This window comes from Mytilus trossulus, chromosome 6, assembly GCF_036588685.1.
Source record: "Mytilus trossulus isolate FHL-02 chromosome 6, PNRI_Mtr1.1.1.hap1, whole genome shotgun sequence".
Classification (NCBI taxonomy): domain Eukaryota; kingdom Metazoa; phylum Mollusca; class Bivalvia; order Mytilida; family Mytilidae; genus Mytilus; species Mytilus trossulus.
The window spans coordinates 32,829,613-32,901,701 of record NC_086378.1 but is presented as its reverse complement, the minus strand read 5'-3'; the positions used below and the strand labels follow the sequence as shown (position 1 = coordinate 32,901,701).

At 31.4% G+C, this 72,089-nt stretch overlaps 1 protein-coding gene and 1 long non-coding RNA gene across 6 annotated transcripts; both read right to left on the bottom strand.

The window, feature by feature from the left end:
* Nucleotides 1–15,971: 15,971 nt before the first annotated feature.
* Nucleotides 15,972–65,923, bottom strand: LOC134721144 (probable cytochrome P450 CYP44). 5 transcript variants are annotated; one of them, XM_063583942.1, is made up of 10 exons: nucleotides 65,808–65,923; nucleotides 29,174–29,401; nucleotides 27,392–27,617; nucleotides 25,604–25,782; nucleotides 24,724–24,913; nucleotides 22,472–22,655; nucleotides 20,760–20,926; nucleotides 20,129–20,210; nucleotides 18,625–18,840; nucleotides 15,972–17,767 (listed from the first exon to the last, which is right to left on the bottom strand). In XM_063583942.1, the coding sequence occupies exons 1-10, from the start codon at nucleotides 65,902–65,904 to the stop codon at nucleotides 17,639–17,641; spliced, it is 1,698 nt and encodes a 565-aa protein (XP_063440012.1). In that variant the 5' UTR covers nucleotides 65,905–65,923; the 3' UTR covers nucleotides 15,972–17,638. The 5 variants fall into 5 exon arrangements, with proteins under 5 accessions (XP_063440012.1, XP_063440016.1, XP_063440014.1 ...); XM_063583946.1 differs by lacking the exon at nucleotides 65,808–65,923 and adding an exon at nucleotides 61,108–61,154; XM_063583944.1 differs by lacking the exon at nucleotides 65,808–65,923 and adding an exon at nucleotides 51,562–51,674.
* On the bottom strand, nucleotides 34,646–38,576 carry LOC134723334 (uncharacterized). Its single transcript, XR_010108045.1, has 3 exons — nucleotides 38,368–38,576; nucleotides 35,432–35,532; nucleotides 34,646–34,794 (listed from the first exon to the last, which is right to left on the bottom strand). It is a non-coding gene; the product is annotated as an uncharacterized LOC134723334 (long non-coding RNA).
* Nucleotides 65,924–72,089: the final 6,166 nt, after the last annotated feature.

Sequence of the window (72,089 nt, the reverse complement as noted above, 5' to 3'; positions counted from 1 at the left end):
ATATGCTGATATCAACTGTAACTTAGTGGCTTGATGAAAACTTTTCATTTTTAATCTGAAAAACAAATGGAAAAAAAATATAATTGACCATTGCAAGAAATTAACTTTCGATCTACATGGTACCACCAAAAAAAAGCATTTGGGGATACAAATCTTACCCCCGATAGCCTTCTTTTCTGGATTGTAATAAACAAACAGATACAATTACACCTCATAAGCGTCTCTATACTCTCAGAAATCTGAGGGGTAGAGTGACAAAGAACTTTGTGAATAGATAATTCAGATGTAATTCATGTCTTTTTGTTGATGCGGTTTTTTTTTATTTAGATTTCATAGAAAATTGGATAGTTTTAATGGCATAATCTTGTCACGTAATAAAATCTAGTCATCAAAATAGCACCGGAAGAAACATACGCTCTTCCGGTTTTTAGTTCGAAAATAATTGCTTACATGAATTAATCACTTTAATTAATTAAAACTGCTATCGGAAAAAAACACAATGCTCCTGTAATGGTATACTATCTGTAAATGACACTACAGTGTGATGGCGAGACATTCTATGGTTTTTCAAGGACCATGAAGGTATTAGTAACGTAATGTCATACCTTCTAATAATTAGTATTTTATTATCGAAATTAAAAAAAAAAACGAAGTTAATGCTTGGAATCAGGTGTTGATACAGGTTGTCACAGTGTTTTTTTTTCTCTCGGATGGTTTATAATGGCATGATACTAACCCCCTAATGACTGGGATTTTGGTAAATTTTCATATATGTCGATCAGTTTAGTTGAGATCTGGAGCTGCCATGGTTTATCATTTACACACTGCTAATTAATCTTTGAGAATTTATTATGATCATTGTGATTTAGCTTAGTGTCAGAAATCTTCTGTTACCTGTTCTAAAATTAAACTCGGACTTCTTTTGAACTGAGTTAAACTGTGCAGTTTGCTGTGTGTTTGTGTTATTCCACATTGGCTAGAAGTATTAAGGTGAGAGCTGAGATTTCAAAAAACACGCTTAGCACTGCAGAATTTTTGCAATCATCCGAAGTAAGAAACCTCTAACCTTTTCAAGTCATGTTTTTTTTTGGTTCAAGTGCACGTTTCGGAGTATATAGTGTGGCTCCCAGTCGGCTGAATTATAGTATACATTATATTTTTGTCTATTATTATTTAGAAGCCAGTTGAAGCCCGCTTCCTGTTGAGGAATTTCTCGTTGCGCTGAAGACCTATTGGTGGCTGTTATATGAACTTCGGTATGGTTGTCGTCTCTTTCAAACTTTCACCTTGTCATATATCTTCAACATTGGAAAACAGATCGTTTTGTTTCACTAATAAATTTCTTATAAACCCAGGGGTTCACTGGGTATGGTAATATGGCCATCTTGAAGTTTCCTTTTAAGCTGTCTCTCCTTTCCCTCTAAACCGTCACTTCAAAGTTCTATGTGTCTTCTATTGCATTTAACAGGGGTCAGGCATGTTTGGCTTGTAGACTTCTGATATATGTGTCCATTTTGGTGACTCTGTCTTTTTCAGATGTATAGGAAATTCTAGCTCACTCATGTCTGAGTGATTTCTTCTGTAAATATGCCCATCGTTCATGGACATTTGTTCATTTTTTTTTGTGTTGGTGAATAAGATACAATGGTGTATTAATGATTTATTTTTAAAAAGCAATGAGCATTAAGGATGTACTTAGGTGAGGTAAGGTAAAAATTAAGAAATTAAGAAATTAAAATTGATACTATAAGCTGGTAGAGCATCAATTAAGGATAAAGATAAGCTAAAAATATTGATAGGTCATGGACCTCCTTTTCGAGATATTTGAGATTTAAAATATGGCGGGAAAAGGCTGACTTTGACTTTTACCTTATATTTGCATTGGTTTTATTTGAGTCTCAAATCAAAAGAAAGAAAATTAAGAATCTTCTAAAATTTTGGTAAATGACGTTTCATGAGCTATTAGGTCTTATATGAAAAAATAAATGGGTGTTATGGGGCAAAATATTTTACATTGTATTGTATACAAATATATCATGCTTACAAGGGGTATTTGCCAAAAATACCGGTTGAGAGGTACAAATTTCCAGAGCCGTTAGGCGAGGGAAATTTGATAACCTCGAAACCGGTATGTTTGGCAAATACCCCTTGTAAGCATGATATAATTGTTTAATTCCACCGAATGTTCCACCTCAGAAAGTTTATTATAATCAGGTATCATATGAAATTTCGACTTGAATGTATATTTTTTGTATATATACTGTAGCTGTGCTATTTGCTATTTGCTATTTGCTCATTTTTTTAATGTACAGTCACTGACTGTAATATATATCTCCCTTTTTATGATAGTAAGCTGGTTCTCGGCTGACTACTACACTTTATTCATCAGTTTCAGTGAAGTGTAATACAGTGGATTCCAGTTTCATGTGACCGGTTGACAATTCGTTTCCGTTGAGTTTTAATTATGACGTCATTCCCGGAATTTTTACGTCATTCGTCCAAATTCAATAATGATGCTTCTTATGCTAAATATTTTATCTAGAACCATATGTTTAGAATGACCATGAATTTGTTATATTAGAATAGAAATAGTTCATTGAGTTATTTTTAGACATGGTATTCCCCATCTGCCATGGTATTTGCTAGGGTATTTCCCATCTGCCATGGTATTTGCTAGCAAATACCCCGGTACATGGAATTCCCTAATGGCAAATTCCCCGGCAGAGTCAAGAAAATCTCAATATATAGAAATTGGTGAAAAATACCATGTTTCTCATCCAATCAAAATACAGCATTATTACATAAGGTGGAATTATATGGAAAAACACCAAGGAGTCCGAACATTTTACACAAATTCCAAATCCTCACCTAAGTACATCCTTAAGGTGTGATGTGTGATCTGTTTTATCTAAATACAAAACTTTTTTTTAATAGATTCATAATGATAGAAACTCTCTGATCTAAAAATACGTAAAAGTTTTAAATATCTTACTTTATTTATTAAATCAGATGATAAATTCATTAAAAATAGTTAAACTAAAACAACATTACAATCCTAATGAATAAAATACAATGTAGTTTCAATAATTTATCCCAAACAGCAATCTTAAGACTTTGCGGTCTTTCTGTATTCACCTACGTAATTCCAGAGTCAATTTTGAACTTAAGTTTTGGGCTTCAATCGGTCAACCATTCTTTTTTGTGTTATATATTAATATGATTGACATATATGGTATTGAATTATCATGTAAAACCAATTAACGGATTATCAAATTTTCACTTAATTTACACAATAAGTATGTTTTCGCCTTTTTTACCTGAAATTCACAGCTATTAAGGCGGAATGGGAACACACCAATTATTTTACATGACAAAGAAGCACTTACATTAATTTTGTAGTATCCTTTTGCTTCGACAAATAACATACATTTTTTTCTTTTAGAAGATGACGTTTATTTACTTGATTTCTCAACGTCGTCCTTTTGACAGCCAAAATAGCTCCTGAAGATAAATTTTCTTTGAAAATATGTTGAGTTATATCATTATCAAATATCGAAATTACTCTATCTCAAAACGTTATCAATGAAATAAGTTTCAAATGTTATATTTCATTTGTTTTCTCTTCATTTATTTTTGAATAATTTGAATTCGTTTGAATTTGTTTTAATTCATTTTAATTCATTTTAATTCGTTATGCAAAATACAGTCATGACAGTTTTCTTTCATTTTACAAACAATATGTCCGTATCATCTTAATTTGATTAATATATAACCAGACAGGATCATTCATTTAATAACATAAACCAAGGATTTGTATAGTTAGAAGGATTGGAATCTCGTGAGCTTTTGCATAGACTGTAGTATAACATCTTACGCGACGCGAGATTTTGTGAGATTACCCATGGTGCATCTGGAAAATGCTAACTAGCTCTAACTATACAAATCCTTGCATAAACCTATAGAACAAAGTTTAATAAACAGTTTAGTAGAAGATGAACATTTGTGACTTAATAATTATTTTTGAATGTCTGCTCATTGTAATAAAGCTCCTTGAATTGCAGTCCATTGACAATCGAAAAGAAAGACCCATGCTAGCGACACGTCTGTGTTTACCTTTATATAGGAAAAGACCCCCTTTCCACACACACAAACACATATTTTGCAAAATCATTGAATCACACGGTCACCTACATGAAATATTATTGAAGTTCAGAGGTTATGTTGTCGAATTTCAGAAAATATTATCTTGACTGTACCAACATATGAATTCTTAAAAATAATAGTTAGGGCAAACGTTATGTTGGTAAATGTTGTCAATTTGAGGTAAATTTGTAAACAAGCATAATATTATGGACACGTAAACCTTTATTTATAACTTTGCGAAAATCGCAAATTTAGTAAAGAGCACATTTTTGACACGCTTCCCTGAAATACTGGTTAATATGAAGTTGTATTACATTTTGTTCATAGTCTGTTTTATATTTAATTATTTACAACTTGCGCATTTAAGAGGATACAAAGCATAGTTACAGAAATGTACTTGTCGTTGTTGAAGGCCGTCATTAAATTCTTGGGGACTTTCGGTTTTGTGTCGTTTTAGGTTGCTGTCTCATTAGGCCTTTAATACCTCATCTATGTTTTATTCATAACAAAATCATGAAAATCTCACACTTGCAACAGTTTTGGTCATGCAGCACTTAAAATTTGTTAACATTGACGTATATAATCGTTTGTTAATGACATCTTATGATAAAAAAAAATTACAACTGAATCAGTAACGAGGGTCTGGATTGGTGGTCTGTTATTCTGTCAACGTATAATTTTCAGCCCTTTTTTCTCTAATCTTCAAAAAAAATACCCCTTTTTTTCTCTAATCTTCATTTTTTTTGCCCGTTATTCTCTAATCTCCATTTTTAAGGGTACTAGTATTATTCTTTAATCATTTAACCCCATCCAAACCCTCAGTAACTGTGTAGTATGTAATGTGTGTTAAAGTGCTATATGTAATTACATCTGTAATCAGTTTCTCTATTTTCCACACCAAAAATTATAACATCTGTTTTTTTTTATTTTTAAATTGAATCAGAACTATTGTGTTAAAATGTTATATTTAATGACAGCACTATTAGTTTCGTTATTTCATAGCCAAAAGTTTGTAACCTTACGGGAAGTTAATATTGTCACAGATTGTATTGTCATTTGTAGTGTACAGGTTCTAGGACAAATACATGTATGGTGTTTGAAATATTACTAATTGAAACATATGTTGTTTCGCTAGTTTCCATGGAAAATGAGACTCAAAAGTAGATACTTTTATACATTTGCTGATAATTTCTGAAATATATTCTAAAAACTGGTATTTTGCATAAAAACAGCCAACTCGGTTTCATATTTGAACGCGCAGAAAGTACGGATTTTAGGGGCAAATACAATTACATATAATATATATGATACAGTAACTTTGTGTCTTTTCAGAAAGAACTTTAAATTAGATTTCGTATTACAGAGTAAAAAAAACGGCAAATTTGTAGACCTCTGTTAAGATGGTTCCATTTACAGATATCTTTATACAGTTATATTTTACATTTAACGTTTTGAAAATAAATATCCTTTTTTTTTTTTAATACTCAAATCTTAATTTGACGATAAAAAAAATTAAAATTTGTTGCTTATTTATTCTTAACTACATGATTCAATTTTATATTTCTACAATCAGATTCAGTAACTAACACAGGCGACATTACAAAAACTTTCACCAACTATGTTCTTATCAAAACATTAAAAAGAACTTCAGCTCCCTCTCTGACTATATCAATTCCCCAAAAGTTATTTTTAATTATAATCGTCCATTTGATTGTTTTTATTTTACAACAGCATTTATTTTGTGTTCATTTTTTTAAACAGCATAAAGTGGCTACACAGTCCTACACATGTACTCATTATAAGAACAATTTTTCACACAACAAAGATGTCTGCGCAATGATTTAAATAATACATTTGAAAAATGCATTCTATACACAAATCACACTATTAACCTTCCATAGTTTTCCCCACACCTATGATGAAATGTTGTTTATCATTTATGTACACATAAAAAAGAGACAGTTTTCTACTTCTCTAAAAGAGGGACGAAAGATACCTCTAAATGTTATTACAGCGGTTACATTAATTCCTTATAAACTGTTTTTTTTAAATCATGCATTAAGATTATAAGAAATATATTTTACCAATATTTTTGAATATAAATTCACTGTTATAAAAATTGAAAGAAAGCTTACCTACCCTTTCACTGCTGTGGATGATTGTATTAATAGATGTATAACATCTCAATTAAATACAATCAAATGAAAATGTCACTAAGGTCCGTGTAGAATTATTGCCAATGATATGATTACAAATGCAAAGTTATTATATTATCAAATGATTTTGTTTTCAAAGTCTTCATGGAATAACATATGGATAACTCATCAATGTTAATCGATATATATGAGTGTTATTCCAGTGTAGATTCGGCAAAGAACATACTTGTTATTATTGTAGATGAGAATATGTGCTTTCTGCATATCAACGCGTAATTGAACATGATTTGACCTCTCATCAGCTGGTACATGTACATGTACTTGTGAGATAAGTTAGTGTAAATCCTGGCTAAAATGAAATGTCTCTTACACAAAAACATTCAGAAGTAATTCCAGACAAGACAAGCTAATTTGCGGAGTTTAAAGTACAATGGGCAAATTGAGTGTCCGTGTCCAACAATTATAGCAACTAAACTGCCAACGGCACGTCATTTTTAAGCAGTCACAACGTTTTGGTATACTTTTTTTTCATTTCACACAAAATGCAGATTTTGAATTTTTTTTCATTAACATTCATAACAGGCATGTTATAAGTGTTGCCCCAATTTTTGCTTATACAGTCTAACTTTGCAATATGAGACATTTAATTTCGAGTGTAAAACAACATTTGCATACAAGGAACTAGGGTTGTAACTTTGCAATAATGCATGGAGCAACCATTTTACTTTAACGAGTTGGTTAATGTGTTTTGTCTAAGTTAAAAGAACATTTTAAAGCATTATTTTAGTTTTTCGGCGCTATAAATCAAATTAATATTTTTCCAAATTTACCGCTATATTGTATCTAGAAAATCTGGATTTAGATTAATTTGGTTTGTCATTTGCTTGACCACAACAATCCTTCAAACCGGGGATTTTATTTTTAATTAAAAAAAACATACCAAATCCCGTTCCCCCTCCCCCCCCCCCCCCCCCCCAGATTGGATATAAATGGTCGTCCCCTAGATTAAGTATGAGCAACAGTATTAGCACATTTGTACACGCAAGGAACAATTTTGGCAAACTAATATCTTTGAGGTGCAAAACAACGTGACCTAAACATACCTTCTTAATTATAAGTCCCAAAGTATACCATTTGCAAAAAAGCAATGATCCCGGACTGGTTTTATTGCTAGTGTAAAAATGAGGTTTATAAATTTTAAAATAGCTATCTTTGCAGAATGGGCTTTGCCCATTGTTGAAGGCCTACGATTTGGTAATTTATGTGTCATTTGGTCTCTTGTGGAGAGTTGTCTCATTGACTATCGTTACACATCTATATTGACAATGCCATGGCAAAAAACAAACATTATTAAACACCGCAAAAAAAAAACTCAACACTCAAACAACCATTTAAATCGTTTCTTTTTTCATAACAAAATATTCACCAAAATTCTGCTGATCTCGCATGCTGTTCCTGCATTTTTACTACAGAGCTGCGTTAATTATGATGGAATATGATTGTCAAGCTTTGTTCAATGCATAGCAACATATGGACGTTGTGTCAGGTTAGGCAATACATGAAAATGATGTCATCATTCAAGATTCCGTATAGACTTTATGCCTCAAGTGACTGATGTGTTTAATTTTTTTTTCTGTATATGTAAACACAATGTTGTTTTGTTCCTATTTCTTTTATACTTTTCGTTGTGTTTTAATAAAATTTGTTTTATTATATCTCAGTTATGAGGAAATAAAGACATCAGTGAACAATTGAATGAATGTAGCTTAGTTCGCTTACAATATTGCCATTCTTACTTATTTACTAATTTTATTACGCATTCGTCATTGATATCTTTAAATTGATTTAGACATTACCAAGCTCTGTGTTATAGTGTACTCATGAAGGTGTCTGAGCTTGCGTCTGATACTTATATAGATATAGGAAGATGTGGTATGAGTGACAATCAGACAACTCTCAATCTAAGTCACAATTTATTAAAGTAAACCATTATAGGTCAAGGTACGGTCTTCAACATTGGAACTTGACTCACACCGAACAGCAAGCTATAAAGGAACCCAAAATATTACTAGTGTAAACTCATTCACACATGAAAACCAACGGTCTAATCTATATAAAAAAAGGAGAAACGAGTACCAATTTTGAACCACATCAACAAAGGACAACTACTGAAAATCTGATTCCTAAGACTGTTCGCTACATGTAATTGCATGTTGACCATTACTATTCTAAAACAAAAACTGGAAAATGTTATTTTGAAACAAACACACCTTATTCAAAAGATTATTAAAATAAGTTAATAGTATTACGTTTATATATCAAAGTTAAAACGATTATTAATTTATTAATGATAAATTATTTATTCGATTCAACTAGATGCATGTACTTATTTTGGCCTTGTTTTTATCACCAATCTTTTTACATTCTTTCTAAATTATAATAAGGAATCGCGTCATCTTTATTATACGTGAGTGTTAATGGTGAAGTATTTTCTTTTGTAATCAAAGCAGTTGCTTTTAAATGGCCATTTCAATAAAAGTAATCGTTATGTCTAGTCTGATCTGGGACTTTAATATTAACTTTGTGATTATGATAGTCTCAGGTTTGATTGAATAATAAAAACTATCAAATGCACAACAACTACGACATGCATCAGACAAAAGGTGCCACGTGGGATCGATGCATTTCGATTTGTTTTAAATGGATTTAAACTGCAAAATTAGAAACATTAATCATTAATAAATATGCATGCATTTTAGAGAATAAAACAATAAACCATCCCTGCATTAGATTAATTCTCTGGAAATTACATTCTACGTATTAGATATTGAATTGAACTGCGTAAAAAGATAAAAAAAAAAAATGAGAAAAAAAGATAATTATGTGGTAAACGGTAGAAAGTCTTTTTTTTTTAGTATATTCAAAGTTCAATGATATTAAGTTAATATTGACATTAAAAGACCTCCAAACAAAAAGGGATGTTCAGATCCAAGAGTCCGACAGTAGACGAACTATATAGGAAATTGGTTTTTTTAGACAAGTGCTTGGGGTTTGACCAAATATAATACTAAAATCCAATGTGCCTGGATACATAATAATTTATGGTAATTATCATTACTCCGTATTTATTACTATTATTCAGTCAGTGGGCGGTTTTGAACTTATTGTTCTGTATGCGCATCTTTCTATAAAAAAAAGACTGAAGTATGACTCTTATTTTTTTTATTTTTCTGTATCTTAGGGTTGCTGTCGCATTAATGTATACCTTTATCTCCTATCAGTTTTCAAAACCAAATGATTCACTTGGTGTCGCAGGAAAAATGGGACACCATATAAAATCGACTTGAGATGAGGAATAAGTCACCATAGAGCCATAAACTTGTCGTTGTAATGCGTGTGGGCCATTTCTGCATTTAATGAGTCGTCCAATATATAAATACTTTATTATATAATAAGTATCTGCAAGTATACAAATTGTACACCAAGTTTACAATTATGTTTCAATTAATATGAACAATATATTTTACTGATATATTTGCATGCAACGGAGCTTTATTCTGACCTTAACTTATATACCAAAATGCGGCTTTCGAGCCATACTGAATTCTATATATAAAATACTAAAATAACTTTACTTTAATTGAAACATTTTAAACATTGCTAAAAGAGTAAATAAATTTACAAGTACCTGCAGCGTAGACATTAGTCTGCCGCCTCCCCGATTGTAATAATGAGCATTGACCAGTGACTAACTTTTAGAGTGAAATTGTATTAATATATAAATGGTTAGTATTGCCGCGCTTTGAGCTCATGCATAACTCATGCTATTTAAATATAAATATATATCATTTAAATAATAATAAAGAATCGCTTTAACTTTCTATTGTACTAATTTAAATATTGAGTACGTAAAGCAAAGCATAGCGTATAAAGCTATTATAGTTTATTTCAAAATACGCAGCGCAAAACTATTGTCGTCAATCGTCAAGAAACATGATGATATGAAATATGAATATGATATGAATGGAAAACATATAACACTGAAAACACAAATAATATGAAATGCTTAATAATGAACCAAAATGGATAAATATATCCGGTGACATTGGGTATAGAAATATTGATATATCCTGTCCCATGTTAAATGGGTGCGTTCGTACGCCCATCGGATCTATACAAACGCATCTTTGTCCGTTCGAAATTTTAAAAAAATATGTATATTATATCCAATGCCTGCTGTCGTTAGAATTTCACGCTATCTATACGTTAACACCATTTGAATAACTATAACTGAGAGGTAAATAAAATCAGAAATAATTTCAAAAGTTAACAGTCGATACTGTTTATAACTACAAGAGTTGTTCTTCTTTGTACAATTTTTTTAAACAATACAAACTATAGATTAGACATTAGTCATTGTTGGAGCCCTGAAAAGTTTGCTGTTGAAGTGAGCCAAGTCTCTGTGTTGAAGGCCGTACCTTGACATACAATGGTTGAAAAGAATCGTACATAGTTTTAAGCTGTAACGATAAAAAGAGTATAAACACATGATATAGATTTGTTAAAAGTTTCATTATAGGCAAAATATAGCTTTAAACAATAAGCAAAATGTACTCCTATATTTTGGAATTGCACAATTCATTGTTTTTACCGGACTTTTAATGTCGTCTTTACACTGTAATTAAGCCATTGATGTTGGATGTGTACTGATTGGTATTTCAGTCTTAGATACCAGATTGTTTTTATTATTTTCTATTCGCCGTTTCAGAATCTAATGCATTCTGGGTAATATTTTTAAAAGCGTACACCCCAATGTTGTGATTGGTTTAGAATGTGCTAAACGATGGAAATCCATCCAATGGCGTAACGCTATTTTCATTTTGGTGTACGAACAATGAGATTACCCATAGTCCTTTAGATTCTGAAAAGTCGAATTGGGTTTGAAATGTCTCTCAATATCTGCGATTACTCCTTGATCTGTACTTTGTGTCTCAGGTGTTTTTATAGTTTGTTCTTACGATGTGCTGTGCCAATACTGTCTTATAAAAGAGAAGGGCTGGGTGCCTGCACACATGTTTAACCCTGCCACATTCTGTATATGCCTGAGTGTCCAAAATCTGGATCATGTAATTTTAAAAGTGATTGCCTTGTGGAGAGTTGTCTCATTGACTATTATAATACCACACTTTCTTATTTTTATATCATCACAACTGCAATAACTAAATTCGGTCAGAAAACAAAAGACAGTGAAACTGCACGGGAAATTGTGTTTTAAAAACGGACGAGTAAAAAACCACTGTCAATAATAGTCTTTAAAAACTATAATCATAAACCAAAATAACTTTGTACACGTAGTGGACATGTAGTTAAAAGCTTTCCAAAAACTCGACCATGCCAGATAAAGGTTGAATAAGAAACACGTGTATAGGTCACTGAAAACAGTAATACACCTTTTGTTTGTCTTAACTCAACGCTTATTTAAAGCACGATTTGTCGCCTCTTTTTTTAAGATTTCCTTATATCACACTATTAATGTTATATATATATTATATATGAATGACGTCAATGAATAATGTTGGCTTTGTGGTAATTTGTACTAAATTATATTATAAAGCCGTTGTTAAATTATTTTTATGCATGAGTTTACGTATGATGATGTAAATAATGTTTTGATTATGAAAAATGCCCACTTTTGTCTGAGATGTTGCTTTCAGTTTTATATCTTTCTGTCTTAAAAAAAATAGACGATTAATTGTATCAAAAGAACCTCCCTTTTATAAATAATATTGAGAATGGAAGTGGGAAATATGTCAAAGAGACAACAACCCGACCAAGGAGCAGAAAACATCCGAATGTCAACATTATGGGTCTTCAACATGAGATGTTTGAATACTATTTCTTTTCTTTTATATACTTATTATAAAATGAAAACCTTATTGTTTCAATATAGTTAAACAATCGCATGTCATTGTCTGTAGATGAACCATAAAAGAGTACAGCATGCATATAAAAAAAGCTTGCAATATAAGTACATCTGCAGAACCAGTGCCTCAGTTGAAAAATTTGTATATATATTTTGTGTTTAACGCCCCATTTAAGCACCGCTTTTGGGCTATGTCATGGTGGTCAATTTTTATTAGTGGAGTAAGCCGGAGTGCTAAAAAAAACAACACCGACCTTGGATAGGAAAACTGACAATCCTAGTCAATAAGGAATGGAGTCGAGTGCATCCGCACGAGAGGGGTTCGGACTCACAACCTAAGAGAGCCGTGGTGTAGTGGTTAGTGCATCGGACTACTAACACAAAGGTTCCTGGTTCGATTCCCGTTTGGGATGAAAATTTCAGGAACACAATTTTCGGCTCTCCCTTGACACCATTTGCGAGTATGGTCTTGAGGAAACGATGATAGTCCGTCGGACGGGGACGATAAATGGCTGGCCCGTGTTAAGAGAGAGCCACATCTCTTGCACGTTAAAGACACCCTTGAAGATTTCGAAAAAGAGTAGGCTAATGCCGCTACAAGGCAGCACTCGCACCCGCAAAGTGGAAAGGGATTAATATAAGTTGCAAAACTTGTTTCCCAATCCACTATAAATAAATATGTTTAATCTAAACCTAAGTGATTACAGTAGTAACTACTTAGACCACCAGGCCCCCTGAAAAATGATATAACTATAAGTAAATGAGGAATTATTACAAATAGATATAGAAAGATGTGGTATGAGTGCCAATGAGACACCTCTCCATCCAAGTAACAATTTTAAAAATATACATACAAATGTTCTTATATAGTTATCTACAAGAACTTCATTTCAGATAGCCCAATGTTTACACTTTTTCCTACTATGTCGGTTTGTTTTGTTCACACATTGCTGTTAATATAATGAAATTGTATGCAACTGTCATACAGGTTAGATGTTACGCTAGCTGTTAAACCAGGTTAAATCAACCATTTTCTACATCAGAAATGACTTTATCTTACCTCCTATACATTTCTAGGAATGTGATTGGTTAAAAGCGTCCGCGTGAAGACCGTGTATATTTGATATTAGGTTAGTAGGGAGTCGGGACTTATTCCATACACTGTTAGTAGTGGAGTTACGTCCCTTTATATTCCAAATAAGGTAGTAGGGAAGCGGGGCTTAATTTATACACGGTTGTTAGGGGTGTTAATAAAATCATTGAAAAATTTAAACCTAACAAGTTGTTACTGTTTGCTATTCTTGTAGAACCAATGGAAGTAGTTTCTTAATGCTAACAGTATTGAAGACTGGCTTGCTCATTTTGATAGATCACAAGTCTAAATTTTACACGTTAAGATAGTCGGTAAGACAATTCGTTACATAGTGTGCTAGTGACGTAATACGGTATATATGGGGTCAGTAAATTCCATATGGGGATTCGTGCGTCGCTCGCAACCTATATGGAGTTTACTGACCCCGTATATACCGTATTAGGTCACTAGCACATGTTACTAATAATACCAAGCAGGTGTATGACATTTGTTGTCCTCTCGTTTGATGTTTTTGAGCTTTTGATTTTTCAATTTAATTAGGGACATTCCTTTTGAATTTTCCTTGGAGTTCAATATTTTTGTGAGTTTACTTTGGACAATTATACGAGGATAAAGGAGTTTTCGTTTTGAATTATCGTCGGGTTTGGGTATTTCTGTAATTTTACTTTTTTCGTGATTGATATTCACTTTTTATTTTCACATAATGTTATCTTATAGTTCGTTCATGTGTTTGTTGCATTGTTTTTGTTGCTCTTCAGTGTTTCTGTTGTTTCTTTGTTTTCCTTTTATACTTTATGTGTTATGTGTTTCCCTTGGATTTGTTTTCTCTCAATCGATTCAGGACTTTCTAACAGCGGTATACTAATGTTGCCTCATTCATTAATCATCATTGTTTGTTGCTTTTAAACCCCGATAGCTCCCGGAATATATAGATCAGATCACTGATATAGTCTTTATAATTTGTTTAAGAGGGATGTCAGATTTGTTGTGATGGATATATAAATACACAGGCACGTCCAGTCAGAATTAGAACATTTGAAATGAACTTTACGGCAAAGGTTAGTTGATGCAATATTCCAGAGCTTGCATTTTCCTATTACAATTTTCTTGTAACAGTTTTCAAGAAAGCTATTTAACAAAGAGTTTAAAGGGATGAAGCTGAAATCATCCCTTCAATTTAACGGACGCCATCACGAGTTGAGTGAATAGCATTGAATATTTTGTTCAAGGATACCGACGGATATGTCCCCATTTTCGTAGCAACAATCCTGTCATCTTCTCTTCGAATGTGACCTACCGAATGAAACTTATCATAAAATGTGTACTTACATTAGCAATATGATGGGTGCCAAATGTAGAGCCTGATCTGCTTACCTTTTCAGTTCACTTTTGATCTCCCCCAGTTTTGCTTTTTTTATTGGAATAGTGTTGCTTGGTCTTAGTTTATTTTTGTTTTTCTGTTTCTTGTTTTTTCCCTTCTTTTTTGCCGTGGTATTGTCAGTTTGTTTATTATTTATGAGTTTGAATATCTCTTAATTATCTTTCGTTCCTATTTTAAACCAATACCTTGCTTAATGAAAGTGCCAGGCACTCTTCACATTAAAATGTCATTGTCTTTATGTGATGCGTAGTTAGCTTCATGCAGATTCAATGCATGTTTGTATCTCTATTTTCAAATTGCAATCAGAATTCCCTGTCCCTCATTCCGTATGATCCACTGAGCTGATTTCACCTATTTTGCATATCGATTTATTGGACGACTGGGTTGTTAACATTCCCATTTGTTAGTGTATCATTTCTATTATTAACTGCGATTTATTTCAAGATTTACCGCAAGTATTTTGTGGAATCAGAATTTTTCACAATGTCCGAAAACACCAGTTTTATGTATTATAAATTGTTCTATTCTACATGTTCTAGTAAAGTCTGTCCGACGCCATATTTTTATATAACACTAAGGAGATGTTGTACGCTTGCCAATGAGACAACTAAGAAAGAAAGAAAAAGATTGAGACAATTTCAGGTCAGTGTAAGATCTTCATTGATGAACAATAGAATAGTATCTATGATGAGTTTATCACTCATCATAGATACAGGGATTAACATTTTATTCATCTAAAAAAGACTTAACAGTTACGCTAGAATTAAAAAAAGTATAAATGGCAAAATATAAAAAGTTACTTTTTCTGGTTTTTATATAGATTAGACCATAGGTTTACCTGTTTGAATAGTTTTACACTAGTATTTTGTTTTGGCATTTTATAGCTAGCTTGTTGGTGTGAACCAATGCTACATGTTGAATGCCATACTTTGACCTATTATAGATAATTAATTTTACAAATTGTGACTTTCAGTTGTCAAATTGACACTGTACCACATCTTATATCAACATAAAGTACGAAGTAGAACAGCATTGAGAATACGGCCTGGTTTAGAATTAAAAAAAAACAGTTATATGACAGATGCATATGGCTACAAACGACAACCAATGAATCACGGATACCTAATTTGGGACAGCAACTATAGTTGTGAGTACAAGTATATGAAATAATGATTAAACATCAGCCATTGAGAATCTGTCTGATTTTTAACTATAAATTGTTTGTTTCAACTGTTTTCCTTTTAAAAAAGAACAATTGCAAATGTAAACAAGTCATTGTCTAGATTTTTTCCACATTATTTATTAAAGTACAACATGAAACATTCAATCATTATAGCACCTCGTGCATTTATCTTGTTAGTTTTAATATCTAATACATAGTCTATAGATTAGGCCAAACAAAAAAGTATGTGTGTTTACTGTGTCCCTACCTACCTTAATTTTTATCCCCTACCCTAAAGTTGTTTTACCATTATTTTTATTGATCACTGTTAAAGTCAGAATTTTACTCCCATAGATGTAAAAAAAAAATATTAAAAAATAAAAAAATCCCTACCCTTTTTTTTAGCATGTGACAGTAAACACACAATTTTTTTTGTTTGACCTTATCTTATAAAATAATAATAAGTCAAATAAAATGCCCGTTCATTAATAGTGATCAACTGGGAAATGATCACATCTTTACAAAATTAAATAACACTGGTTTTGCCAATTTTCTTTATTTCCACAAAATGTGTTCAATCCCCAATTGTACTCTTAATACTGAAATAACAACATCAAGTTACAATAATCTAATACGTTTACAAAATCTCTCTCTCTCTCTCTCTCTCTCTCTCTCTCTCTCTCTCTCTCTCTCTCTCTCTCTCTCTCTCTCTCTCCATAAACATACACACACACAACCATTCATATTTACTCTCACACACAAAAAAAAGCATCGTTGCAGGTATAAATAACATTACACATACACTCAAACAAATAAATGCACAAACATTCACAATAACCAACATACTAACATACACATATACACAAGTTTATAGAACGAATGTTACAAATGTATTTTGTCAATTTTTATAAATATAACAAAATGTAAAAAAATAAAACAAGAACATTGTAAAACATTTTAAAAAATACAATATAAGAATACATTTCTTTTATGTTAACAAATACATGTAAATAAATATAGTGTCGCCTGCGACTTCTATAAAGTTTTTAATGTTCAATCAACTATAGAAATGACTTCTTAAATAACTTAAATTATAAAAAAAAAAATGTGTCAGATTTGCGAGTAAATACATTTAAGATATAACATTTCCTTCGTGAAATGTTTTTTTTTGCCCTGACTTTTGAGTATTAGTCCAACTTTCTTGCAAGGTCACCTTTATCTATCAGGTCCGCCATTTCATCTACATCACCGCACCGAAAGTTATTGTAGAGATAAGTGAACACAACAGGAATCCAGTTTAACATTTATCAAGGTAAACCTTGTCCTATCAGGTCACCTTCTTCTTTTTCCGCTACAGTATTATGCGTTTTAATCTAAATTTAAAAGTCCTTGTAATCTGGTCCCAGTTATGACCTTCTTGTATAGAATGTACTGTACATGTAAAACGTTAGACAGGTAAACCAGTCGTCGTACAATTTCCTCATTCAGCTGATCGAAAATATACGTTTAGAAAAAAATCTCGAAAAGAGTTAAACGTATGATCTATTTTCTATCTCATGAGGATGTTTGATAATAAATGTCCTGGTAACTTCTTTAAGGCATGCTTTTGAGTAAAGGGCACACTAATCTTCATTTATAATATATTATAAATTAGAAGAAAAAATTGCAATACGTAAATTGCTTTCTACCCAATGTTAGATATTCCAAAAGTACACATAATGTTAAACGACTCTTAGAATATTCCAGGTTACTCTTAGATACTTCTATTTGATTATTATGTTCAAACGTCAATCTCTGGTCTTTCCTTTAAGAATAATTTGAGTTCAGCGTCTGGTGTTATAAATGTTCGTTTAACTGTTGGTATATCAGTTACATTCGCTGGCAGTGATACCTCAAAATTCTGGATGAGCTGAAAATTAAGAAAAACACTATTTATTTGATATTAAACATGTATTATATTAAACATAGATTGTTTTCTTTTTCTTGATAAAATAATTTCATTTTTTTTCTATTCAGCCTGCCAAATTCCCTAAACTTTTAATCACAGGACGAAATTAAAGAACTCAAATAAGTATTAAGTCTTTAAGGAAAAAAAGAAGAAATCTTTACTTCTGTTATTCACATCTTTATATTTACATATCAAAAATCCTTTTGCATTAACAAAAAATGTTTAACCATGGAAGTATTAAATTGAAATATAATACTAACATGGTTTTACACTTGACCATAAGATAAGAGGTTATAATATAAAGTTCACTCAAACAATGCCCACGTCTTTCTGTTTAATCAATGTATTCTGTCCATGTGATTGTTTAATGTTAAAGGGCGATAGCTTTGTTTGTGGTTTTCTATATTCGATTTGAAAAAAGGATTGTGTCAAATACGCGTTAAAAAGTATTCTAATTTGTTGAATGACTTTCAAGAAAATCTCGAAAAACAAAAACACTTGTTCCCTGATTCATTTAACATTACTTTGATCAGCAGTGATGATGGTACACGACCACCAAAAACACATATCATTTTCTTAATTACTATAAATGTTTTCTACTTTTCATTTCATATAATTCTTTTACTTTACTTTTCAGTTTTGGTTCAGTTAACTTATAATAGCAGTCTTGAAATGAAACTTGAAAAAACTGGAATCTATACTGGCTTATAAGGATAATTTATCAACCTTAATAGGTTATTCATTTTGTTTAATTTCTAACCGGCTGAAAAAACATTCCACAAGTTGAGGTTTGTATATATTTAACATTTAATTTATACCTTGAGTATACAGATGTATATTTCGTTTTCTGCAAATCTTTGTCCTAGACAACTACGCTGACCGAATCCGAACGGCTTCATTCCGAATGGATGATTTCGTCCCATAGTTACATCTTCGTCTGAACTTCTTAACCACCTCTCAGGAATAAATTCTTTAGGTCTTGGATAAAATCGTTCATCTACTGACATGGCGTCGTTATTTATAGCAACGGCCGTCTGGAAATGAAATTTTTACAATACAAACTAGAGCAATTCTAAAAAGAAGTTGTTGTTTTTCATGTGTTTCGATATCTCTCCTTTGTTCGTTTGTCTATATCTTTCTTTTTTTGTCTAATATTTTAAAGAAATCGTGATTCTTGAAGTCGTCTAAGAGTACTTTATGATATATATTTTTTTGTTCTTTTTTATTTAAGAAAATAACAAGATAAAAAGCAATTCTAAAAAGAAGTTGTTGTTTTTCATGTGTTTCGATATCTCTCCTTTGTTCGTTTGTCTATATCTTTCTTTTTTTTGTCTAATATTTTAAAGAAATCGTGATTCTTGAAGTCGTCTAAGAGTACTTTATGATATATATTTTTTGTTCTTTTTATTTAGAAAATAACAAGATAAAAAGCTATACTTATTTATTGACAGGGATGTTAATTCTTTTCAAAGGAATAAAAGAAACAAAACATTCTCAACACCAACAGTCTGCTATACGTTTGATTTATGAGTTTTAATTCACGTCTAATGCAGAGGAAGATAAAGCAAAGGCGAGATATACTTAAAGGACATTCAAACTCATTACAAGAGAAAAAAACTCACAATATCATGGCAAAAAAAACGAATAGCAAGCATTAAGTGCCAGTCTTTGTAAGAATCAGGCAATTTAGGTAAAAATTAAAACATGATTAGAAAAAAACCACCAAGCTAATCATGCTTGTTAATACTAACCATCGTCCTGAGTTAAAAAATATTAGTCTTTCGTTTGTGTGTGTTTGGTAATATCAAATAACTTGGTTAGAATATTGGTTAGAATGATAGCAAATTACAGAGTTATCTCCCCTAATTCGTTAATTTCTAGTGCATTTCAACCAAATTGTATCTTCTATTACCAGAACAGAAAATGGAAATGAGTGTTATTTTTGTGCTTAACTACATATTATGCACTGAAATCAATGTCAAATTCGGTGGGTTTTTTTTGTCATGTTTTCACCACTGCCTGATTCTTAGGCAGACTGGCACTTAAATAAACAACAGTGTACAGAACACAACATAGAAATCCAAAAGACCACCACAAAAAAAAACCGTAGATATTTACAAGTGTTGAGATTCAAAACGTATACCATCACATTATTTTTTATATGTAAGTTGAAACGAAAGGTTGAATTCTGACTACCACGAAAATAAAGACATTTTATTCCCTAAAAGAGGATTTATTTAGTTCTGATTAGCTGACAAGTGCAGGTAATATAATTTTTATGCGTACAAAAATGTCCCACTTGTGAGAAATTAAATTATGTACCTGTTTTGGAATACGGTATCCACCTAAAACGAGATCGTGTTCTAATATTCTTTGTGCTCCAATGAAAACTGGAAACCTTTTTCTGCAAAATAGACAGTTAAAAAAATATGACTAATTAAAAAATTACATTGAGAACAATATTTAAAATAAGTCATTAGTTCTACTAATATGAAACTCTTTGAATTCAGGAAAATTTAATTGCATGAGCAGTGATAGCATACTTAACTTGTATTTGTGATATTTCCAAAAAAAAATCAAAAAAGAAAATGATGAAAAACGATATGGATCAAATGACGATATTTATGATAAAAAGTAAAATCACGAAAATACTGAACTCTAAGTAAAATTCAATCGGAAAGTCCCTAATCTAAAAGGCAAAATCAAATGACAAAACACATCTATGGATAACTGTCATATTCCTGACTTAAAATAGTCAATTTCAAATGTAGAAAATGGTGGATTGAACCTGGTTTTATAGCGCTAAACCTCTCACTTGTACGACAGTCTTTATAGACGCTTATCAATATTGAAAACTTAGGGATTTTAGTATATAAAAAAAAGAAAATAGAAAAGTGGTGTTCATCTTCAATCTCTAATCCACGTGAATTATTATTATCTTACTTATATTTACCTTTGTGTTTCTTTAACACACGCTTTAAGGTAACTAAGGTTGGCAAGATGGCTCTTTTTGACCTTTTTACTATTTCCAAGGACATTTTTAATTTCTTCATATAGTTTCTTTTGTTTATCTGGATTCTGTGCTAAATCACACAATAAAAAGGCAATGGTGTTTGCAGTCTGTAAAAAGAGAAACAATGAATTAGAGTAAATATAAAAAAGAAGATGTGGTATGATTGTCAATGAGACAAATCTCCACAAGAAACCAAAATGACACAGAAATTAACAACTATAGGTCACCATACGGGCTCAACAATGAGCAAAGCCCATACCGCATAGTCAGCTATAAAAGGCCCTGAAATAACAATGTAAAACAATTCAAACGAGAAAACTAACGGCCTTATATATGTACTAAAAAGAGCGAAAAATAGGTACCACATAAACAAACGACAACCACTGAATTACAGGCTCCTGACTTGGGACAGGCAAAGTCCTTTTAACTAAGCAGGAATTTTTAACTTGGTAGTTTAACATTGTTATTATGTTATCAACATGAAGCATAGGATTTAACGTCCCTATCAACAAACTAAAACAATGGCATATTGTAATAGGTTAAAAAAAAACAAAATTGATTTGTCTTTTGTTTACCATAACTACTTATAACTTCTAATGATTACGTTAGGTAAGTACAGAATTAAAAAGCAATTAAATATTTTTGCATTTGTGAATATGCGTTTTCATGGACCTTCGAAAAGTTAATATATTGACCTCTGCTAAAAACATATCAAATTAACCACTTCACAAAAAAAGACTTTTCCGTACTTAAATTTCACTGGGGTGAGATTTTTTTTGCTCTGTGTTGAAGTCCTCACTGTGACTTTGAGATGAAAACCAACAATAAAAGCGCTGTTCCTTTGCTGTTTGTGGTTGTTTTTTTGCTGTGCATGTTCTGGTATTTTTGTAGTAAAGAATACCCAATAATCTTTCTAATAATCTTTGTATCGTTTATTATAAGTATTGTTATTATCATTATTTTCATCATTACACATATAATTCGGCCGTTTATGTCCACAAGTGTTGTCGATAGCAATCATTAAGTATTGGCGGTCATCAATATAATTAAATGTTAATGCAAAAATTTATGTCACAAACTGCATTTTACAAAGTACTATCATATATTATATATTAATAAAAGAGGTGAGATTAATATTGCCAAGGAGACAACTGTCAACAATTATAGACCAAATATCACAGAAATTAACAACTATAATAGGTAATATCGTACGGCCTTCAACAATGAACAAATTATATACAACAAGGTCAGCTATGAAACATATATTTGTATAAGTTACTATGCATATTGGCTGTTTTTAAATTGGGAATAAAAGGATAACAAGAATAAATTGGAAACCAGTTGGGAACCAAATAACAGTTTTTCTATTCTTAGTTTAGAATGCATAAAAATACTGGCATGCATTTTAGATGCAATTGTCGTTTTACCCGAAACTATCATAGGGAGATTGAGAGGGGGGCCCAGGGGAACCGGGCCCACCCCTTTTTGCAAAAAAATGGTTGCTTATATAGGGAATCATTGAAGCGTGACTGGAGCGGGCCCCCTCTTAGGTCAGTCAGTGGGCCCCCACTTATGAAAATTTCTGGATCCGCCACTGACTATTACTTTATTGAAACAAATACAATCGGTAATTCTTGACCTTTGTCACTTACCGAATCGATTCCTGCTCCTATTAAGTCTAATATGATCACGCTGACTTGTTCATCGGTAACTCTATGATCAGACAAGAGAGAATGAAGAAAATTTGGTTCTTTCTCCAGATATTCTTCTAATTTTCCTTCCCGTTCTAGTTTCATCAGCTTTTGTTTCTGTGATTTTATTTCTCGCTCTGCTAACCTGTGAACAAATTTCTACGAACTATTAAAGTGGTTCATAACACTAGAGGGAGATAACTCTAGAAAAATCAGCTGAATGTTTTAATCACGTTCTATTGTTAAAGATAATATATTTAACTTCTCAATGTTCAAAATAAATCCTTGTCAAACAGTTAACTACTATATATACAATGATTTTTTTCCTTAAAAAAAAACTATGTAGTTCAACTGTAATTTGTCAAAGGGTCAAAGTAAATATTTTGTCAAAGTTTTATAGAAACTAATCGAGCCAAATAAACTTAAGTCGATTTGTTTGATTTGGTACTGTCTAAACACAAAAACTTAACAAGAACAATAAGTAATTTAAGTTTCACATCATACCGTTTTAGCTCTCACTGTTTATGATTACTGCGTCAAATATATGGAAAAAAATCACATTGAAATTACATATTGCCCAGAATTTTGAAATGAATTAACCTATTACTACTATAAATCATGAATATTTGTTTCAGTGTACGTTGTACCGACGTTTGGTTGAGCACGCAATCGAGACAAAAAAAATTCGAATTCATCAGTTTCGTTTTATTATTCACTAGTTATCCTTTTTTTCTGCTTCTGATGCCTTATATCGAATATAGTTTTTAAATCAACAGGCTATTCAAGGGGTACAATCAAAGTCACGTGATTGATATACACACACCGGAAGTAACAGTCGAGCAGACCGCTTGAAATGTAAGTAGTCGTATTTACTTGTTTATATCAATAAAATTTAATAAATAAGGTAGCGCACCGAATGTCGGATACTATCTAGTTTTGAAATACACAATTATCCTTGCTGGAAAGCGTGCAGTTAATGCTAACACTTCGAAACAGTTCCAAAATTTCAACAGATAACTGTGTCGAAGTGTTTGCAATAACTGCACGCTTTCTAGCAAAAACAATTGTGTATTTTAAAACTACATACTATCCGACATTCGGTGTGCCAACTTATTAATCAAAATTTAATTGATATAAACAAGAAAATGCAACAACTAACCTTTCAAGCGGCGAGTTCGACTGTAACTTCCGGTGTGTGTATATCCATCACGTGATTTTGATTGTACCCCTTGCTATTGTCGGTGTTCTTATGTAAGAGCACATTGTTGGTCACGTGTTAACAGCAGAAGACACATGCGGACGATAAGCGTAAATCAATGCGTGATTGGAATAATACTTATGATTTCTAATGGATCTATTTTTTTTATATAACATGTCATTAGTAACCATAAAAATAAATGTTACTATATATTTAGAATCTATATTTAATTTATTATATATTATACATGTTAGTGATATAAGTATCAGACACGATTTCTTTTGTTCGCAATTATTTTCAATTGCTTTTTTTCTGTGGGAAATTCTTTGCTAACATAGACGGACCAATTCTCTGCACTTTTTTGATATTACGCAAGTCAGAAATATCCCAAATTTAAAGACATAAAGTATGTAAAGTTTCCCCAAAATGTCCCCCAAAATAAAAACTAGAATAATGGTAAACATTTAAAGAAGAGAAAAAAACGATCAAAAAGTTAAAAACGAAATAGAGAAAAATGTTTGAAAATATTAAAATAGGGGGAAATGGTCCAAATGTTACAGAAGAGAAAAAAAATGGTAAAATAAGGAGAAAGATAAAGAATAGAAAATACGGTCAAGAAAATTTAAGAATAGCAAAATTGTAAAAAAAAGTAATAAAATAGAGAAAAATTGTCAAAAACGAGAAAAATAAATAGAGAAAAAGGTAAACAAAATTGTAAAAAAAATGTAAATAAAGTAAAAGCAGGGAAAACTGATCACAAAAGAAGGGGAAGGAAAACCGATGAAAAATGAAAGAAATAGAGAAAAACGTTAAAAAAAAAGTTACATATTAGAGAACAATGGTCAAAACAGTTGCAGAAAATAAAAAATGGTAAAAAAAAAAAGTAAAAGAGGAGAAAGAAATGGACAAAAAAGATAAACAATAGAGAAAAATGGCCAAAAAGGTTAAAATATAAAGAAATAAATGATTCTGAACCATGATACCATCATAGCGCATGTGCAGGTATTAATCTTACCTGTAAATCTTAAGAGTAGACGACTCAAAACGTTTGTAGATTCCTGTGTTGAAGTACTTGTATGACTTAATAGGCAGGAAAAAAGCTTGATGGAAACTGGTAAGCATTTCCTGGAGATTTGTGTAGAAATCGAAGTCACTTGTGCCATCGAGGTAGCCAAGACGTTTGTTGAAACACAACATACCAATACCTAATAATGTATTAAGGCAATATATTACACTCAATGTTTAAAATGCATAATGAAACTAGAGTTTATAGATAAAGAATATAACATGTCAGGATGCTACGTGTCACACTGAAACTCTGCATGTTGCCTCATATTTCCGTATCTATATTTTGGTAACATGCTTTTATATTATTCATAAATTAGTTTGGTTTTATTATTTTAAATAAAAAGCAATATATTTTTAGATAACCTTATAGTTTGAATCCCATTTTGCTTTTTGTTAAAACCCACCGATGAACAACATTAATTTGCTCTCTCGTCCTTTCCGAAATAATAAAATGCTTCGCACGAGGCAGCTTGATGCGACCGCAGAGGTCGAACCATGAACAGTTGGAGCAGGCATAAACACTTCGTTTAAGCTTATAACAGCTCTGAATTTTGATTGTGATTCAATATTTGCCACAGCATATGTTTCTGACACAAAATGAATGTGATCAAAGCACTAAAAAAGTTGTGCTTTTACCTTTTATGATTCAATATAGTGCAAAACATTGCGATCGTACAAAAAAAAACATTTGGTGTAGTTGTCAATGAGGCAACACTGTACCAGAGATCCAAATGACATACACGTTAGCTTGTTTTCCTTCCTTTTTATTTTTCATTTTCATTTTAAAGCAAAACTGACCTTACATGTATATTCATATCTAAACTTACTTTCACTTGTGTAGTTTGTAAGTTCTTTATGGAGATCATTTATCATTTGTGTTTTACGTAGCTGATCTACAAAGTCGTCTGCCACAGTTTCTATCAAAGGGACATAATTCGCTACAATTGCCGGCCGTAAAATCTTTTCTTGCGTTGAACGGCGCATCTTCATCCACTCTTCTCCCTGCCTAACAAAATAGTATGTTACATTTAAAATTTAACTGCAAATGTAAATAATTTTCTTTTACCAATAAAAGATATTGGCAATACACATATTGGATATGGATTTTTAGAACAAAAATCAACCAACATAACAAAAATATGGTCTTAAATTCAGCAAAAAAAGTAAAAGTGATCTTAAACTCTGATAAAATCTAGCTACCTAACCCCAATAAAAAACATATTCACAAAGAGCACCAAAGATTTGCCGCTAGCACCGAAATAAAACATTAATGGTAAAAACACAAGATATGTCCTTGTTCCGTGTTCGTGTAAATGTATAGTATAGTATAAAGTAAAAACACAAAAATACCGAACTCCGAGGAAAATTCAAAAAGGAAAATCAAAAATCAAAAGGCAAAATCAAAAGTCCAAACACATCAAACGAATGGATAACAACCGTCATATTCCTGACTTGGTACAGGCATTTTCTAAGGTAGAAAATGATGGATTGAACCTGGTCTTATTGAATATGATTGACCAGGAGATATCAAATCTTATTCTTCAATATCCGTTTTGGCTCTACAATCTTCAGATGAATTTCTCACATCTTTGTCTCTCCAAACATTTGGCCTCCAGTCGTTTCTGGTTATAGATATGAACCAACGAACTATGTAATGCTTTTAAGGTGTAAAGAATTACCAATAACAAAAATTGTTGATGACAAACTCTCTGTATTTATTTTTTCAAATTTTTATTTAAAACGTTTTGAATGACAGAGAAAAGCGGCTCATCACTTATATATTGTCGTCGTAATCTACTCGCTGATTACTCTCCTCCCAACTATTATACACGGGAGTTTGTAGAATCAGAGACATCAATCTTCATTCTATTGCCTCGTTTTTAAGTACGTAACAACAGTTATTTGTGGAACACCAGAATGTGTAATTTTAAAACCCAGTAGCTTCAACCATCGACTTTATTCGTACCGGTTGCCAACATCGAACAATCGTTCAAATTAGTGGCGGATCCAGGAATTTTCATAAGTGGGGGCCCACTGACTGACCTAAGAGGGGGTCCGCTTCAGTCACGCTTCAGTGATTCCCTATATAAGCAATCAAAATTTTTCCCAAAAAGGGGGGACCCGGGCCCTCTGCCCCCCCTTAATCCGCCTCTGCGAATGCAAATTTAGATACAAAGAGTCAATGTAAGTCTGCATTTGAAAGCAGAGATATATCTGACTCAATCACTTGATTGAAATTTGATGCAAGACACTCGACGTATTTTTTTCAATGGTTTTCTTCTTTCTTTTTCCAGAACAAAATAAGGCTATTACAAAGTTATGTTTGGTTAGTGTTGTTTGTCTTTTTAAAAATATACAGATTTTGATTGTTTTGGTTTTTTTGCCATCGCGTTGTTAGTTTGTATTCGACTAAGAAGTTTGAACATCCCTTTCATATCACTCAACGAAAAGATTAATGTGTTTATATAAGCGGAACGCAAGATTGCCAAGCAAATTCGTCCCAACTCGGCCGATTCCGTACCCTCAAAAGGAGAGTAGCGGATTCTACCGAGGCTTGCCGAAGGTGCCAAGCAAAGTCGAAACAAGTCCGATAAATAACGAAAACTAAAACTTACAGTAGAACCACTCCTTTTGGGATGTTGTTTCTTTTGAAAAATGTTTCTGGTAATTTCATCTGCGTTTTAGCATGTTCTTTATATTGAGCTTGGAAAACAGTTTTGGCATAATCTGGATGGAATACATAAACCATGGACGACGTTCCAGTTTTCAGTCTGACGATATCACCATATTTGTCTCGTAAATTACACAAAAGCTCAGGCATGTCACTTGGAGTGTAATTGGCTGAAAATATATGTACAAATATTAATAATGGGAACTTAAACGCTAAGAAAATTATAAGGAAACCACGAGATTGTTAAATGCAGTGTGAGTGTCACTTTCTTTCGCGACCGCTTAATGCATGAGTAAATGCATGCATAACATGTTTGTTTCTAATAAGAATATTGTTTTGATAAACATTACTTTTTGTTTTGTTCCAAATGTGTGTTATGGATATGCGTCGTCATTTTGTTATCTTTACTCAAACATCGATTCACGCATAAATGCATGACTAAAAAAGGTGTGGGGTAAATGATATATTTGTCTTTGCTTTCAGATAGTGTGATTCAAGAAAACAATATGACTGCCTCAAGCTGCAAGTACACTGTTATCCCGTAGCTAGCATGCATATTTTTAAAGTCAAAGTATGTATGGAAGATGTATTTGTTTTTAGATTTTTCATGTTAAAAATATTTTTGAATTTCATGTCTAGCGGCATTATAAGACTATCTAACCAACGTCCCTTTTCTTGTCATTTGCAGTGTCAAATTGTCATCTAGGCATTACTATAACCAACCAAATTGGTCTAGTATTTATCTTTTTCTCACTCTAAATAAACATATGACTTAATTGCCCTTGGATGTTATGAAAACATAGCTTATTCGTAACCAATCATGTATTGTTTTCGATAAAGTATCTTCAAAGACGATTAAAAAGGGGAAACATACATATATTTATTATAGATGTTTATTTTACATGAACATTGCCTGTCCCAAGTCAGGAGCCTGTAATTCAGTGGTTGTCGTTTGTTTATGTGTTACTTATTTGTTTTTCGTTCATTTTTTTACATAAATAAGGCCGTTAGTTTTCTCGTTTGAATTGTTTTACATTGTCTTATCGGGGCCTTTTGTAGCTGACTATGCGGTATGAGCTTTGTTCATTGTTGAAGGCCGTACGGTGACCTATAGTTGTTAAAATATGTGTCCTTTTGGTCTTTTGTGGATAGTTGTCTCATTGGCAATCATACCACATCTTCTTTTTTATATTTAAAAAGATTCATTATATGTTGAGTAGCTGTTTTGAAATAAATGTGTTATAGGATAGTTCTAAACTAGATGCACATTTCGACAATAGATATCTCTTCAGTGTTGCTCGAGGACTGTTTAATTTTTTAAATGTTTTCGTTCTGAATATGCATATCAATTTGCCACTGGACGATAACCAGCTATTCGGATCATCATCGTCCCTTAATTGAAAACCTGATGAGAGCGCTTAAAACCAAAACAACATATCGCTCCTCTTTCTATGATAAGTCGTTGACGCCCTCTTTTGGGGAGATTGCATTATAACAAAGACAATGCATTATACATATAGACTTACATGTAATGATTATATCTTTCGACTTAACAGTATCAAATAACCAACTGACTGAATGAAATATTATACGTGATGCAATTTATTCGTGGGAAAAAAAAATACAGGGTCAAAGTATGTTCTATATCTTCATGTTACTATCACAATCATATTTTATTTTAAATATTTGTATCGCGTGATGTTACTAAAACACCCAAAATACTCACTAAAAGGTTTAAATTGTAAGGCGATTCCTAGAAATGGTATATTGTATATTCCTTTTGGACCAGGGATCTCGCTGAAAGGTTTAATGTCGTCTGTTAGGGGAATTGTCTCACAGTGTTGTTCATTCATCATGGCGGCTGCCGCATGCTCACATATACATCTCTTTACTAGAACTCTGTAGTTATTGCACTGAAGTAAATCTCTCGTAATTCTCTTTGATAAAGCCATTGCTGAAAATCAAAAGAAAATAGATATAGGAAGATGTTGTATGAGTGCCTATGAGACAACTCTCCATCCAAATAACAATTTATAAAAGTAAACCATTATAGGTCAAGGTACGTCCTTCAACACGGAGCATTGGCTCACACCAAACAACAAGCTATAAAGTGCGCCTAAAATTACTTGTGTAAAACCATTCAAACGGGAAAACCAACGGTCTAATCTTTATTAAAAAACGAGTATATATTATAGGTAACTATGACTTTATCCGCTAATAAAGGATTGTGGTTACTATATCGCTAAGTGTGCTTAATATGGCGTTAGACACCAACACACAACCAATCAACTTATCAATATAGTATCGGTATTTTAAATTTTTAAGTGGAAAACAAAACCCAAAACGTAGGAGTGTGGGGGAAATGAAAGTTGAAAAGCTTTTTTGTGGTCTTACAGTGTAGGAATTAGTCAGTGTTCTATTCAATATATGTTTTTTTCTTCTAAAAACTGAAGGACAATATAGTTAACTTAAGCGCGCGCGCACACATCCCTTTCCCGTCCCAACTTTTAAAATACCATTCACTCATATATACGTCAGTAAATACTAATGATGATACATGTATGAGTTGTAGACTTGAAAGTGCATGCATGAAATTAAATGCATACCATGATGATTCCATGATGTTTTATTAGCCTCAATAACCTGAATAATGGTTGTGGAACACTAACAGCGACTGTCTCTCAGAGTTTTGACTACAGAATTCTTTGAAAATCTCCATTCCCTAAAGAATGTTTTTAGTCGTTGTTTTGCAATTGTTGTTCTAATAAGATAGGGTCGCATGCCTTGTTTTTGGAATACTAAAAAGAGTATTGACAAAATTACCGAGTTCAAAGATCAACAAAAAAGGGAGGTCAACATGATATAACAAAACAAAACGCTCGATTATATCAACATACGAAACAAAGGGTTACACCTTAATCAGCGTGTGCCTTTCTGGTCCAACTTTTTTTCGATGTAAAATATAAATTATAGAAATATGAATTAAATTATACTAAAAATTTGCTGACATAACAATTTTAACTCCTACAACCTTTTAAAACTAGACGATTTCAACAATCCATAGTACTTACCCTGAAACTCTAGCGCGCATTGACATTTAAAATTAAAATCTGTCGAGTCAGCATTATGAAAATAATTACATTTACGTACACATGTTTAACATAGGACGTCAACGATAACAATGCGGAAGTGAATAAGCACAAGAACAAAACAAATCAATACTTTTAAAACTAGATGTATAAAAACACCGTACGCTTTAAAAAAAAAAACAGTTTTTAACAAAACAATTTTCATGTTCACAAATTATATCTTTTAAATTACACTTAAGTTTGATATGTTTGAATTTGAACTATTTAATGATGAAGGACATATAACGTATATATTTGAAAGTTTAAACGCTCCTTACAAAATATGATACTTTTTTAAATATAAAACCATCAAACGGACGTGAAGCAGAGAAAACAAAACTTCGTAATTTTTGGAATTTTAAACAGAATTGCATATACAAAAAAAACATAATTTGGCCGTATTTTATAATATACGAATTCCATATGCATAAACACATCTATTAATAAAACAGTGTTTCCATTAATTTTTCTGTTTGTACTAAATCAGCATTTCCACATACAGTTGTCACATTATATGTGAAATACTGAACTTCACTATTCTATTACAATAATCTTTATTTTGTTCAACATGTCGAATTTTCTATTTATATTTTTTTGCTTATTTATTTCAAAAATAAGAAATTTAATTTAGGCAAACAGAAAAATAAAATTCTTAATTGAAAAATATATTTTATCTGTATGCGTAATCTAACTCATGAGTACAAAAATCCGGTCACAAGTCACGAAAGAATGAAGGAGGGCATGATTACAGATACGGATCTAGGATTTTAAAAAGGGGGACTCAAAAATCGGCAGCGTTAGAATTTAAAATTGTTTGAAGTCGATGCATTAACCATTCATATTAAAACTCCAATATAAGGTCCAAGCCCCCCGCCCCCCCATATCCCCCATTTTCCGACAATAAATCAGTATCTGGGTTGTTATTCAGATAGTATAAAACACACATGTATATATTCATTGATTTAATTTGTTCAGGAAAAAAGTGTGTGCAATTAATCACAAATACTTCGACGTTAAGAATTCAAAAATAAAATCTTAGTCCACAAGATTTCAATAATAGGGACCCTCTATACATAAACCTTATATATATGATGTAAAATTCCTTGGTTATTTTTTTTTGTCTTAGGGTTACTGCCTCATCGACATGCAATACACATTTCCTTATCTCAAAGAAAATCAAGTTTCTTGAACCATTTCTTGAAGACAATTAAATTCTATATGCGAGGATGTTTGATTTTTGTTTTAAATCACAAATAGAAAGTTCACAAAAGGATCTAGCTGCGGAACCGTAACTCATACATAGGCGGATCCAGGGGGAGGGGTCCCGCCCCCCCCCCTTTCGTGAGAAAAATTTGGTTGATTATATAGGGAATCACTGAAGCATGACTGGAGAGGGCCCCTCTTAGGTCAGTCAGAGGGCCCCCCCTTAGAAAAAGTTCTGGGTCCGCCACTGGCATAGGTCCTTAGGTTATTTTCTATGGTCCGCAAATAGTCAAAAAATAACATAAGGACCTATGAGCTACGGTTCCGCAGCTAAAAAGGATCCTATGCTCTTAACATTTTAACTTCATACACTTTTGAAATATAATATTGTAAGTGTGCGAGAAAATATAGTTTAATAATAATAATAATAATAATAATAATAATAATAATAATAATAATAATAATAATAATAATAATAATAATAATAATAATAATAATAATAAAAATAATAATTATAATAATAAAAATAATAATAATAATAATTTAAATAAGTTTTGATTTCTTTAAACATAAAAGTTTTCCTTTTAAACATAGTCACAATAATAAAATATTCTGATCCATACGCTAAAAACTAATATTTACAAAACTGACCTGAGACAAATTGTATATTCCTTTATAGTTTTTATCAGTCTCCGGATTAATATGTTGGATAGATATGACACACATGTATTTATAATCCAAATCGTTGATCCATTTAAACGTGACCAATTTGGAAACGTGTTAAATATATGAATATTTATAATGTAACGTCATTACCGGGTAATCCAAATAACAAGTGCAATTGCTTTTCAAAGGCATTTCAACGTATTGTGAAATTAAGCAACATTCGAGAAAAAAAAATATATAAGAAAAGAATAATTAACGATGCTGAAATAGTGGAAGAAAAAAACCAATTAACGCAATAACCTTCCTCGGAGGATTAACCGTGTAATTTTTACCGTCCCAGTTTTTGACCTTTTCTTTATCATATCAAAAAATGAAGTCGATAAGTAAAGATATTATCGTGTTTCTTACTTATTTAAAAAGCTTATATACGTTAAAGATCTCTCATATGGTTGTATGAGGCTTTATTCTTAATTGTAGAATGGAACAAAATATATTATTGCACTTTATTTTTTAAGTTAATATAAAACTATTCACAAACCCGATGCATTTCTGTATGGAAATGTTTAAATGACTTATTTATGCCTGACATATAAACTTTTATGTATAAGGTAAAGAATTTAACATTTCTATACGATACGCAATGATAACGATAATATGCATTACATAAAAATAACATCATAACTTAATTTGAGTTTTAAGAATTAATTTGATAACGCAGCCAGTCAGCCTTATATAGCGGTCTTTATTATTAGATTTGCGATCCAAGAAAGTCCCTTGAAACATTTGACAAAAATTTAGACGAATATTGTTATGTTATAAATGAGAGGTATAAAACCGAATGGATATTTTAAAATATAGGTCGAAAACAAAATGATAAAACCATGACAAAATGGAAGATCAATAAAAAGACAAGCACCACAAAACACATTTAGGAAAACTAAAAACCAAGCAACACGAACCCCACCAAAACTAATAAGTTAGAATACCAGGTTGCTCATTTATTTTTTAAACATTTATCAAACAATGAGCATTTTTCATTTAAGAACAGATCTGGTTATGTAGTTTTCTGTCGCGGGCTACATATGAAAGACATTTTAAAATGACTCCTTTTTTTTTGCATCTTCTGAAAAATTCAATGTTCATAGATGCTATTGCTTCACTTAGGATCAACCGCCATAGCTTATTCCTGTAGAAGTACCTAAAATTCAACGTATTATTATTGGTTTATCAACCTCTCCCTTGATAGATTATGATGAAAATACATAACGAGGAAATCATGAGCAGACGACTTGTGACTGATGGACGACATATATTATGACCATAAGTAGTCATTTAGTTTTAATTTAATTGAATGGATTGGCTTTAATTCTCTATTTTTTTTAATAATACAGAACTTGAACATTTCCTATCAAAATTGAATGAAAGTTTGATGGGCTGAAGAACATTTGTATACTCGACAAAAAGTTAAGGACCACTTCTATTTGAATTTAATGATTTTGTTATGTTTTCATCAAGGATGTTGGGGAAAACTAGGAAGCCTAGAAACACCTTGTATGGTCAATATCATGCTAACATTTTCCAATCATTATCTAAATTTTTAATAATGCGGAACTTGCTACTTTCCTTCTTTTTTTTTAATGAATGAAAGTCAAATGGTCTGAAGTATACTCGACAAAAAAGTTAATGATCACTTCCATTTGATATCATGTTGTTATTATTTTCATCAATGGTTACGGGAAAATACCACAGAGCCTAGAACCACGACAAAATGAATGGCAATTTGTCAATAGCACATTAACAGTTTCCTTACATTCAATTTGTTTCGTTTTGTCAATTTTTCAGTTTCCAAGTGTTTAAAAAAACACCTTTTAGCCTAAATATCATAAGTTCTGTCCATTTCAATGAACCGGCCCCGTTTAGTTGACCAATCAAATCGCAGGTTTAGCCAAGCTATTTAACTACGTATAACTTATAGTAAAATATACCGGAAACTAAATGCAAAAACAATATTGCATAAAAATATCGTTTTGATATATATGTTAGTGCACTTAAATTACATTAAGAGATATATATAACACTGCACTCAATCATATGTCAAAATGTAAAACATATTTATGTTCTTTTTCACGGGTTCAACCGAACATAAAGCATTTCTTTTCTATACAAGGCTTAATAACACAAAACACAAATATACTATGGGATGTAGGTTTGCAGCATCCAGTCTTTTAATAATTTCATTCGGAACATAATTACATGTGAAAAAACAAAATTTAGAATGGCAGGTATTACGCCAAAAGACAGTCCTTATCACATTATCTTCACTAGAAGTATGATCAACAGCCTGAACAATCTACAAAATATAATTACAAAAATTAGAAGCAATTCACAACTACATGTAAATGAAAGAAAAGAGAAAATTTATTAAATACTGAAACTTTGGAAGGTATACATGTGCATCTTTTGAATTATACAATTCTATAAGAATAATCTTAACATACGTGTGAAAGACAGTACCAGTCCTATAGAACAACAATTATTTTTGTTTCAAAACCAAAAAAAATAAAATAAAAGTCAAACAGACCTTAACAGCAATTGAATTAAACGTGTAGACTGATTGAATGCAAACCGTCGAATGATTTAATTCCCGCTTAGTTATGCACGGGTGAATCCACCGCAAATTACTACGCATAACGGTATTCATTAAGCCTTATAACGAAAAGAAATTTATTTATGTTCTTTTTCACGGGTTCAACCGAACATAAAGCATTTCTTTTCTATACAAGGCTTAATAACACAAAACACAAATATACTATGGGATGTAGGTTTGCAGCATCCAGTCGAGACAAAAGGCGAAAGAGTGCCAAGGTATAAGAAACAGAAGCGCCTCCTCTTCGTAAACTATACAAACTAAATTGTTTTGTCTAACCCTATTGCGCTTAAAGCTTATCTGGCTCTAGTATAAGATGAAGATGATATAACTATACTACCTTGTCAATAAATATCGGTCTTGCTATTGTGAACTATAGTGTCAACGTGTGTTTTATGAAAACTGATATCACCCATTATTATAAGCGAGAGTTCTTTGTATCTAAAAAATCAAGCATAAGCCAATTATAACATACAAAGTAACATACAGTTGAACAGGTTAGAATTATCATGATCCAGTTTAAATAGAAAGTTAAATTCTTTCTTTTGTATGGGTTTCGCCTATCCATCAAGTACAAAGAATCACGGCTAGGTCCGTGATACAAGCGGCCAGGTTCGCATATTAAACACATGTACATTGTACAATCTACAGTTACAACACCAAAAAACATAAAGCGGCAAGGTCCACACAAAGATATTTTTACTCAAAATTCATTCACTCATTTTAGCATCAAGTTTCAATACAAGACATGAAAATATATGCAATATCCTATCCTTCAAGAACAGAAATCAAGCCAGGTCCGTGATACAAGCGGCCAGGTCCGCATATTTAACACGTGTACACTGTACAATCTACAGTTACAATATCAAAAAACAAAAAAGTATCAAGGTCCATATATAGAAATTTTTACTCAAAATTCATTCATTCATTTAAGCATCAAGTTCCAATACAAGACATGGAAACATATGCAATATCGTATCCTTCAAGGACAGAAAATCACGGTCAGGTCCATGATACAAGCGGCCAGGTCCGCATATAAAACACATGTACAATCTACAGTTACAACACCAAAAAACATAAAGCGGCAAGGTCCGCACAAAGATATTTTACTCAAAATTCATTCATTCATTTTAGCATCAAGTTTCAATACAAGACGTGAAAAGATATGCAATATCCTATCCTTCAAGGACAGATAATCACGGCCAGGTCCGTGATACAAGCGGCCAGGTCCGCATATTTAACACATGTACACTGTACAATCTACAGTTACAATATCAAAAAACAAAAAAGTATCAAGGTCCGAATAAAGAAATTTTTACTTAAAATTCATTCATTCATTTTAGCATCAAGAAAAATCCTATCCTTTAAGGACAGAACACCACGACCAGGTCCGCATATTACACACATGTAAACGGTATAATCTACAGTTACAATATCAAAAATTAAAAAGAGGCAAGGTCCGCATAAAGATTTTTTTTCTCAAAATTCATTCATTTACTTTAGCAACAAGTTTCAATACGAGCACATTTGAAATAAACCTATATTCTTTTAAAACCGAATTCTCAGCACATCTCCCTTTGATAAAATTAGAAGGGGTTTCATACTCAACAGTGTCTTGCACTAAGCCAACAAATTTACCGGTGTCAACAGACTCCAGTATCGGCCAGAAAACTGTCGATTTCATGTAAAGGATACCCAATGTACCGTTAGCTTTACATATAAGTGAATATGTTTTACAGTGTAAGCTATTAACGATACATGTGACAAGAGCAAATTATTATCGATTGACCAGTCAAACGTGAATGCATCAATTATAAAAATGTACCTTTTGTTAAAGGATAAAAAACAACAACTTTGAATCATATCTTGGGAGTTAAGCATTGTCACTTTTAGCAAACCGATCTAAGCTAAAAGGTCTCAATATTTTATTAAAATAATGGAAAATTCTGTCGGACAACGACCAATCGTCAAAATCAAATATTGTCTTACTGATCCGCGGTAGTATTCATAGTTCTTGGTATCCACTCAATTTTTAAAACACATCGAATTTTCTATACAAAAATAACAAATCTCAATAGCTAGATTGGGCAAATCGAGTTTCATACTGCCAACTTCAGATAATTTAGCTACGTTTGTTAATCAGTGAGTAGTTTAAACTTTATTTTTAAAATGATCCGAAAGCTTTCCAAATCAAAATCACTGCCTTAAATTCTCGCAAAGTTGACCTTGAGATTTTAGTGAGACACGAGATCTAACTTAACTCCAGAGTCCCAAGAGGATCGATCATTTAATAAGTGATGAAAGTGTCTTGTCAATATTATACATAATTTACCTTAAGCGGGTGATAATGCAATGAGTTTACCAATATCCGTGCAACTTTCCTTGCAGTCGTATTACAAAGATTTATAAGTGCTAAAACAATACTATTCAAAATATTCGTACATTTTCTGTTCAGGTACACTTAAAGTCCCACACAAAACCAATCTAGTCTAAAACTTTTGTATGGCTTCCACACACTTTTTCCATAATTTGGCAAAAACACAGCTGACAATATGAATCAGACAATACTTCTTTTGACACTTTTAACATAAATGTTTCATTATTTTCAAATCCAAGTTCATAATCTAGATATACAATTATATTGAATCCTTTACTATGCCATTATTTTACAAGAGGGAGTACCATATTAGTGAAAATGGAACAAGCTGGGCTCAGCACAAAATACAAAGCTGAAGTGTTATATTTAACTTTAGTGTCACTTTTCTATGAAAACACAAGAAACTTTTGTGATTCAACAAGCATATCTATATGAAGGTACCCCGATGATATTTCGAATAAAACTTAAATGCAATTTATTTTTAATTTTCTGCATACGTTTTGGACTCTTTTACAACCTCGTATTTAATTTTAAATAACATTTCGTATTGAAGCACGTGTCTGATGTCAAGAATCAACATCGATAAAGGATTAACAACAAAAAGGGGGGGGGGGTGCTAACTTCCTTAGCGACTCCCGTAAAATACAAAAAAAAAAAAACAGAAGTAGGTGCATCAGTAATTTTAAAAAAATAGCCAGATAAAACTATTTTTTTTTTTTTTATTTTTTTTTTTTTTTTTTTTTAAACTGAACTCGGCCAATAAAAGTGTTTTATTTTTTTTTTTTATTTCAAAAATGTAGGCTAAACTATAATTGACCTTTTACATTATAAACTTGTAATAACTCATTGTCATACTCATATGTGTCTAAACATAAATTAAAATCAATCAAAGATAATACCTCATTTGCAACTGCTGGTGTTGTAAGACCGCTTATTTCGGGACAGTTAGACGACATATGTCCAGTGGAAAACAATGAGAAAGCATCAGCTGTAGGGTTGCTAGTAAGGTTGTCATCTTCACTCCTATGATGACTTCTTGCAGGTGCACGCTCATGAGTACTTTGGATTTCCTCGTCAGACATGAAGCAGAAAAAGTCAAACAGACCTTAACAGCAATTGAATTAAACGTGTAGACTGATTGAATGCAAACCGTCGAATGATTTAATTCCCGCTTAGTTATGCACGGGTGAATCCACCGCAAATTACTACGCATAACGGTATTCATTAAGCCTTATAACGAAAAGAAATTTATTTACCTCAAAGCACTGAAACTTAATTAATTCGGTCGACATCACGGAAACCATTTTGTTTGTGCTTTATTTATATAGGATAGAAACGTTTTTGTCAGTTTTTTTTTGTTCTGTTGTTAACAAAAATCACTGTGATTACTTAGACTTCAGTTACTTTATTTTTCATTTCTCTGATTATATCTGATTCAAAATATCCGACGAATTTGGGGTATAAGCATCTCTACATGGCTTGTGCACGTGAAGTGCTATTAGATGCCGTTTCCAAAACCCGTTGCGTATGTATAAAGCATTGTTTTACTTTATGGGATAATTTTGAAAACATGACGTTTTTTTGTTTTGATATTTTTTATATTATGAGTACGATTCTTAAATAAAGAAATCAGACACTATAGCTTAACATCAAAGACAAGTACTGTGACATGGTAATTTTTGTATTTCTGTGGAAAAAAGATTGTTTCAAAGACAATTTTAGGAAGTACAAAACACTACAATTATACGTCATATCACAAATATTTTCCGACTTTGTATGGTTACAAAGGAGTTGCGGCTCAATGAAATCGGTATCTTCCTTTAGTAGTATAAATAAGGGTATTTAAAAATATTTACCATTCGAGATATATATCAAATTTTATAATATTGTTAATGCTGCGCATTTCACAATAGTCATTATTGTTTTTTTTGTAATTAATCTTTGTTGCAAAAAGTGGAATGAAAATTTATTTATTTTACGTGACCAAGGTGGTGTCCCTACATTTGTAAATTAAAGGATTGTATAGTATACCACCGGTATTAAATTTGTTTCTTCCCATTCCTGCGTATACATATCATCGTACCACATATGTATCTCGTTTGTTCCTATTGTTGACTATACACCCAGGGCTTCCTTGTACTAAAATGTACGCAAGCGGAAATATACCATTTTTTAAAAATCTTTAATTTGGATATCAGTTTCAAGTGAGTGTAAATAATGTTTTTAAACTATTGTTTAACAACAAAACAATTACCTCGCACGTTTGAAAGAAATGTACTTATTGATCAACTGGCCTTGGAGCGTTAACCTTGGATCTGCAATGGTATATCGTTCAGTGTGTCAATGGGAAAAATATTACTAATTTTTAAAAAATCCTTTGGAATATATATTTATACAAATATTAACTTATGAATATTCTTTTATGTACCAATTGTTGTATTATCTGTTGTAAAAATAAGTTCAACACAATTTGTGAATAAAGCAATAACAACCCTATAATTATAGTACTTGACTTAAATTTAAGAAACAATCTTCGAAGACAAACAAACTGGAAATATATTATTTTAAGGTATGAAGAATATCAGTCTGGTATTTATTTTTTAATGAAGGTCAAGGACAGCCACGTGTTTGTAACATAAAAGTACCTTCACAATATGAGGTTATTGTACCTATTTTGGCGAACGCTATCTGAGTACCATATCATAATGACGTACATGTAGTTCACTCTCGAACTTTGTATCTGAAACATTAAAGGGTATATATAAATACCTTCTTATTTATAGTAATAGTTTTATGAAAAGATTTGTGATGCCTTATATTTGATAATGAATACAATTGAGAATGGGAACAAGGAATGTGTTAAAGAGACAGCAACACGACCAAAGAGCATAAACTAGCACAAGACCTTCAACACAGCGAGAAATCCCTCTTCCATTGGCGGGCTTTAGTAGGCCATAGAAACAAATGTGTACTAGATCAGTATATTCCTGATTATGTGCTTTTTTGCATCTGAAATGGGGGTTTAGGCGAAAGTTAAAAATCCAAATACATGTAGTACCTTCTACCTGATTATTAAAGAGTTTTTATCTTTCTTATGCGTTTTTGTTTTGTCTTGCTATTCGGTATTAGCATTCATTAGAAAGTTCTGAACCAGTTAAAAAAAAGTCTAATGATTATGGTGTATAGAATACAGGAAATAGTTATAAACATATTGCTGGATATGTATTCGTCTGATAAAAAAATGCCATATAAAGCCAGCAACATCGGATTAAAACGACATTCCGACTGTTAAAAGACCGAACACCTTCGTTCATTGTATAGCTTAATTGGACATAAATATTAATAATATTCCAGTTTTGTCATTTCTTTTTCTGAGAATACCGGAGTTCTTCATTACATCAACGTATTGCTTCAGTCATTTGTCAACTTGTAATACACACAAAGTCATCGCTCTCAAATGAGAAAGATTTTTAATGAATACATTGTATGTATTCTAGAAAATGTTTTCACTTATATGTACCTTCGAGAATTCTAAAATGAATACACATTCTATAAATGAATATAACCCAACACCAATTCCATTCAACAAACATATTAGCGCTTCATTCTAAAAATGTACTTCGGTCAACGCTTTTACAACCCTATAAAGTTACAAAAAGAAGCATTCAATACTTATAATTACATTTTTTAGCTAGGATTATAAAAACACGATTTTCATGAAGTTAAATTTTTAAATTCACCTGTGCACTTTATTGAGGGACCTCGTGTCATCATGAATGAAATGTTATTGTCTCATGCAACTGCTTACGGAATAACATATGATGTGCAATTAGCCAATCAGAATAACGTATTATAATGAAACATACATCTAATGTAATTATTCATTCTTAACATACGCAATAACTGTGCCAGAGATTATGAAACACCAAACCCAATCACAAAGCCTAAAATGGAAAAATACGCTACTATACGTTAAGGAACTCAAAAGTTTAATTGGTACTTAGATATTTTTGCTAGAGAACAATTAGAAGCATGCTATTTATATGCAAAAAAACACAATAGATCAACGAGGCAAGAATTCAAAAGTGTTTTCATTCAAGATTGTACAACGTAACTATTAAAATGTTCATCAAAAATTTTTTGACGTTTTAGACTAGACAAGTCATCAATACGGGGGTAAACAGCAATATTCTGACGTAGTGCACTTTAAAAGATTAAGTTTCTTCTTGTTTTGATAGATAATGTAGAGTAAAGGATTAGGATAACAAAGTGCAATACAGTAAATAATGAACTCGTTGAATGTTTGTTTTACCCTATAGTAGGATTATTTTCATTGTTAATATCAAATATTATATTTGTTAAGTCTATTCATCTTTGTATTTATTATCATACGTGACACATTGAACTTAGTTTGTTCTCAAAATGTACTTTTCTTGAATAAACAAACACCAATTTGAAGGCCTGAATGTAAATGTCCGAGCTTGTACTTTTAAAAGAATGTATTCTGTTCCTTATCGTATAGTTATCAAATAAGAACGCTTAATTTGTAACTTGTTATCAATGATGATTTTATTTTAGTTTTGGACAGTGGTTGAATAGTACAATATAAGAACGCGCAAAACAACAGACATAAAACAATAGACACAAAGAACCGATACATGTATATGAGTGCTCTCAGTTACTTAAGGCTAGTTCAAAGCCGACTTTACATGGTAACCCCAGCCATGCCGGCACATTCTGTGTGTATGTGCCTGTCCCAAGTCAGGAGCCTGTAATTCAGTGGTTGTCGTTTGTTGATTTGTTTCATATTTGATTTTAGTTCATTTTTCGTACATAAGTTGGGCCGTTTGTTTTCTCGTTTCAATAGTTTTACATTTTTTATTTCGGGGCCATTTATAGCTGACTATGTGGTTTGGGCTTTGCTCGTTGTTGAACATTTCTAAACAATTTTATGATACCTTTCAATTAATAATGCATTTCATTAGGGACTATCATTTGCCCTTTTTTTCATTTTTCTATTACATGTACCTTCTGTTATGTGTTTTTGGGTTTGTTTTTTTGTCTCTCAACATGTATATATATTTCTTAGTAATTCAGTCAACCATGTTCGCCAAAGTTTTATATAATAACTCGCCAAAACGTAATACTAAAAATAAATTAAGGACTGAAAGTATATATTCATAATATTTATGTTACATGAATTTAAGGGGCATAAGTAAGTCGACTACCAAAACCAATAACAACAATAACAACAACATTGTTGAAGGCCGTACGGTGACCTATAATTGTGAATTTCTGTGCCATTTGGTCTTTTGTGGAGAGTTGTTTCATTGGCAATCCCATATCTTCTCTTGTATGTTAACTAATAAATAAACCATATTCACCCATGCACACTTATAATATTTCAGTTTGGTTGAGAGATAATAAAATGCATCATTCCGTTGCCTTTACATAAAACGTTTATAGTATTCTGGTTCTTATTTCCTGTAAGCTTTAGTTTTTCTTCACTCAACCCCTGTTTATATTAGTCGGTAATGACTGCGTGTTCTTGTATTCATTGTTTGTTATTCACAATAAAAAAAGGTAGTTTATTCGATATATCCGGGTTTTTAATTAATGAAGTTAAATATTATTTTGGAATTGGAACATACTGCTCCCCCTCTGCATTCTGACATGTTCCTTTATTTGTAAGAGGTAGACTTCATTAAGGGGCATCTCAGGGAAAACAAAGACAAACCCAGCATTAAAAGAGAAGTTGAAGATACCATCGAACTTACAATGTCATGCACATAAACGAAAAACGTCCTACAGACAAACAGAAGTATACAAAACAAAAATGGAAAACTACAAACTCAACAATACGAACACCACCAAAAGCTTCCATAACATTTTTACGATACCAATGTTACTGCTCATTTTTAAATATTTATACCTATTTTACTTTATTTTCGGGAAATCTGGGGATATTCATTTTTTTTTTTTTTTTATAAATTATTTTTTTGTCCCCGGGATTTTCGCAAAAATAGGGAACTTTCATTTATTTGGTCCCCGGGATTTTGCCAATATTATTTTTTTTCTATTTTTTTTTTTTTTTTTATTTACTTTTGTTAATTGTATCCCCCGGGTGACCTAGGGTGGATCAGACTGCATGATACTTGCTTCTTACTTCATAAAAATTAGAATTTTATTCGAGAAAGTGTCTCCTGAAATATTCGTACGAAAAAGTATATTCAAATGATATTTTGTAAAGATTAAATTAACCGATATCTTTGTGATCTGGTTATTGGATACTTATTAATTCAAGTGTATTTTACTAGTCAGTAGGTTGAGTCCTTGACTTCTTCAGTCCAATAGTTAGTAGTATGTACATTTTAGCACGTATGTCATTTTTGACTGAAGAATTTTTAATCCTATCACCAACTTTTCGTAGTTGATTAAACTTGACCGGGATTTACAAAAACATGACATTCACCTTTTCCCCCGGTCCAGTTTCGTTTCTGACTCGAACACATACATGATAATTTAATAGATCTATATAAAATATAAAAAGATGTCGTATGACTGCAAATGAGACAACTATCAAACAGAGTTATCATAGATTCAATAGGTCAACATAAGGCCTTCCAGAATAAGCAACAACCATACCGTATAGCAAGCATTGGCGGATCCAGTGGGGGTCCGGGGTTGGAACCCCCTTTTTGGGGCCGATCAATGCATTTGAATGGGGTCATATAGTTGGAACCCCCCTTTTTAAAATGGCTGGATCCGCCCCCGGCAAGTTACGCTTATAAAACCTGGACATTACAAAATGTTAAACAAATGAAAAAAATAACAAATATGTACTATACAATAATCGAAACTAAATAATATGTGGCACGGTTAACATGTTTGTGAAAACAAATGTGGTATGATCGCTAATGAGACAATTATTGACAAGAAAGACTATATGACACAGAAATTAACAAATATTGGTCACCGTACGGCTTTCAACAGTGAGAAAAGTCATACCGTATAGTCAGCTATAAAAGGCCCCGAAATTACAAATGTAATGTTTGCGGCTGGACGTTGTGTAAAACGTATATTTCTTTAAACATGCAAATGCACAAACGATTAGTCCGAAAGCATGTAGTTAAAACATATTAACATACTTCTAAGAAATAAATTTGTCTACTTCCAAGAAATATACCTGTCACCTTCAAGGAATATACATGTAAATAGATATGTCACTGTTTCATAAAGGTCTGCAATATGTTAAGTCTGTAAAGATGTTGTAATGAGGAACACAATTTCCTACGCACTTGTAATGTGTAATTAATATAAGTTTTTAACAAAAAAAAGTTTGATAAGGAAACGAAATAAGGTTATTGTGTGTTTTACTTTCTAATTTTTCAAAGCGACACACAAAGTCATCTGTACTACTTATAATCATGTTAATGTTGCATGACATACCATATGAAGTTGTAGTTTAAATACGTTATAGCTATAAACTATGTTATTTCGACCTAATTTCTCTGGTGTTTTCTTAGTTTGTCGTTACAAAGACATTCCATTCGTATTCCGACATATCATGTCGTTATTTCAACATATCATGTTATTTAGACATAACATGTCTTAATTTTCGTCTTATCATACAATTATACACAATTTGTAAAAGAAAAACCTTTATAGGCCAAAGTACGGTCTTAAACACCGAGCCTTGGCTAACACCGAACAGTAAGCTGTAAATGTTGTATACAACATGTCATATTTTTGATGTATTTTGTCTTTGAATCAACATTATGTATCATTGCAATGACATGAAGAATTGTTATTTTGACATATCATGTCGTTATTTTGACATATTATGTCGTTATTTTGACATAGTATGTCGTTATTTCGACATATTCCGTCTTTGAATCAACATTATGCATCATTGCAACGGCATACAAAATTGTTATTTTGACAAAGTTTATCATGTCGTTGAAAAACATATGTCGTAATAATGATATTGTATGTTGCAAATGCAAAGTTATGACATATTATGTCAACATGAGATGCTTATCATTCAGGAGCCCATTCTTCACGATTTTATAGCGAGTTACGTTGTCTTTTTTAGTCAATTGCAGTTTACTGTGTACATTGGGTGTCGGCTCTTTATTGAAGACAGGGTTCTGTGGGTCCTCCGTTGATTTATGACATTCATTCACCGACTTACTGGGACTCTAATGATGTTCTAGTGGCATATAGCCTTCTGATGGTCGATAGGGAATCGGTATACTATGACGACTGACTTTTTTTCAGGTACTCAAGGGGCGAAGAAGACGTGCCTTATCTCCATGATCGCCAACAATACTTATGGTGATTTTTTTCACAATTTATATGATTTAAGCATAAAAACGTCTAAAACAATATGCGACAGTAAATTATCTATTTTAGGAATTACGCCCTCTTTTAAAAAACTTGATCCGTCGTTGGTGCTAGCTGCTGAAATTCATCGCTCTAAAGGGATTTTAGATTTTTAAAAATGTGATTAGAAAGAGAGATTTAATCATAATTCGGGCCGACATATGTTGACATTTTGAACTTTTCTGTAACAATAAATTGTTTTTTTACAATAAAGATAAAACTAACCTTAAGCTGTATGAATTTGGAGTAAATCCGTCGGTGTATTTCATTGAAGATCACAAAATAAGTCACGATGCTTGTACGATCATTGTATTAACTTAACATAAAGCGGCCAGAGTAGCTTATATAGTCCGGGGACACAGTTGTCGTCCTTTGATTTTCGTGCCCTAGTGTAATCAGTGTGCAAATTGCAATTATTTTTCATTCATCTTTCAAATTAATTTCTTTATATTGTATGCATAAACTAGTGTGTAGGGGTCAAATTACGTATCAAAAAGTTGGTTAGTGAATTTTTAGGTAAAGACGTTATTTAATACAGCTGAAAAATGTTAAAATACAAAGCAAACTAGTCTGGCATATAATAGAACCCCTTTATCTAAAACTGTCCATATTTTGAATTAGAAAAGTAGATTTCTTTTATAATTTACTTATAGTTTGTCCCCAAAGTAGTACACTTCACTGTAAAAATCTTTCAGAGATAAAGCAGGGGCAAGTTTTTTTGAAATTGTATCTATTATCTAAAAGAAATGTGAAATAATTTATTCTGATTTTTTTAAGAAATTATACACTGAGTCTCCTAAAATAGATAAAAATGGCGTGAATCTTATTGGTTAGTGTGTGCGCAAAAGATTTGAAACTTTTTAATGATGGCCTAAATAATATTTGCTTACTCTCGAAACAAGAACGAAAAGATGGAACGCTGCTTTAGTTTCTGCTAATATCTTTTACTTTAAATTGATACAAATCCATAAGACACGAGACAACTACACCAAATTTATATAGAGAAACAGTTAGTTTTGATGAAACAGGAATAGTGTAATTATCTCAAAGGAGTAAGTCCGGTAAGACCTCTTTTTGGCCCCAAAATATAGCAGTTTTACAAAATTGTTAAACAGTAAACTTTTAGTTAATTATTGGACAGTAGAATGCTTATGCTACATAAATATGGGCTGTTTTTGACAATACAGTGAACATATATCGTGTACTAGCACCATTAAGTCATGCTATATCACTGAAATTTTCAAAATTCTAGCATTTTAGTTAAATTTTAGACGGTTTTCGTGTAAAACGAAAGTGGCCGCATTCGTGTTCATCCTTCATATTAAAATGTAAGTTTTATTTGATGATAATACATAACATATATAAAGGTTGAGGATGAACACGGATGCGGCCACTTTCATTTTTGACAAAAACCATCTGAAAAGTGTCATTTTTCGGCATATTTTGTAGATTTTTCATATTTGAGCTTGAATCGGATCGTTTTTAATAACAAAATCAATTAAAATCTTGAACATAAACTAATAGAATCAAATAAAATAGACACTTAAGTGTTAAAAAGGTGGTCGGAATCTTTCGTCAGATGAACCTGAAATTTGAGGCCAAAATCGGTCCTACTCCTTTATTAAATTCAATATCTATCAATACAAGATATTTTATGGTAATGGATTACTTGTAGGAAAAATATTCACTCCTGTCAATCTCTGTGATGTATGTTTACATAGTTTTGGCTGCTGGATCACAAACATTGACTCACAAGCCTATTATGTATTTTTGATTTGCTCGCCAATTTTGTCTACAGACTATAAACAACTGACATACGAATATAAGGTTAAGATAGCTATAAAACCAGGCTTCACCCGCCTTTTTCTTTGAGGAATGCCGTTACAAAATCAGGAATATGTCAATTATGTTTTATTCGTTCCGTATGTTGATGGGGTGAAGGGGTTGATTTTTGTCATTGTTTTAACCTCTCATATTTTGAATATACATTTAGCTTGGAGTTTAGTTTTTTGTTATACTCTATTGTCATTGCTTTTGCTCGATTAGCGCGGCGCATGTGGTCGCAATCTATTCATATTCAGGTTCATGTGTATATCGGGTTATGTTACCGTCGGCAGTCTTCGTAGGTCACCTATATGGTGAATTAGATGACGTCAAGACTACAAAATCTACAAAATGCTGAGATATATACTATGTATTGCTTGCTTATTGTTTATTTTAGACTTATTGTAATTTGGATATATGTAAAAATATGATATAAATAAAATATGAGTATTTCAGTCAATCAGGTAACAGGTTTCCGTAATTAAACTTTAAAATCTACTCCGAGCTTTTTAAAAATCTGCAACCTATGCATTTATTATTTATAATTATGATGTTTATAATTTTATACGTTCCTATTTTGATGTCATCGTTAAAATGTACTCAAGAAAGGACAATTAAATTATACGTCAACAGAATAGAAAAATAACCTACATAATTTTCCCTTTTACTTATTTTGACTCAATCTTGTATGTGCATATAATTTAGGTTTTTTGAATTTATATTTAAAATCTTTTTAAGTTTATAAATATGCTGTTTTTTTTCTCCATATTCCATAAATAACAAACGAGACATGTTGGCGTTTAAAGCGGTTTCATCTATTTTCAGACCTTGACATACTTTTAAATAATGAATATTTTAACGATATTATACAATGATACGTCTGTAAATGAAACATATTCATTCATCTGAGAAATTGTTGAAACGTCAGAAATTACTTTTTTGGAAGACGTCATAACCTCTTTCAGTAGGAGGCTTAGTACAAACTCATTTAAAAAACGGAAATAACATGTTACAATTTAAAGATGACGGAAGTGTAAGTACTCATATACTCTCACCCTAATGACTTCTTCAAGGTTTTATAAAATAGGACATCCTACTCATAAACATTCAGTCCAATATACTTTGTATGTTTCAACATTTCAAGTAGTATAACATACATATTCATAAATGTCACTGAAAGTTCATTTTTCGATTTGTTGTGTGAGTTAGGGTTTTTTGTTGTACTCTTTTTATGGCCCATTTATTATGCCCCATTTGTTGGTATTATGTTTTCTGGTATGTGCGTCCGTTCGTCGTACCGTTCATTGTCTGTTTGTTCGTCCGTCCGTCTGTCTCGCTTCAGGTTAAAGTTTTTGGTCGATGTATAGTTTTTGATGCAGTCTAATCAAATTGAAACTTAATTAGTACACATCTTCTCTATGATATGGTCTATCTAATTTTAAATCCACATTTGAGTTTTTACCCCATTTTAAAGGTTCACAGAACATAGAAAATGACAGTGCGGATGGGGTATTCGTGTACTAGGGATACATTATGTTAAAATGTTGTGTTTGAAACGGTTATTGCAAAAACTTTATAATCTGATGTAAAGTTACATCAATTCGCCGTTTCAGAATGTAATGCATTCTGATTAATATTTCTAAAAGCGTACACCAAAACGTTGTGATTGGTTTAAAACGTGATAAATAATAAAAATTCAACCAATGACGTAACGTTATTTTCATTTTGATGTACAAGCAATGAGATTACCCATAGTCCTTTAGATTCTGAAAAGACGAAGAGTATCCTGTTCGTTTTACGAAGATGTATCACAAGTCTTCTTTTGAAAAAAAGGATCAAAAGCTTTGAATATTTTCTTACTGTATCATATGAGTTATCCTCGATCTTAGAAAGAATGATGCAATACAAGACTGGGAGGACTTTTGGTAAGAACAATAACAAAACTAAGAACACAGATGCAAGACGAAAACATACTAAAAAAAACTATATGGTATGGGTATTTCTCATTGATGAACCCCATGCGGTTGTCTATTATTACTTAAATTAACTTCATTTAAACTTTGGTGGGTATTTGTCTCATTGGTAATCATACCATATCTCTCACGGTATATTTATATCACGTTTTACTCATTATAAAAAATGAGGAGATTTGGTATGATTTTCAATAAGAAAATTCTTCACCAGGGACTAAACTATATCGAAGTTAGCTTAATCAGTTCATCGTAAAGCCTTCAACAATGAACAAATTCAACTCCGCACAGCCACATATTAAAGGCCCCGAAATGATAAATGTAAAACAATTCAAGCGAGAAACCTAACCTTATAGTAAAAAAAACGTAAGTAGCTTAACCAGTATGACAGCGTGCATACATGTATATCTGTGTACATGTATATCTGCATCACATTTTAAATAGTTTATTCAAAGTCAGACACGTGTATGGTCTAATTTAAATGTCTGATTTGATAATCAGTTTTACTAGTAAAAATAATATGTATTAGTGTAAACCTTTAAATATTTGTTTAACCTTGTATCAGGATTAAATTAGTGGTCAATGGTTGATTATATTTATAAACATTGATAACCTTGACCTTACTTCAATCCAAATATGTGTACCAATGTTCTTGATAGTATTAAAGTCAATGCGTACAAAACGAGTCGTTGATTTTTTTCAAACTTTGTTTCAGCAACATGTAGATTGAACAATGAACCATAATGTTATCCTTTTGGGGGGAGAGTCGCACACTTTTGGAGCCAATATATAGAGGTCAAGATTGCAATGAGAAGTTGAAAAAGTCATAGAGACAGATACCTAATAATTATACACGTGTCGCAAGTATAGGAAAATCTCAACAATTGCAACAATCTGATTAATTAAAACAAAAAAACTCCTATGACAGGTTGGTTTCTTGCTTAAATCTTTTGATTTAGTTTTTTAGGGGATAGGGCTATTTAAGTTTTAAATGAAAGGTGAAGGACTGGTGATCCTTGTATAGAACATTCTGATTGTTGATTTTGAATAAAACAAAGATGTATGAATTTAATTCTAAAATTGAGGGCTTCATTTGCCTGTTTCCCAGATACACAACCTGGTTTGGTGTATCCATGCAACGTTCTGGTAACCAGTTCGATATTATGTGTAAATAACAGTATATTGATTCCGCTTAAAAAAAATGTTCGAAAATGAAAATTCAACGTGTATCTAGGATTTGGAGCAAAGAATAGGCGGAGTGCGTCTATCAAAATTTTGGAACACAACCTGGTTTAAATTGATAAAATGATGTGGCACGTACAAGTTCGTTCTAAAAAATATATACCACATGTCAGTACTGGTACAAAGTCACCAGATCATTATTGAATCTTATACTGACCGACCTTCAATTGGCATTTGTAATTTGTCTACTTAACCCGTTATTGAGTTACTGTAATATTGATTTTAAACCTCTATTTATTAATATTCTTGTTAAGTTATCGATATTCGAATAAGCTCTCGCCGCGATATAGCCTTTTTGTGCTAATGCGGCGTAAAGCAACCAACAATCAATCAATGTTAAGTTACCAGTGGTGTTGCCCAGCGTAGCATTGGAAGCACGAGCTAGCATTTATTTTACATTTCAATGAGAATTTTACTATAATCGTTAGCTCAGACCCCTGCTAACGATTTTTTTCTAGTGTCTACGCCACTGGCTATTGCAAACTTAATCTTAAACATGTCATGTGTTGCTTTCAAAATAAATTTAAAATTTCTATTTATAAAATCAATTTTTCCCAAAAAAAATAAAAAATTGAACCAATATTCACCAAAAGAGCTTTATAACTATTATATTTCTATGCCAAGCATACAATTGTATAAGTTTTAACATAATATAGAAAAAAATAACTTTACCTCCAAATACTTTCTGACCGTAGATGAAATACAACAGCAAAACTGAACTTTATGTATGAAGGTCCGAGATGTGAGTGAAAATGATGTGACGATATTATACGTATTAATATTTGAATGAATGTAGCAAAATCTAAAATTCAATGAAATTAAATTTTAAATTTTAAATTAGCTTTTAATCTGTTTGGTTTTATTATTTTAAGGCTGATAATCATATTGGTCCAATTGTTCAAATTGACGTCAGATACAGAAAAATCATTGGTTAACCTGTGAGACTTTGTCAATTATTCCAGACTGCTGATTGTGACCGCATGATACAAAAAAAGATTACAATGAATGAAATATGTTAAAAGACTTTAATTATGAATGAAGTATGCAACAAGACTTTAACATATGAGTAAATAGGTTAAAATGATGTAAGCTTAATATCATACCATTTATTTATGTCCAATCATATAGTAGTATTTATTTAGGTCTTTTCGTAATTAAAAAAAAATATAATTCCATTTGGTTTAATAAATCTTTAGTATATATTAGCAACGCGTCGGTAAGTAAAGAAGAGGGAGAAAATATCAGTCAAACTCCGTACATTTATTATTGATTCCGTTCCGGAACTATTTTCATTTTACTACTAGTGTATAGTAGTATACGGATCGGAGCTGGAATACATCGGACTCGAATACCAGAGCCAGTAAAAACAGTCGAATACAAACAGACAATGCAAAAGACATACAAAGAAAAACGGTCTAAAGACCAAAACTAACGATTAAGCCACCGGAACACCACACAGAACGGAAGGTAGACTCTAGTGCTAGATGGCTTGCGTTTAACAAAATAACGTACGACTAAATTAATCATAAGCATTCTGAATTGTTCATGAATTTCAATCAATTTTAGTCGTTGGTGGTTTTGTGAAATGCAGGTCATGCATAATCTGGAAGAGTAAGTTAGTCTATGTTATAACTCATGTAGTGTTCTATGTAATGGACCAAATAGAAATTTAAATAACTTATTGGTATGGCAATAGCTAGGTTAATTAATGACATAATTTGTTATAAAGCTATTAAGTTTAAGAGGTCAAGCTGTGTTAATTTTGTGTCAAGTTCAACAGTCTATAAAGTTATGAATTGCTTAAAATTATTGGACTGGTGAATGGTTTACAAAACTCACGGGCCTTGACAATTCCTCTTTCAGAACATCTTGACATATTTTATCGGTTCCGCTACATCAATTTTAATACTTTTCGACTTTAAGGATCGAAAAATTGAATGAGAGTATCTTGAAGTTCCCAAAAAATATTGAAAAACCTACCAATTTCGATTTCAAACCTCCAAATGGGGGGGGGGGTCGAACTCTCAATCTCAGTGACAGGCTACTGATACTGATCCACGATTTGAAACCCTCTTCCAACGAGGCCACCTTTATTTGAGATTTACAATTTGTCATACAAAAAAAACAGCAAATTTAACGGCATTATTCTCGACTACAAATTAAAAAAAATAGACAAATTCCGTGCTATCAATGTACTAGTATCTTCGTATTTATAATTTTCATAACTAAAGAAAATATTCACTTTTCCTAAGAATTTTTCCTGACCATGTTTGTAAAAACAACAACAAAATAGATTTTTTTATGAAATACATGTATCAATTGAATTAAAAAACGAGTGAAATGTACAGCTTATGCCCTATTGCTTGTAGAGTAAGACTTTATTTGGATTGATTGCTTTGTGTGTATAATCGTTTGTAAGCAATCGCGGTAATTAACATTGACATCTTCAAACGATAAAGAAAGGCATAGTTAAACTTATATACTATATATATAAATTATAATATTTAAATTTGATTGGGCGTCATCTCAAATACGATTGTAAAATAATTTATATACAAACAAAGCAAACAGGCTAACCAAAGTTTTAATCTACATGCATTAGGAAATTAGCTACATAAACCAATACTATTTTCGATACATCATACTGGGAATGCTCAAAATCACCTTCAACATTTCACATTACCACAAACAAACAAAGAAATACTATGACCTTTGCAATTTTGTACCATTCATAACTATTTTTCACATAACCACAAACATTTTTATGATGGATGTATGAAGTTTAGTATGTCAAAGTTAACGTTTAAAAGTGCAGGACGTCCTGGAATGTTTATTGAAATCTGTATTTTCATTTACATAACTCCAAAATTTATTATCAATATCAGAGAATCCCATTGGATAGATATTCGAATACCATTAATTATTTAATCCCATAACAATCCGGATGTCCTCAGTAGTTTAAACTAATTTTATTGCAATCCTCAAAGTTACTATAAAGGACACGATTTAACAATTTGACAATAGAATAAAGAAGTCACACTTTGTTCTTTTTAAAAACATTAATTGTCATCTTTGTAATATAGTGATATGACCACGGTCTGTAGTATCGGTTTATAATTTTATTATGGTGGGGGTTTTTTTCCGGGGTGGGGGGGGGGGGCAACATTTGTTAGTAGTTTCATGATAAACATATGTTTTTGTGTCTTGGAACTTTGGTGTTATGCCTCGTTCACAAATACATTTAATTCGAATCAAATGCGAATCGAATTCGCAAATCTCGTTCACAAACTCTTCTTTTTTTTTTAAATTCGATTCAAATTAGCTAATTCGAATAATCCAATTCGAATTAGAAATACGCTTTTGTTAATACGAATTAAAAGTTAATGTCATTTGGACAGTAAAGCGAATTTGACGCGTATTGCAATTCGAATTAGAACTGACGTTAGAAATTAAACTAATTCGAATTAGTTAATGCAAATCTACTTCGAATTACGTGTGAACTCAGCATTAGTATCAGCATCTTTAACGTATTAGTTTAATTTATCAACGATTTGACCTGGAGATATAAAGATATAAATACTTTCCTATGGTTTGGGTGTCTGTCTGTCGCCAAAGTTCGTAACGTATCGTTATTAATCTGTTTGGTTTATCTTTTAATAAGGTGCATATTTTTCCTTCTTATCCAAACGTCAGAAACAAAAGGTTTTGGTTACCCTAAATGACCTATTCAAACATTTGCTATATCATTCAAATATGTTTGAGGATATCCGATTATGACCATAGAATTAGCCACAACAATTTATAAATATAGTTTGTCTAAATGCATATGAAGATTAACCTTCCCCAGGACCGCTCTTATTTACAATTTGACCTGTATATATAAAGACACTTTCCTATGGTTTGGGTGCCTGTTTATCGTCAAATTTCGTAACATATCGTTATTAATCTGTTTGGTTTATCTTTTAATAAGGTGCATACTTTTCCTACTTATCCAAACGTCAGAAACAAAAGGTTTTGGTTACCCTGAATGACCTATTCAAACATTTGCTATATCATTCAAAAATGTTTGAGGATATCCGATTATGACCATAGAATTAGCCACAACAATTTATAAATATAGTTTGTCTAAATGCATATGAAGATTAAGCTATATCAGGAACGCTCTTATTTAAGTTTTGACAGCGAAGATTGTATAAATACTTGACCCTCGAATCCACCAAAGGTACCTTTGCCCAACCAATGAAATTGGTCTTTAAACGTTTTTGTGAATTACACAGATACTAAAAGTTTCCTTGTACTTTCAAAATCCATTATTTAAGAATATGTACGATAAAAACAATGTCAATAGCAAAACACTGACTAACCAGTGACAGTTGTTATCCATTCCTTTTATGTGTTTGAGCTATTGATTTTGCCATTTGATTATGTACTTTCAGTTTGAATTTTAGTTCAGCATTATTGTGATTTTACTTTGACCTAGATGATGATACCATTTGGACAACAGTCTACCAACAGTGGTAATGATGTTTCCATTTGGGAAACAGTCTACCAACAGTTCTTATGATGTTACCATTTGGGCAACAGTCTACCAACAGTGGTAATGATGTTACCATTTGGGCAACAGTCTACCAACAGTTCTAATGATGTTACCATTTGGGCAACAGTCTACCAACAGTTCTAATGATGTTACCATTTGGGCAACAGTCTACCAACAGTGGTAATTACGAAGTGATAGAAAATGAAAACAACACTTTGTTCTGGATTACCTTAACCTTCACCTCTGAATACATGTGAAATCCTAAAATTTCTTCAAACAGTCCCTTTTCAAAGTAACATGTATGTGTTACATTTGTGTAACAAATGCACATAAAACTCAAATTATGATACTATTATTCAGTCGTTCCGTTGAAAAAATCTTAGAGCCAGATACCAAAGAGTGAATCAAAAATGAAATAATATTTTACAATGTTTAGACAAAAAAAGAAAACCCCGAAAAGACCAGCATAAGACAATCATAAGACTAGAACACTACAAATAAAAGTAACAGTAGTATTCCGCTGTACAAAAGTCATAAATCGATTGAGAGTAAACAAATCTGGGTTACAAACTAAACCGAGGGAAACACATCAACTACAACAGCAAAACAACGAAACAACAGAAACACTGAAGTGCAACAAAAATTAAACAACATTGCAACATACATAGAAACGAACCATTAGATAACAACTACATTATTGGTGACTTAATGTAGGAAATTTTAAGAAAAAATGGTGGTTGAACCTGGTTTTGTGGCTAGGCAAACCTCACGCTTTATATAAATGTTAGATATACAGCTAAAATGACAACATTACATGACAGGAATATAGTACAAATAAATGCAGTATCACTTATAGACATGATAAAAAAAAATGCATCTTCAAATAAAAAAGAGTGCTTTTTGATCGTGTTGTTATCTCTTTAACACATGATTCCTTATTTCCTGTCTCAATATTATTTGTTACAGTATCTGTTATTGATAGAGAATAAAATTTCACTATTTTTAGAAAATATCTCCATATTGCATTAGTTTAAAATAGTCCTGACAATAGTCTCTCCTCGATTATAGTGTTATTGAAAAAGAGTAAAATTTCTATATCTAAGCTTCATCTAATCATAGACATAATATATAGATATAGGAAGATGTGGTGTGAGTGCCAATGAGACAACTCTCCATCCAAATAACAATTTAAAATTAAATCATTATAGGTTAAAGTACGGCCTTCAACACGGAGCCTTGGCTCACATAATAGCCTATTTAGTTATGATATAATCTTCTAAATACTCTTTTTTCATAGATGAATTTGATTTAACATTAAATGGGATGCAGAATGGGTTTTCCATAATATATATAAAAAAAACAAATCTACAGAAAAAGGAAGAAATAGTGAAAGAAAAGAGAAAAAAAGAGGAAATTATATTGGGGTGTTAAAATATTAAAAAAAAATAGAGAATAATAAAGAACAATATGAGAACGATGAGAAAATGAATGAACCAATCTAGATCCGTTTCCATTAGTCTTAGTGCAAGATTAAGTCGAGCACTTGATATACTTTTCACTGACAATCGTATTACATCCTATTTTTAATAAGAGTAATCTGGGTCTAAATTACGTATTGTTAAAGTATTAACAAATACTAAATACTTCATTATATAACACACACGATGTAATCTTATTTCATATCAAGTTGTTGACAAGCAAATGTTCGGAATATGATTGTATTAAGTATGGAAAGGTTATAAATGATGGGAAGCTAGTCCTTGATAAACGGGAATAATCATAAAATGTATGACAGAAATTTTGAGATACATCACAATATTCAAACTTTGATTTCAATACCTGCTTTTTTAAACGTTCTTCATAAAAATTTTATTTTTCATTTTTGTTTTGTTTTAGACATTTCTATAAACGTATGATACGATTGACAATCTACAAAAGTCATGTTTGAAAAAACTCTTACCCCTTTTTCAAAAACAGAACACGATAAGGTTAAAGAAATAAAGTCTGTCGATCTTTGTGAAGCGTAACACAATATACATCTTGAATTCTAATTAAACTGATTGATAAACATTTTGAAAGGGAACATTTTTTTTATAAAAAAATACAGTAACTTTTTGTTGGCGTCTCTGTCAGATTTATTAATTTACTTTATAATTTTGATGTCAGTTGTGTTGGAAAAAGAGGGGCGAAAGATACCAGATGGTCAAGTCAAACTCAGAGATCGAAAATAAACTGATAAGACCATGGATGTATGTGATATATTTTCACACAGTTTTGGCTGGTGAAAGCAAATTCTTGTGACAATAACTTATTTTATCTGTTTGTGTTTCGCACCCACTTTTGTCAATATAACAGAACTATAGATAATGTCATACAATTGGAAGGTTTTGCTAGTTTTAAAACAGGTTTAACCAACTGCCGGTCCAAATCAGAAATATAAAGTTGTTTTTCATTCGTTAACATGGTTGATACAGTCTAATGTGTGGGGTTTTTTTCTCCAGTTTTGTTGACTTCCCTCTTTTTGAATTTACCTTGGCATTCGGTATTAATTTTTTTTTTTTTTTTTGCGTCTACCTTTTTAAAGTAGCTAAAAGATAACCAAGACCATCACGGCTGTCAAATTAAGAAATTACAAACCATTTATTAGTATAGGAATTTTGGTCCTCATTGCTCTTCAATTTCGTACTTTATTTGGCCTTTTTAACTTTTTGGGATTCGAGCGTCACTGATGAGTCGTTTGTAGACGAAACCCGCGTCTGGCGTATTTACAAAAGTTAGTCCTGGTATCTATGATGAGTTTGTTTACATATGCAGAAGAGTAAAAATTAACGCTATGAAATAAGTCGTTAAATGCTAACAAAGTAAAGGTTTGGTTGGCTATCTTGCTATATTTGCAAAAATGTTTGCTCAATCATCGTAACTAAGATCGACATCTTTAATCACTAGATATGTGGAGCTTCAACTTGTATACATTGCTTAGCTTCCCATACAGTATATAAATAGTTGATGTGTTGCCCTTGATTTTAGTTTGTAACCCGGATTTATTTTCTCTTAATCGAATTATGACTTTTGAACAGCGGTATACTACTGTTGCCTTTATTTATAATGTATACAAGGCAAGGCGAAGCTCCGGCTATCTATTGCTAGCTGATATCAATCTAAATTACAATGCTTGCACAAACATTTATACAAACAAAACACCATTAACTTGCAAGCATTAGGATAACAGCTTTAATGAATCTGTTTTTGGACAAACCATAATAATATCGAAGAAATATGAACTCGTGTTATAAATAAAAATATGTTTCTATCTTTTTATTGTAATTATAATCATTTATTCTATAAATATATCTTGTACTTTTCGAGGTGTTAAATATGAATCGCATCAAATAACGCGTGTCGTAATATTTTCGTTTGCCGCAGACTTTTCTTCTTTCAAACAGACTCGATATGAATATATTCAGGATTTTATTTCATTCATGGGTATCAGTATGTTTTATTGCACGTACGCTGTAAGGTGACCCTTGCAAGCGTGGGTATGAAAGACATTTCTTAACAAAAAATATCTATAGACATGATGGTAGGTTATTGAAGAAAAATAAAACGCAAACATCTTTTTTAATGTTTCAATAACGATGAATAAAATAAATTTGTAGCATAATTTAAACGATCATCATTCGTGTTTATAAAATACATTTGATAGATTATATCTTAGAGATATCCTGGTAATAAAGAGGTTTGAGGTAAAGATTAAATTTTATTATGATGTGTCTTTTTACATGTGTTTGAATATATCCTTATTGCATTGGTTTACATACTATTGCGTATAGTCTCACCCTGAGTCAAACTTTTGGATTCGGATTTGACACCCTTTCTTTCTTATAAATAGGAGTGTATACTTTTGAAATCCAGAAAAGTGATTGTGGTTGTCGTTTGGACGTTAACCACTTAAAAATGATGGCTAACATTAGTTCTTACGTCTTTTATTACTTTAAAGATGAATTTGTTTTAAGATCTTAATTACATTTTTAAAATCATCTTTTCATAATGTGTTTGATAAAAAACAATCCTCTTATTACATTGAAGATTCATCCAATATTTTTTTCTCTACATGAAACCCCAAAACATAATTTTGAAATAGTCAACATCTCAGGGGCTTTGTAACCATGAAGATAGATATTTTTTATATTTTTTAAACAGACTCTATACTGTCTTTTTCCTTTTGGTTATTGAGATCCGAATATTTCTAAGTATTTACACAGTATGTCCATCTAATAAACTACAGTGTGCATTGTACTTTAGGATATGATCTGGACAAAGGACACAAAAAAACAAGTCTCCTCATTTTGTATGATAGATGATTGTTATGAAGAATTTGTTCATAATTTATCCAAACCTAATTAAGCATGAATTTAAAGATCCAGTAATGCATTAAAGTATATCGATATAGCTTTCTTTAAATTCTATCGTTATTTAAGAGTTTCTTTATTATTTGCCGGGATAAATTCGCATGTTATTTGATGCAACGATGGAAGAAATATAGTCAATATAATACTTACATAATATAATCAAGGAGGTTGCATTTCATATAACCTCATTCATATAACATATATTGATAAGTGTGCAACATTTTTACTGAGTCAGCTTCTTTTGAGTTTTTCATGATCATTCAAATTTAACATTATTTTTATTTGTCATCTGCTTGTCTTCTTTCATTTTTTTACAAATTGGGGATCATACTATTTTTTTGGAATAAACCATAACCTATCCCTCTCTCCTTTAAGTTAATTGGTCCTACATTTATTTTTGTTTTAGATAATATAGATTATTGATGGGTATCATAAGGTAATGATTAATATGGCGCCGTTTTTACACTTGACACAAGATGTTTAAACCACAGCTTGATGTAAAGTCGTATCACCAACTGTGAAGATTAAGGATCAGCAATAAAGGCTTGTACATTTAGCATATTGCATGTTCTTCATCATATCTATGTTACAAACATACTTTTTCAGTCACAGATAATGTTGATTCGCAAAATCTCAATATATGTTTGTTTAGAGCATTGATAATTATAAAATGATATAAATACTAAATCGAATACACTGATTAATTGAAACAAAACTTTTATAAAAGAGTAACAAAAGATACCAGAGGAACAGTCAGTCTCATAGATTGGAGATAAACTGACAACACCATGGCTTAAAAAATAAAAAGATAAACAAACAAATAATAGTACACAAGACACAACCTATAAAACTAAAGACTAAGCAACACAAACCCCACTAAAAACCGGGGGTGATCTCTGGTGCTCCGGAGCAGATCCTGCTCCACATGTAGCACCCGTCCTGTTACTTATGTTATTAGAACATTATTGCCGACGTGAAAATTGACTTTGGCTGTTTAAACTTGAGTTAAAGATATGCGATATTGAAAATAAGCGGCGAGGCTTACAGAGTTCGAATAATTTTTTTTCTATGAATAGGTCTTTCAATTTAGTATACATATTGTTTTTATAATTATCAAAAATATAAACTAACAAATATTTATATTTTGCGAATCAACATTAACTGTGACTAAAAAAGGTATATTTTGTTGAAATGTTTTAAGGACTTAAGCCATTTTGTTTTGTTTAATCTATCAATGATTATTATTTTTATAAAATAAATGCAACAACTTACCTTTTATTTTGTTTGATGATACAAATAGTTTATATTGAAACGTTTTCACCGAGTATTTGAATTTTTGAAAAGGTACCGCACGTTTTATGCTAAAATGTTGCCGAGTTACATTATAATGTTTTCGCATCGGGTAACATGTACTCCTACGATGTATATATATATTACCATTATTGAATGCACAATATAACATCGATTATTCAACTCCCACACGGGGGCTAGTGCATACCATATAATTGACATGAATATAATTATATTGCTTATGTTATACGCATTTTGTTTTGACGATTAACTCAACATAAGTTTATATAGCTATAGAAAAACATAATGCAAGAAATTCGAAATATCAGAGTGTGAATTCAACTATTCAATTTTTATATAATGAATCTTTCTAATTCGCTCACAATAAATGTTGAAGGCTTGAATGAAACATGATTATGTTATATTTCATATATAATATAATTAATCTGTTTTATATTATTGGTGTTAAGTCAAATATTCTTGTTTATCATTTAAATTGAAAGAAATCCAAACTAAAAAAAAATGATAATTTTTAGTTATAGACATTATTTTGTTACTTGTTTTTCATTTTAATTGATGTATTTAGATAACAATGATGTAAAATAAAATTAAAATAAAAAGTAAAAAAAATATCTATATTGTTTGAAAAAAGAGCTTCAAAACCCACAGTTTTAGTATCAGTTTTAAGATAAATACGAGTGCTTTACATGTAAACTAGTATGGTTCAACTATAATATTACATTTCCATAAATGTAAAACTCTGAAATATAATAAAACGCTAGCAGTATATAACTAAAGATGTAAGACAAATGTAATTGTCAGACGACCAACTTTGTCTTAGATTGTCATTCCCCAACACTGTGCTTATACACTTTATAAAATCCATGCTATTGATATTAGTTAAGATACTACTAAACAATTGGAAAGATAGAAATAGGATTACTAAAATAATTGATTCCAAAACGTATATTTGATTTGTTTTAACATAAAATAGAATATGTTAGGGATGCCTCTTGCTTTAAAGTTAAAGATGGCATGATTTTCAAAACTTTGGACCGTTCAAAGCAGTTTTGGCAATCATTTATGGTTGAAATTTAGATTTCATATTGTGTGGTTATTAACTCGCCTTTCAAAAATACGGTTTTGGTATGATTTCAATTCAAACCTTTGTGCAAATTTGTTGTTTCAGTTTGAAAACCAAACTTTTTCAGGAAGATCGACCCGATTTATCACATTATGAAATGGTAATTGCGAAAAATACCAGTCAAGGGTATTTGGAATTTCCCGTGCTGCTAGGCGCTTTGCTGGTCCAATGACTGGTATATTTTCGCAAATACCCTCCATTATTTGATATGTATATTTAAATACACCGAATAGATTTTGATTGCAACTGTTTATACTGGTGAATGGAAATCGTAGTACAACGGGAATTATACATGTACTTATTTACGTTGCCGTCTTTTTTTTATATAATTTTGGTGATAAGAGGCTAGCGAGGGTTAAAAATAATATTGAAAAATGGCAAATACCACGACAGAGAGGGGAATTTAAAGCAAATACCATGGCAGAGAAGGGAATTTGAGGCAAATACAATGACAGAGAGGAAATTTGAGGCAAGTTCACCGACAGTGGTAACAAACATGCAAATTCGTTTGAAATGAGGAAAACAAATATTAGAATATGCGAAAAAATACACTGACTAACAACCTATCAAAATCCGGCATTCTCTAAAAAGCTGACTTTATATATGTTTGTGTGAATTTAGTTTTCAATTTGTTCAATGAAAACAAATTATTTTATTAACGAGATCTAAAGTTTCTTTTATTAGAACAACCAAATAAAATAATGGTTAAATATACTGTTTTTGATCCAGTCAATAGTAGGTTCATGTCGAATAATAAATTCTCATTAAAAGAATTGGAATAATTTAATCTAATTATATATTTTTTATGCATCAAATACTAAATCTTACAAATTGATGATGTTTATATTTTGGTATATTGTTTTCAAAGTTAACAAAGTAATAACAATTGAAAATGATTTTGATTATTGTTTATTTTACTCATCGTCTTGTCAATTTAGTGCATACATATTGTTTTCTGAAAATGCTTGTGCTAAGTCTGGAATATATTAAGCCCGTTGTTTTTCACTTGTTCTGTTGATTGGTAGCAATTGATTTTTGTCAATTTTTATGGAATTTTCTTTTTTGAATTTATATTGGAGTTCGGTATTTCATTATACTGTTTTGCTCCATGCAGATATAGATATATCGAAAATCGTATATCTAGTAAATGTCATCAATTTTTTACACGAGACTCTATTGATTGGACACAGCTTGATTTTAAATTTGACACAGTCAGTATAAAATAGTATAACTTTATAAAAACCGAGTTCATCTTTTTATCTTAGGTTAAATGGAAGTTGTATTCCATTCGTTAGGTATGTTCGAGCTTTTAATTTCGGCATTTGGTAAGGGACTTTCTGACTTGAGTTTTTCTTGGAGTTCGATATTGTTGTCTTTTTACCTGACTTAAATAAAAGCAACAGTAGTATACCGCTGTTCAAAACTCATAAATCCATGGACAAAACACAAAATCGGGGTAACAAACTAAAACCGAGGGAAACGCATTAAATATAAGAGAACAACGACACAACACCGAAACGCAACACACACAGAAACGGACCAAGCATCAGACAAAATCCCACGAGAATAACACATATAACATCTAAACCAAATACTGTAGATTCATTTATTTTCGTGGGTATCAATTTTCGTTGATTGCTGACGTCATGCATATTCGTGGATACTTAATTTCGTGGTTTTGCCAATGTCTGTATACAAAACCTATTGAAAATATGTTATTCGATGAACATTTTAATTCGTGGTTCACCTGTACCCACGAAAACCACGAAAGTTGGTATCCAACGAATAATAATGAATCCACAGTACATGAATTTGGGATAAACAAGTACCGTGCCACGTCTTATCTTAATATCTCAAAAATAAGAGAATACAAACGACACAACATTAAAATGCAACACACACAGAAACAAACAATAATATAACAATGGCCATCTTCCTGACTTGGTACAGGACATTTTTAAAGGGGAATAAAAATGGTCAGGTTCAACCCACCATTTTTGTTCAATAATGCTAGATATTTGAGGCAACGTAAGTTTACTTTTTTCCTAAACTCGGTGAATCCTTTTGGAATATATAAATTGCAAAAAAAAGTATAATTGGTAAACTCTATCATTTTGTTGTACGTTTTAATGCGTCATCATGTCATCTCATGTGGCTGTTCTAAAGTGACAAGAAAATATCATCTAGTTAATTTATAAATACAATTTACATATTATTTTAAGAATTGAAGACTTTTTGCAATTAAAGGTGGCGCATTGTTGTGAAGAATTTATATTTCTATTTGAAATATATAAATAGTTTAAACAAATAATACATTGCCTCAAATATCTAGCATTATTGAACAAAATACCGAACACCAATATACATTCAAAAGTAGGAAGCCACATAAAACAAATGTTGAAACAATCATTTCTTTACATAGTTTTGTTAAATTGACAGAGTTGGATTAGCTACTAAAACAGACATAAATTGTGAAAATAAAAATATTTTCGGACATAGCCGTCGAAACTGAAATCTTACACCACAGACAGACAAATGACTAAAGTCACACAGAAATATAGGACACATGTTATTCAATCATTTCTTCAAGAATAATGTATCTTTTATCACAACTTCATTTTGGTAAAGCGTTTGTCAATTTCTTATTATCGCAAACAACATTAATTCGAAAAAAGAATACAGATATGATATGACTATATTTATACTAAATCATGCAGCCCAGTAGTCAGTAATATGCCACTGATATATTATAGCATATCTGTTTTTAAATTTTTTGTTTATGAATTTTAAAGATATTGAAAACAAAAGAAATGGCAACCAATATGAGCTGAATATTTTATTGACTATTTGATTTTTATAAGTTCATCTCCATTACAACAAAAGTTGATATCTACTAAAAAAAATATTTCTAATCTGATAATAAAAAACTTAACAATCAGACATTAATGTAGATCATTTTCCTTGTTAAATTTTATTCTAAGGAATGCTTTGTTAATATTTATCTCTTATATCTGTTTGAGTTTAACTTTTATCCGAGATAAGGTAGTGAAAGCATATGTTAAAATTTCGTAGATTTCCCTTTTAATATACAAATCAAGATTTATAAAAATCAAAACCCGAAAAAATCCAAACTGAGGGAAAAGGATGCGTTAGCAAGATCAAAACTCATCTAAGATATCAATTTTGTCAGTGTCTTCTGATATACACGCATTACCCACCAGCCGAAACCACACTCAGTCCAAAAAAGAAGCAATAGAGTAATGACCCAAATAAGTAAATTAACAGTTCAAACAACCATATTACAGGTGTATCATCAGGACATCAAAGAACTAACGTTTTGACACCCTCAATACACTGGAGAATTATGTATATATAAAAAAAAATAGCCGGAAGTACATAAAACATACTTTGCAAGACAAATTTCCAGCGCTAGTTTTGAAAGTTTAAAAAAAATAATTCATCAGAAATAATAAATAAAATTTAAATTCTAATTAACAATTCTCTCAAAATATAAACATAAAATGATGTTATCACTTACCAATAGGGTAGTATGCAGTGTCTTCTGAAACATGCAAGTATATCAAGCTCCGTGATATTAATAAAATACTTATAATAATTCCAATATCTATTATCATCAGATATATTTAAGATATAATATATCACGATGTTTCTCATCATATGATAGGTGTGCACGTCACTTAATTGTACTAGCCAGTCAGCTGATTCAAGTTTGTAATCAAAACTCTAAATTTGGAGAAAAAAAATGACCTTTTTAACAAACAAAATTAAAATATTGCATAATGATTTACAATAAGAATATGTCTAAAAGATTGATTAATTAGATAAATATCTTTGAGGTATTTTACAGTAGTCGTCTTCATTGGTATCGTGTGATGTAATACTGCTAAAGATTAAAAAACAATATAGTACAACAAATAACGGCTAATCAGTGGGACTAAAGATTCATTTTTACATCAAACAAGACATACATGATAAAAGTGGTTCAATCATGGTCGCCATAAATACACACTTATTCTACTTTGTACAACTTTCATTCAAAATTGACAACTTTGTAAAAAGTAGTTTTTTTTAAATAATGTTAGTCAAAATAGCTTTTCTGTTTTAGATATTTAAAAAAAATACACGTCTGACGAAGGTGATCTTTATGTTAAGCAAGGAACAATCCCTCATGTCAATCAATTGATTTTGTTTCTTGATTGGTTTTTTGTTTTTATATCTCAAGAACGCACGTTTGATTATCGGTAAAGAGTTCCGAAAACCACGGCTGTAATTTATCGGCAATTTTGGCCATTTATCAACATCAGAAGTATGCTATTTGCAGTAGTGAAAGGAGTTTCTATACTTAATTCATCTAGAATATAAGAAAAATAAAACATAGATGTCAGGATTAAAATTGTGAACACCAGACGCGCGTTTCGTATAAAAAAAGACGAATGAGTGACACTCGAATAAAAAAAAAGACAAAAGTCAAATAAAGTACGAGGCGGAACTTTAAAAAAAACGAGAACATGTGAAAATTCAGGAGAAGTAAACAATATCCATTATATTTACGAAACCATCTGCTGAGAATTATTCAAGTATACGCAACAATTCATTATTATACCTATAGGTTAGCCATAATAAATTCATTACTATTGTTATCAAGTAACAGTCTGTTGGTGGGATAATTTAATTTTATTTATGTACACTTATTAGTCAGAAAAGATCTAACCAATTCGTTTGAACTTGTAAGGCTTGCGAAAGACTTGGTCACGTAATTTCTACAACTGTACACATACTTCTGCATACACTATCTTATGTTTATCTAAACATATGTTATCTTAACCTTTTATGTCCCATTTATGGGCATTATGTGTTCTTGTAAGTGCGTCCGTTTGTCCGTTCGTCAATTCGTTCATCCGTCCGTCTGTCCCGCTTCAGGTTTAAGTTGTTGGTCAATGTAGTTTTTGGTGAAGTTGAAGTCCAATCAATTTAAAACTTAGTAATATGATCTTTCTAATTTTAATGCCAAATTATAGTTTTGCCTCATTTCCACGGTCCGATGAACATAGCAAATGATAGTGTACTGGGGACACATTCTTGGTTTTCTTTTCTTTGCATAAATCGTAAATCTAGTTTACAATGTTATTGAGTAGGAATTCGTTTTGCGAGTGATACATGCAAAGCAGGAAATACTTATCAGGACAACACACACGCGCACCGGTCTGGAGCTCTTGTGTTTTATCCAGTTTGTTATTCAGTTCCTATTTTTAATTGATAAACCAATTCGGTTATAATTAGATATGAACGGAAGCACTGTTGTCTGGTTTTTTTTTGTGGGTTTTTATTTGATAATGCATTGCAAAAAAGGGATTATCAAAGACAACTGCAATAAAGTTATGTTTAATTTCCCATACTGATTTTGCATTTTGTGGCTTTTAATAAAAATATATGTTGACTTTATGATAAACTGTTAGATAACAAAACCAAAAATAAATCATAAAATGAGCACGCTTTTTTCTTGTATCGTAGTACACTTGCAAGTGATTCACATTCCTTAGTTGGACCCTTTGCACTTATCATAAACCGTTTCAAAAAAAGCAACTGCTAAATTATGTTATTGTAACAAAGGCATGAGTCATTTGGTTTTGGTGAATAATTGTTACATTGTTAATAGTACCTTATTTCAAAAAAAATGAAACAGCACATTCAAGTTTAATAAGTCAATGATATAAAAAGAACCGAAACAGTGGAAGAGCTATATGACCAAAGAGGTCATAAAATAGCAATTTACGTCTAAGATCAACTTTGCATAAAATGAACTGCTTATCAATATCTATAATACTAAATTAACGAGGTCCAATTTGTCAGCCTTCATAGGGTAAAAACGACAAATCAAAGAATTCAAATTTATATATATATATATATAGCTAATATCGGACAATGGTGATGATTTAAAATTACACCACTCCAGACCCTTTTGTTTTCCACATAATTAATAACGCCATTAATTAAAAAATTCTGGGCCGAATCCGATACTGATACCAATAGTATATTCACCTGTTATCTTTTATCTTATCTGTACGTTCCCCATCTGACAGGCGCACTACCAAAACGGTGTATTTAGGATTTGGTATATACACGGGTCATAATTACATGGTTGACACTATTAAATTCAATCATTGTCAAATTGTTCCCTATTGTAGTATTATAATCAGTAAGACTTTCTAAGATAATTCAGTCACGGACCCGCGATATCACAGGTGTGTTCTGGTATCTATTGCGAAGTCGGCGTTGGCTTTAGTGGCTTGGTTGATTTCTTGATCCATTTGATGATACAGCCAAATCAAATTAGATTTTAATGATTTATATTTATCACAATCACATATTATAAGGATTCCAGAAGAACAATTTAAATGCTGCTAATTCAAATCTTCATTCATCATTTTAATAATAAAGGTTATTCTGGTAAAACCATTTTAAATAGGAAAACTATGAAACTCCCAACCGATTAATTTGCAGTTGCATTCACATATTAACAGAAATGCAAACTACTCGTATAATTCATTAGTTGTCAATTTCTCATCCATTGAATTCCTCTCATTTAACTAACTAGACTCATGCAATTGAATCACACCCTACCCTATACAAATTCGTAAAGTTAAACTATCATCATTGATGCTGGAAAAGTCATTAGGATATTAAATGCTACTTATTTTTTAAACAATTAATAAGGCCAACTAACTTCGATAACATTTACTTAGATGACACAAATACAGAACTCTTATCTACTTTCAAAAAGGGGGTAAATAAAGCGGATCTTTCATTGGAAATACTAGAGTTTATTAAAGAAAGTACTTTATCGATGATTCCACCATAGACATGTCAAGTGTTCTGACACTATAAAAACAAACAAAACACACTTTTATACCGATTTCAAGACTTTTAATTCAAAAGGGGAAGTATGAATCCCTGTTAAAATTATGATTACCAGTTGACTCGAACCGTCTTTGTTATGGTGAAACAATATAAGAACGGTTTGACTTTATTTTACTTTGTCTTTCACTACGTATTGATAAAGGCTATCTTTATTATTTGTTTTCAAACTTCTGTAGATTTGTTTGTATTCCTTTTTATATATATTTATGAACACATGGATGTAAAATTAGATATTTTTGCTACATCTGTTACAATTATGAGACATGCATTTTTATTATTGAGTTTTTGTAATTTTGTAATTTTATGGTTTTTTTAAAGTTATTTCTGTAATGTTTTTTTTTTCTTTTCTAGTTTTTTTATTATACATTTGTTTGTTTTTTAACACTACTATTATAACTTTGATTTCTTTATTTCCATAAGTAATGATTAGAAATAAAAAGATTTATACTCGGACGGTTTTAGTCAAAGTCCTCCGTTGAAAGGACATTTTAGGGTCAAAAAGTAACTTTGAATAAAGTACGTTTTATGACTGATCATAGAATGTAACAACTAAATAATTTTAAATCGTTGCATAACAATAGAACTAAGAGTACCAACCGGAATTTCTAGTTCACTTGCAATGGTATTCAAAAATGCAAAATACCATTTTAATTCATCAGTTGTCTATTGTTATCCATATGTTTATCTATATTTCCAATTAAAACAAACCTCTTATGTAACTTACCTAACCCATTTTGTCAAATAAATTAACCCTACTTTATACTAATTCTTATGCGTATGCTCTTAAACTCTTTAAGGGAAATAGATAGTACATAACATCTAAACAAATAATAAGGACGAAAACCCCCAGTGTTAGCGCCACTGAACCTTGATACCATTTACTAAGAAAGTAAAAAAAATTTCATCTTTTTGTCACCTCAACATTTCTCAACTGTTCTTATATTGAAATAAAAGCATGCTTGAAAAAGCCTTTGAAACGGTCCTTCATGGTTGGAACAGACCGATATTCAACATTCCAAAATTATTTGACTACACGAACGTTTTGAGAATTTGAAATTTGAAAGTATTTAATCCAAAATAACACTTAAAAGGGAAAAACAAAATCAGATAAGAACATCTCCCATCGTCAGGATAGCTTTTAAAAAAGTATGTCATGCATATATTATGATAAATAAACTAACCCGATTATATCAATAGTAAAAATAGTTTTTTTATCGATTTTAACTCGACCCATGTGTAATAAATAATGATTGGTTGTTAAATTTAGTATTTATCTTTATACTATATTAACCGATAAGTTTATGAATGAAATATAAATGTCATTGGCACGCATGGTGATTTTAAATTACAAAAGGTCACTGATCGTAATTCAGACGTTCTACCTAATGTCGTTATATATACAATGAATAATTCGAGTTGCAGCATCGTAAGCCGTAAATTTGTCTTATAATTAGATATTTTTGTCTATGGAAAGTCTTTTTTTTTTGGTAGCCTTTCGCACTGAAGGATTGCATATAATATAGGTTATTTTGTATAGGAAAGTTTAAAATACAATTGTATTGAAAACATAAAATAGCTTTCAAATGTAATGTTGATCTTCAATCTTTATTTTCCTGTCCAAAGCATTTAATCCAGTTTTGACGTGGGGTTGCTATCTGGTTTGTGTTTTTTTTTTGGTTTTTTTTATATATATATGATGCATGAATAAGGCTGTAGGTTTTTGCCTTGCAGGTGTTTTTTTTAAGCTTACTGTATGGTATGGGTTTTACTAATTGATGAATGCTATACAATGCCTTATCATTGTTAACATCGTCGACCTTATGGCTCTGGTGAAGAGTTGTTTCACTGGAAATCAGACCACCTTTGTCCGCCTGTTTGTCTTTTCGTCCGTCTGTCATTCGACTCGTATGTTCGTAAGTTTGTTTATCAAAAACTAATGGTTTCTTTATGTCAGTCTGGGTACTCGTCATTGAACGCTATGTTAAATGGTAAAATGTCTAGGTCCCGGTAGCTTGCATTGGACAAAACAATTAAGACAGGTGAATTGTCAACATTACTTCCTATTGATGAGGTATTTTATTTGGATATAAATAAAAAGTCCTAGGGTTCTTGTATGTCAAAGCTTTTTATCAAAACAGGTGAATAACTATCAGAAATCGGATGTCATACTTGTTTCTCCAATCATACTTGTACTTTGTTTAAATCCTGAAATTAAGAGTTTTCTCTGCATTAAAATGCAGTTTGGAAAGGCTAAGTTTTTACCTGTTTTAATATATGGAGGATTTCATATTGTCGCCAACCTCAAGCAACGCGCACATCGCAATAAAAACATTAAATGGTCCTAAGAAATGTTTACATTGAAAACATATTCGCAAGCACTGTAAATCAATTCACTTTATATTACATGCATCGACAATATAATAAAAGATCTTATCTTCACTAAATTGTATTAATTAATTACAAGGACATAGCGTGAAGAGAACATTTAAACCGAGAAAGAAAATAACAAGATGACAATAACATCATCAGTCGAAGTATAACAAATTACAACATGATCAAAAGGGAAAAAAAATCAAAAATAAAAAGTTGAACAAGTGTGAATAAATAATATTTAAGAAATATAAGAAAACACAGATGCTTTTATATTCGATTAGCAAGTCCATTTGGGTGTTTTCTGTTGCATATTCTAATTATAACAAAATGTTCGTTTCATATAATGTGTACGTTTTTGTTCGAAAGGCTTTTCTTTAATTTTTATTGGTTTTTTATTTGTTGTTGGTGGGGTGAGGGGGGTAGAAGGTTATTTACGTCATTATGAAATTATTCATATTTATGATTGCATGTTCATTCTTGTGACCTAGTTATATTTATTTTAAAACAG

Excerpts from the sequence above, each read along its gene's own strand:
- LOC134721144 (XM_063583942.1), bottom strand. The coding sequence starts at position 65,904 with ATGATAATAGATATTGGAATTATTATAAGTATTTTATTAATATCACGG. Across the intron at positions 29,402-65,807 it reads CACTGCATACTACCCTATTG|CAATGGCTTTATCAAAGAGA; the intron begins GTAAGTGATAAC and ends TTTGATTTTCAG. Across the intron at positions 25,783-27,391 it reads CCAAAAGGAGTGGTTCTACT|GCAGGGAGAAGAGTGGATGA; the intron begins GTAAGTTTTAGT and ends CTATTTTGTTAG.